The sequence below is a fragment of the Centroberyx affinis genome, unplaced genomic scaffold, assembly GCF_046629955.1.
Source record: "Centroberyx affinis isolate AG114_WGS23_722 - 3 ecotype Tasmania unplaced genomic scaffold, CSIRO-AGI_Caff_v1 ptg001273l_1, whole genome shotgun sequence".
Classification (NCBI taxonomy): Eukaryota; Metazoa; Chordata; class Actinopteri; order Beryciformes; family Berycidae; genus Centroberyx; species Centroberyx affinis.
In genome coordinates this window covers 11,186-72,133 of record NW_027279782.1, presented here as the reverse complement: position 1 = coordinate 72,133, position 60,948 = coordinate 11,186, and the positions used below count along the sequence as shown (strand labels likewise).

Sequence of the window (60,948 nt, the reverse complement as noted above, 5' to 3'; positions counted from 1 at the left end):
TTTTAGTATGGCCTGGTTATGTAGAATACTAAACAGATTAACTGAGAGTTCAGAGTTGGCTTGGTTCTTTTATGGTCTGCAAAACCAATCTTAGCACTGCTGTGTTGGAAGATATATTTATGCCTTTGTGTCTTAAGCGTGTATAATGAGTGCATTTGGTGATGCATGACTGGTATAATTAAGCCAATGAATTTACAGCAGGGAGGTTTGCACCCAAACACCAACCAAGTCATAAATACAAGTAATGAACTGAGACTGGGTTTTCACTGAGCTCTCATGCACTGTGGAAGAAATTGCAAAACGTTGTGTTTTGTGCATAAAAAAACATCAACAGCAATTTCCATGTCCTTTATCCTGTTGTCTAGGAGAGATATGCTGTTTAATGTCAAACACCCTGAAAAGATTTCAACTTACTGGCCATACTTCAAAGTAAAGAATTACCTGCATGTATCTTCAAAAAGTCATTTTTTCATCTATTTACAGTAGCTCAGGCTTCACTGTACTGTAGTAAACCTGCAGCAGCTTGCATCAGGCTTTTAGGAGGTTATGACTGTCAAAACCTGGAGACCATGCAGTGCTAGACCATTGGCAGCATTATTTTTTCTTGTCCACTGCTCTAACAACCTGCTTAGCTGCTGCCTCAGGCAGTCTGATAAATCTGATTTTTGTGCTCTTGCCTCATTTATAATAAGCCTGCACATTATGGGTTTTGTACTTTTATGACAGTTGGTTATTTTAGGTTTCTGATATCAGCATTTCAGCATTATGGTTCTTCTGAAGTCCTACTTCCACCAACATCACAGTTATGAGCTTAACACAGTTTTGTGCACACATGAGGAAGTGCTGCCTCACATCAAGTACTTTCTTTTTGTTCTCAGGGAAGTGAAACCCATTCTCAGCTTCTATGGTCACTCACACTTAACTTGCCTCAGTCATCAGTAGCTGCTTCAACACTTTGGGTTACTGTTCTGTCTCCATACTACTGACAGAACAAGAGGACTCAGTGGGGAACAGGTCCTGGACAGGAAGGAGAGGTTCAGTGGCTTTGTGTCGGTCCTGACTTGGTTCTACTTACAGAACAGACATGGGGTTTGCGGAGGACCTTCGGTGCCCCCAAGCGCATGCAGCTCTCATGCGGCTGCTGGACTCAGAGCTTCACCTGATGGAGATCATGAAGAAGTGGATGGGCCAGCGGGCCAAGAGCGAGCGGGAGTTCTCAGTGCAGCTGCACCAGATGGCTGCCATGGTGGACAGACTGGACAGGCCCCAGCCTGGCGGAGGACTGGATTATATCAGCCAGCTCAACAAGGTGAGCTTCAGACTAGATCGTTCTACTGCTGAATGATCAAAGTCCCCAACACTGATCAGGTATTTCAGTAAAATCTGGAAGACTAGTGCACAGTGCAGAACGTGTGTGGCTTAGATTTTCAGCTTCTTCTTTGGAACAGACACAATTATGTCTCAATTTAACATTATTTCCATGTCAACTTAAGATCTACAGTGTATCCCTGATCATTTTGTTGTTTGTTAAATCAGAGAATGTCAACCATCCCAAACATGCTTTGTTTCAAAATTAAGGTGAGGTTAAAAAACAGATTTTTAAAAAAAAAATCAGCATCATGGACAAAATCTATAAATTCCACACAACACCCGAGTACGTGTTCAGAATCTGCTTTAGGAGTGATTTTGTGCATTTGGATGCAATGCAACTGCTCACATATAGTTCCTATGTGAGCAGTGCATAGTAAAACAAGCCCAAAGCAAATCTGTAAGTTTCCTTCATTTCTGTGAGGGGCTCAGGAACACTCTGGAGGTTTAAGTTTTTACTGAAGTCTTGGTTTCCAATAACACTGTCCTGACCAGTTTTACAATTTCCATAGTGTAAAATGATCGTTGTTTGCATGATACTATTAAATACCAAAAATCAATGCCAAAAATAATGAATTTATTGTTAATTCCTAATTTTATTATTTAAATTCTATTGTGTTTGATAATGTTGAGATTGAGAACAAAAGAGGAGTAGAGATCTTTTTTTTATTAGAATTTCACCTTATACCCCCTCATTATTGACCCCTCCGTTTACTACCTTGCTCCCTTTTGAACTCCCTCTTTGCTGGCCTCCTGGTCCCTGCCAGTCTTGGGGCGTGCTGGTCTTTCAGACAGAGAGTCTGAGTCAGGTGATGAAGAAGCGGTCTGAGGATTTACTGGATGGTCCCATGAGCAAACTGACACTTCTCATTAGAGACAAGCAGCAACTCCGCAAGACCTATGCAGAGCAATGGAGCCTGCTCAGCCAGGAGCTCAGTAAGGTGTGTTACACACACACACACACACACACACACACACACACACACACACACACTTAAGCATACTACCACAATATAAATACTAATGTGAACAAATATGTCACACTTCTGCTATCAAGCAACTAAACAGCTGTGATAAAACGTTTCTTGTACTGATTCTTATGGCTGATTTTGAGCCTGGGCTATTGAGCACTGCTTTTTGTATTTACACTGCTCTTCATATTAAATGGGCAACCTTATTTTTTACCATGCTCCGTAAACCTATATTTCACTTTGGTGGGACATTTATTGGCTGACTGTAAATTTTCTTTGGCCAATGATGAACCTGCTGAACCTGAAAAACCTTCCATATCTCAGCCAGTGGATAGAAATATTTCATTCATTTTACAATGCTTCTTGGACTTTCAAAATGGCAAGTTGAGCAGCAATGATAGAATTCACTTTGTATTGTTCCACTGCTTATTTCCATCACCTCTACCTCTGTCTTTTTTGGATGTTTAGGTATTTTTTAAATGAAAGGTAGACAGACAGAGAATGATTTATACAAAATCCCATATTATTTATACAATAAAGAGTGAAAAAAAATCCTATTTAATAGGCTTAATGCTAATATCTATTTAGTGATTTTTCTAAGGTATTTCATCTGCTAGCTGCCCCTTTTTGACATGCAGAACAACACTGCAATGGTGGCTTTATTAATAGACAGCAGTCAAATGAAATGAAACTCAATAGACTGGAAACCGGTTTGGTAACCAAATGTATTTTGATGCTATCTAGTACTGCCGGGTGCTCCCCAGGGTTTTTTATTACCCAATTATGCTGGCCAAATGATGTGTTCATTTTCAGCGATCTATATTGGTTTATAATAAACAATCTGGCAGGCAGTTTGCTTATTTTCTGGGTAAGGGCTTTTTTTCAGTTCAGCTCAAATGGCATTGATTATGTCCAATGTGACAGATTTTGATGTTTTTAATGACAGTTGAATGGTCATGTCAGAGACAATGCAGTATCAGGTGCAGTTCTGTGGTACTCTGTCACCAGGACGTCTTGTTGTCTCTTGTCAGAAGGTCAGACCACTTCCTGCTACATTTCCCCCCCGGATGTTTTGCTGCCTCAGTAGTGAGAGGCAGTTGCTCATATCTGGACTCCTCCTGTGTCAAGTGGGGCAAGCAGTTAGTATCACTGTGGCAAGCGGCTGTTTCTAACTTAACAAATCTCTCTCTGCTGTGAATATATGTTCCTCAAGGATTTTATTTGATAACCGTTTTTCATTTTCTTTATAATGTAAATGACTTGAATCAATAATAAACTTTATAATAATAATAATAATAAACTTTATTTGTATAGCACTTTTCAAAACAAAGTCACAAAGTGCTTTACATGGGTGCAACAGGATATTTCATGACTGAGGCAAATAAAATCAGGCAATTAAAATAGTACAGAAATAAAATGGAATAGAATAAAAAAAAAACAACAATAGAGACAATAACAATAATAATAATAAAACAAATAAGACAGATAAGATAATAAAACAAATAAGACATGTTGACAAAAAACAAAAACGGTGTGCCAGAATTAATAAAAGGCTTTTTTAAAAAGATATGTTTTGAGAAGTGATTTAAAAGATGTCACTGATTCTGCAAGCCTCAGATCCTCCAGCAAGGAGTTCCAGAGCCGAGGGGCCTTGACTGCGAAAGCCCGGTCACCTTTAGTCTTGAGCCGGGACTTAGGAACAGCCAGCAGAGCCCTGCCCGAGGATCTGAGGCTGCGCTCTGGCTCGTAGGGGAGCAGCAATTCAGCAATGTAGCTGGGGGCTAAACCATGAAGAGCTTTAAAGGTGATCAGTAAAATCTTAAAATCAATTCTAAAACTAACTGGTAACCAGTGAAGAGAGGCTAAAACAGGGCTGATATGATCTTGTCTTCTAGTATTTGTTAAAAGCCGAGCGGCTGCGTTTTGTACCCGCTGAAGGCGCGAGATGGTTTTTTGGCTCAACCCTGAATACAATGAGTTACAATAATCTAAACGAGATGAAATAAAAGCATGGATGACCTTCTCGAGATCAGGCCGAGAGAGAAAAGACCTGATCTTTGAGATGTTCCTTAGTTGATAAAAGCATGATTGAACAACGTTTGTAATTTGTTTATCAAATGAAAGGTCACTGTCCAATATCACACCCAGGTTTCTGGCTGCAGGTTTGATATTTGAAGATAGGGATCCAAGATGTTTCTGTAAAATGGGGATGGACTTTGGGGGACCGAAGAGAATTATTTCAGATTTGCTTTCGTTTAGCTGGAGAAGGTTTTGGGACATCCAGGACTTTATTTCTGACAGACAAGATAAAAGATGATTAAAATTGCCTTCTTCAATGGTTTTTAATGGGACATAAATTTGTGTGTCATCTGCATAACAATGGTACTGGATTTTGTATTTCTTTATGATATGTCCCAGTGGCAGCATGTATATACAGAATAACAAGGGGCCAAGGATGGAGCCTTGGGGAACACCACAGGTCAGAGGGGCCACAGAAGAGGAGGCATTACCCATGACTACTGAGAAAGTTCTGTTTGATAGATATGATTTAAACCAGTCTAGAGCAGTATCCCTGATGCCAACCCACTTTTCAAGGCGATCCAATAGGATAGAGTGATCCACAGTGTCGAATGCAGAGCTCAAATCCAGAAGAATTAAAATCGAACAATCACCGGCATCAGCTGTAAGTAAAAGGTCGTTTGTCACTTTGATGAGAGCAGATTCGGCGCTATGACGTGCACGGAAACCTGATTGAAATTTGTCAAAAATATCATACAAATTGATACAAGAAATCAACTGTAAGTAAACAGTTTTCTCTAAAACTTTTGACAAAAATGGTAATTTGGAAATGGGTCTAAAATTTTTCAAATCGGCAGGGTCAAGGCCCGGTTTCTTAAGAAGTGGGTGCACTACTGCGTGCTTAAGGCAGGAGGGAACACAGCCAGTGGACAGAGAGCTATTTATAATCGATAAAATAGTGGGACCAACACTGTTAAAAACCTCTTTGAGAAATCTGGCAGGCATACAATCCAAAGGACTCGATGAAGGCTTTAATTTGGCTATTGTGTCCTTTAAAGTGCACAGTGAAAGGGCCTCAAAGTTATTGAGCAAGGCAGAGGGGTTGCAGTGTGGGGAAGGAGAAAGGTCACCGGTGACATGACCGGTGGCATGACCAATCTGGAGTTTTATTTCATTTATTTTGCTTGTGAAGAAGGATAAAAATTGCTCACAAGTCATGGGGGTGGCTTCAGTTTGTTTGCTAGGAGGAGGGTTAATTACGGATTCAATGGTTTTGAAAAGAATTCTGGGGTTATGGCGGTTTGTTGTAATGATGTTTGAGAAATAGGAGGACCTGGCTTCTTTTATTGATTTCTGATAGGTAGACATTAGTTCTTTCATAATTTGATATGAAACCACCAGACGATCCTTTTTCCATTTCCGTTCAGCTTGTCTGCATTTTCTCTTTGGGGGCCTGAACTCCACTGTAGCCCTCCATCTTGTACAGTCCACGATGCTCTATGACCTCTCCCATCTGCCTGGTGTCTGTTATATACTGTCTGTGCTCTCGCTTGACTCTGTGCTGCTGTGTGTTCAGGTGACCCAGACTGAGCTGGAGAGGTTAAAGAGCAGCTACAGACAGGCTGCAAAGGACGCAGCACAGGCCAAGAGGAAGTACCAGGAGGCTAGTAAAGGTGAAAATTCCTGATACCGCTCACTTCCCTAAACAGAATCGCTCTCAGTCTGACGGCCGGGCACGGCCTTCCCACTCTGTCTTCACTTGTGTCTGTAATTATCTGTCATACAGTGTCTGATCTGGTGTGCATTTCCGTCATGGCATAATGTGTTTATCTCCTTCCTGCTTGTGTGCGTGTGTGTGTGTGTGTAGACAAGGAACGTGACAAGGCAAAGGAGCGTTATGTGAAGGCAACACTGAGACTCCATGAGTTGCATAATGAGTATGTGCTGTCTGTGCGGGCGGCCCAGGTCTACCATCAGCACCACTACAGTCAGATCCAGCCCGCTCTGCTCCAAGCGCTTCAGACCCTGCAGCAGGAGATGGTGCTGATACTGTAAGCTCACATGTGTAAGAATGTGGCGAATTGCGACTGTGTGTGTGTGTGTGTGTGTGTCTTTATGTATGAAAGAGAGAGAAAGAATGAGATTGAGAAGTACTTTTATTTAGCATTAATGCTACATTTAATTAGTGTTAATGCTTACGATGTTCATACCCTGTCTTCCCATCATCGCCTTTATTAAGTTCTGTCACCTGATTTCTTTTCCCTCACACACAAGTTTCTCATTGTTAGTTTATACATTAAATGATTGTTTTGGCTATGGCTAACATCAGCACATATGTGCACGATATCCCTGACCTCTGAACCAGGAAGGAGGTCCTGCAGGAGTATTTCGACATCTCCAGTTTCGTCCACCATGAAGTGGTGCGTATCCACAGGGAAATATCTGCTGCTCTGACGGCCATCGATCCTCAGAGAGAGTACGAGAGCTTCACCCACCAGAACAGGTAGACAGCCGCAAGCGTCTCCCTGCAGACGTCAACCACACAACCATAAAGACCTACACTTGAAAGCAATGATACTGTGAACTTTTGTGTGTGTGTGTGTGTGTGTGTATGTAGGTCTGTGGCGGAGATCCCTGCCTGTGTAGATTTTGATTGCGGTCTCCTGGAAGACAACGAGCAGCTAAATCCTCGAGAGCTCGAACTGAACGACCTCACACTTGAGGCAATCCAGCACAAGTGAGTACAGCAGAGATTGCCCAGTCTCTATGGAGAGTGAGTACACAACTCTCACATGTGCACACACACACACACACACACATACAATCTCATCTGGGAGACATATTTGCCTTTGCGATTGCTACATATTTGTCTTTGTGATTATTACACAGCACTCACATCAACTTCCTCAACTTCAGTTTCTTTTTTTAACTTTCTAAACTAGTTCCTCCTCATTCTTCACCCTCTTCCTGCCTATTCCCGCTGCCTGTTTTACATCTCTTACTTCTTCCCCTCACAATGTTTCTACACCCCCCTCCCCTCCATCTCCTTCTCCCAGACTGACTGCAGTAGAGGAGGAGTTGCTGGGACTGTCCGGCGCTCTGGGCTCCCAGCAGGCATCGGTCGACCAGCTGGAGCTGCAGCTGGAGGCAGAGAAGGAAGGTGTCAAGAAGGGCCAGAGGTGAGCGAACCGCAGACGCAAGCCAGAGTCGATGATGCTCTGGTTTGTCAGTATAAAGCATGCGGGCTGTGGAAACTGTGGAGACAAACTGCTGAACTAGGCAGTCCCTCCCATCAGGAAAAGTTTAGTCTGTGATTTCAGGAGGCAATAACTGAATGCGTCTTGTGAATTATAATACAGTGATAAGGTCAGGGTTATGGAGCGTTTTCCTCTCATTTGTCTTGGTTTACGAGGCAGTCTGTAGGTGTTAGAGGTTCATAACACTGTGGGAGTTATCTAGTCATTAACAAGCTCCTGCAGGACAAGTGGAAACACTGTGGTAATTAGCTACAAGTTACTAACTTTACGGGCAGCTGGGGTGTGTATGTGGTGGTGGTGGAGGGGTGGGAGCATGTCACTGGTTAGTCATGGGTTTGCAGAAACACTTTGTAAATTAACAGTGACATATTAGGTTGACTAGGTTGCCAGAGTGCTTCCTCTGGTAGAGAATCTGTTTACTCAAGAGGAAATGTCACACAGTGAAACATGGTGTTTTTGGCAAAGGATACTCATTGCTGTAGTACACTGTTCCCTTCTACCCTGCCACCGCAGTCAATCAAAAAATGTTGTCACGGGTAAAGCTTACTTTTACCCAGCGACTGGTTTTTGCAAGAGGATTTAGATTTTTTATAAAGACAAAATTGGCAGGCAATGTCATGCTAACATCAGGCCTAACATCGCTATACAAAGCAGTTTTTTATAGACTTACAGCCGCCTGCAGGCTAAGTAGAAAGTGGATGCTAACGTACTGCCACTCCGCACTGCCAGGGTGTACCAGTTCAGCAAGAGACATGCGCTAGAGGAATGCCGCCATCAGGTCACTCTCTCGCTGGGCGTGAGAGCCAAGCTGGAGGCCCAGAGGCTGCTGCTGAAGGAGAAGCTGGACCAGCTGGGGTCTGGTGAACCCCCTTCTGCCCTGCGACTGGATAAGGACAGCACCTCAGTTTCTACCAACAGCACCAGTGTATGTTCTTTCTTTGCCATTGTCTTTTATTATCTCCTAACCTATTTACTCATTCTGTCAATCTGCCAGGTATTCACAAAAAAAGAGGTCATGCTGAGTATAAAGTCATAAAGCCAGTCTTGGTATGAAGAGAAAAGAGGTCATGTTAGGTATAAACTCATAAAACCAGTCTTGCCTTTTGTGCTTCCTCCAAACCCGTCACTGGTGCCTTATAAAGTCAATAAACACTATGCTCACGGTGTCCATTGGTAACATAACAAAGCAGAAGTATGACAAAATACTTACCAGACTTGTTTTCTTATTGTTCTGTAGTGATGTCTATGGCAGTCAGAACAAAAATAATGTTGCTCACGAACCAGCGGGCAAACCTCATTAACATATAACCAACCACTGTGTATGTTCTCTCAATTTCACCGACATAACCGTGATGAAGGCAGCTTTGCTAAATTATCAGCTTGCCATTACAATAAAAAAAATTTTAATCACTCAGCCCATAAAAAAGAGTTGTCATAGCTTCCTTTGTTTAAAACTCATCTGCCCAGGCTCTGCTTCATAACTGGACCTACCACATAAAAAAAAAAAAAAAATCAGTACAACATAACATACAAATATTATAGGTTTTTAATGACAAACAACACTTTTTTTTCAGGAGCAAGAGAGAAATGGATCTAAACTCCTCAGGATGGACGGGATCATTAACAATCTGAGCGGCCTGTTTAAGCCCAAAAACGAGGTAAGAAATACAATGAATTACAATCAGGACACAATCATTTCCTAATCTTCAACAATGATAAACACAAGTGGACATTGATGGTTATATACTGTATGTCATCATAGTGTTGTTTTTTTTGGAGTCGTCACATTAGTTACAAATAAAAGGAAGGAGAATGCTTTAATAGGCTCAAAATAAACACAAAAATAAACACTTCAATCAATAATAGTAATATCACTATTTCCCTTTCCTGCCCCAAACGTTAACCGATGTTCCTGTTTCTGTGCACTGACATCTCCTATCACACAACAAACAATTCATCATGTTTTGGTGAAAGTGCCAGAGTTTGATAGTACAGCCTCTCCAAGGCTGAGCTCACTCAGCCACCGTGGGCTTTCTCAGAGTTTTGTGCTCTCGAAGGCGCTGCGGGACACATCGAGGTCAACCTTGACGGTCAAGTTACTACTTTCCAAATTCTGCCTGCCCTAAAATCAAGTTTACTTCTGTTCTCAGGCAGCCGGTTTACACCTCAACCCTTTATCATCCCTGACAGCTGGTAGCACACACACAACCGTGCAAAAGGCCTCTTGTAGTCATTTTCTCAATTTTCATTTGGTCAGAATAATCAATTTTGATCTTGTATGCACTGTATCTCCCTGCCTTCTGCCCAAAGCATGCTGGGATAGGCAACCCCCATGACCCTGTATACCCCAGGAATAAGCGAGTATGGGGAAAATGGATGGATGGATGGATATACTGTATCAGTGGCTCTATAAAAGCTACACTTGAGCAGAGAATATTTTATTAATGTTTATGTTGTGCAGAATCTTGAAACCAAAATCACTGCTGTTTTTTCTGGGCAAAGTGTGAACCACCTCTCCCTCTCTATGATGCCCTTAAGGCATGTAGGGCGGTGTGGGTTGAATTTAAACTACTTTGTGGTATCCATGTATAATCCATGTAGAATCACTCTAAAATCTCTTCTCTTCTCTTCACTTTCAGACTCCATAACATTGCTTCATTATTCATGTCAGCTTTAAAGCATCTTGTTTTCGCCTCCTCCCTGCCTCCAGGTGCTCCCAGTCCTCAGCTCGGCGCCAGCGCCGGAGCGTCCTCTGGGGCAGCAGGACTGGTACCACGGAGTCATCCCCAGACTGGAGGTCCAGGAGCTGCTGAAGAAAGACGGAGACTTCTTGATCAGAAGGAGTCAGGGCAAACAGGAGTACGTCCTCTCCGTGCACTGGACCGGCTCCTGTAGGCACTTCCTCATTCAGAGGACTGATGTGAGTAAATCTGCTTAGGAACAGAGCGGTGGTGCAAGTACACCGCACATTATACTTATTGTTTGTACACTACCAGTCAGAAGTTTGGACACACCTTGACTGTACTATGTTCATTATCTTAAAGCCATTTTGATCTCAAGGCTTAAATGCTTGAAATGTGTTTCTTAGACAAATACAAGTAGTGAAGTTGATGCCTATGTATGAATTTCTTTCCAAAGCCTTTGCCTTTCCATCAAGGCAAAGGGCGGCTACTTTAAAGAATCTAAAATATAAGATAGTTTTGATTTGTTTAACACTTTTTTGGTCACTGCATAATTTTGTGTCATTTGTGTCATTTCATAGTTTTGATGCCTTTACTATTATTCTAAAATGTGGAAAATAGTCAAAATAAAGAAAAATGTGATGTGTCCAAACTTTTGACTGGTGGTGTATATGTCTGTGTGTGTTTTACATAATGTAACACATGGAAGTGTGTGTACAAGTTTGGAACTGAGTATGTGTATATGATTGAACTTGCATTACACTTTATAAACACATTTTAGTAGTAGGCACCAGTATGATGTAAGAAGGCCACTGATATTGATATGAAAACTTGATATATTGATTATGCTTTTGAGAGCATGTAACTCACACGTTTCTACTTTCTCGTAATCTTGTCTGCAATCCAAACAGAACTACATTGGCTGTAACACTATTACTGACAGCAGGAGAAGTGAAGCACATAGCATCAAATTTAACAATTTACTTTCTTGCCATAGTTTAGACTACTTTGTCTAAGTTTAGAATGGACAACAGGTCTAATTCATGTAGACAGAGAAGCAATCAATCAAACAAAATTAAAGAGCTATTCTGCAAACAAATGATGTCCGTCAGGTTATTTGAGTCATGCTCATGATGTTTATCTCCTTCCTGTGTGTGTGTGTGTGTGTGTGTGTGTGTGTGCATGTGTGTGCATGTGTGTGTGTGTGTGTGCATGTGTGTGCATGTGTGTGTGTGTGTGTGTGTGTGTGTGTGTGTGCATGTGTATACATGCGTTGTGGGTGTGTCAGTAGAATATGTACCGTCTGGATGGAGAAGGCTTCCACAGCATCCCCCAGTTGATACATCACCTGGTCTCTACACGTCAACATGTCACCAAGAGGACCGACATAGTGCTTAAGAGACCTGTGCTGAAGGTGCTGTATCCTTCAGACTACTAACACACACACACACACACACACACACACGCGTACAAACACACAGCTTCAAAAAACAAACTGCTCTTTCTCTTTTTTCTGTGTATGTAAACAAGGATGATTCGGTCTTTTGTGTCTTGCGTACTGTAACAGAGAAGAGTTAGCCCAGAGTTTCTCAGACTTATTGCTGATCCCTGGGATTTTGCTGAGTATTATTGCGGTACTGTCATTCACACCCTCAGACAGCATGTGTTAGCACACACAGTCACAGTTATCGCCGGCGATAACAAAACAGCCTATTCTCATATTTTTCTTTATTTGATATTTTTTTGATACATTATATGACATTTTCAGTGTTTGTGCTGAAAAAAATGACCCCATGCATTCGTTTTTTAGGTGGTAAACAAAGGCCAAATTCAATGTATAGCAAAATTGCAAAAATGACTTATGAATTAAACAAATTGAAGCACCCACCACCGCTACCACAACAGACACAGATGAGCACATAGATGTGCACAAACATAAACTCGCTCTCCACATCTCTCTCTCCTGCTCTCTCCCCTGTTTCTTATTGTCTATCCTCTCTTGCTTGTCACACACTGTCACACACTCACAGCTCCATGTCTCTTATTGTTCCATTTTTATCCTATCAGGACAAGTGGGTACTGGAACATGATGACATTATCTTGGGACACATCATTGGACGGGTGGGTGAGCTTGACATGTGTTGACTGAACATTACAGATGAACTGCTGTTCTCAGCCTCAAGTTCACCACATTCATGCAATGCAGCAAACACATTCTTCAGGGTTTTTTTTTTTTTTTTAACTCTTTCCTAAACATTCAGGGCAGGTCTCTCAAAACTGCTGGTAATTACTGGTAAGTATTACATGTTTCTTTCACCGGATACACTGTAGCTAATGTTAGTGTGTGTTTATATTTCCCAGGGTAACTTTGGGGAGGTGTACAGCGGCTGTTTACGCTCTGATAACACTCCTGTAGCAGTGAAAGCCTGTAAAGAGAACCTGGCTTCAGAGCACAAGAACAAGTTCCTGATGGAAGCCAGGTTCGTACACACACACACACACACACACACACACATTGATGACTTATTCTTACCGGCATCAGTTTCATAGGCTTTTTCTTTCCTCTTTTTCTTCCCTCACCTGTGCTCTGCTGTCCAGGATCCTGAAGCAGTATGACCATCCTAATATTGTGAAGTTGATCGGTGTGTGCACACAGAAACAGCCCATCTACATCATCATGGAGCTAATTCAAGGTAAACATGATCACTGGGTACAGCATCCCTGTCGAACCACACTATCTTAGTCAGAAAAAAAAAAGAAATATATATATACATACTGTATATAGAGTGAGTCAAGCCTGTTTACCCTGGCAACTTCAAAGTTTAGTGTATGATTATTGTTTTTTCACTTTATTTTTTTCCCTCCATCATCAAGCTGTGTGTGTGTGTGTGTGTGTGTGTGTGTGGGTATGACTTAAGTCACTTTCAGGGACACAAACCAGACTTAAGACCAGTTGATTGGGGAAGGCTTCGTCCAATTTGGGACAAAAGCAGTGTCCCCAATTGGTAAAAAGCTGATTTTTGGGTCAGTGGTTAAGGTTAGGGTTAGGTTAAGGTTAGGGTTAGGTTAAGGTTAGGGTAAGGGTTAGGTTTAGGCAAGTAGTGGTTATGGTTTGGTTAGGGTAAGTCTCCAGGAAATGAATGTAAGTCTATGTAAATACCCCAAAAGTGACATAAGTAAGACTGTGTGTGTGTGTGTGTGTATTCCAACAGGTGGTGATTTTCTCTCCTTCCTGCGCTGTGAGGGTCAGAGTCTCAAGTCTAAGATGTTGGTGAAAATGGCACAAAATGTAGCATCTGGCATGGAGTACCTGGAGAGCAAGAAGTGCATCCACAGGTCGGTCATTCAGTCATTTCAGTCTGCCAACTCACGTAAACACATAATTAAGAACAAATGCAAATATAGATACAGGGTTCAGTATTGCGTCTAGGCTCTGATCCTGTCGCTCCCTGTGAGCGTGCACCTAGCTAGCCTAAGAGAGCAGGGAGTAACGATCAGAGCCTACAGGTGGATGCTGGGGTGGAGGTGGGGATGATGAAACGATGTATGGTGAGCAGCAGCAATAACTGAGCAGCAGTAACCAGCAGTCTGAGCAGTGTAGCAGCAGCATGGCAATACGAAGGAGAGTAAGCAGGTGCGGGAAGCTTAAACAGAGCATCTTAATTAATCAATCAATCAATCTGTTTATAGACACACTTTGTACAGAGGATGTAATTTAATACCAGATTGATTAAGAGCAAATTCTTCTTTCCATTGACGGTCTGATAAAAGTCACTTTGATGGGGGCCGCATGCAGATTAAAATAAAGAATGCAAATCAACAAGACATAGCAATAAATGACAGATAAATGCCAAACAGATAAGGGCAGCAAATAACAGAACAACTTTTGGGAAATAAAAAGAATTGTGTTACAACAAGAGGGAACCACTCCTATGTTCAACCACAAGAGGTCAAACATACAGATGCACAGGAAGACATAATAGAGACATAGTTGAAAGCAATAAAAGAAGAAGGGCAACAGTGCACAGAGGAACATCTGTTTAGATCAGATGACATTGTACTTTATTACTAGAGTTCTCCAAAAGGCCATCATGCATTTAAGGTGCAGGGAAACACATAGAATCACATTGAAACAATACAATGCTTAACATGAAGGGTAGCTGCAGTGAAAATGAATTAGTTGAATATTAAAACACATACACCACATTAACATATAGTTGCCATAACAATAGGTCCACAGCCTTCAGCTGCAACAGTACATATGACACATTGGCACTGGGCTACACTGTACTTCCCCAAATACAGCACATAATTGGTAGACCAAATTGAACTTGCCTCATTTCACTTCCCCATATGTTGATTTAGCAGTTTAACTGTTTATGTAGACTGAGGGATGAACAAGTTCCCTTATGTAACTGCTAGATTTTGCATCCTTGAGCAGGCAGCTGGAGACATTTGCTGTATTGGCTGACCTACAATTTCTTAACACAGTTTTAAAAGGCTAACAAATGCAGAGAAAGACACTTATATATACCAGTAATCCCATATTGCGTGGCACAACATTTGCTTGTTAGCTCCACATAACCTTAATCTTTGGGGGAAAAAGTAAACCAGCCAAAGAAATACTAAATATACACAAAAAAAAATTGTATTCAACCATGTGAAATGTCTTTCCTGGATAAGTTAAGATGGCATCACAATCATGAATTCAACAGCGGTGGCAATATAACTCAATAGTCTACTCTCGATTTTTGAGAATTGCTGTCATACAACCACAACCTGAATGAAAGTCACACTGAGAAGCCCATCTCACACTGAGATAGCTGGTTATCTGCTTATTCACAAGTTTTTCCACGACTTTGGATACACAGTATACAGGCCAAGAGAAATATTGGCCTATATGATCAACAGCAACACTATGATCCCCCTGTACAGACACAGCTTCTATATACTGTGGATCTTATAGTGAGTGGGAACAGGTTGAAAAGATCAGAGACAGGTGCTGTGCTAAGTAGAACAACCACTTTTTTGTGAAAATAAATAAAGTGACTCTGGCCTTTGACAAGGAATTCAACGCAAATTCTTTTTTTTTTTTTTTTTCTAACGTTTTAGAGGATTTGTTGAGTAGGAGTGACTGCTTCAGATGCGGTGCTTTGGTGAGGTGTCAGTGGAGGTTGTCAGCGTGCTGCAGAAGACTTGAGTCTCTGAACCCCGGCTCATTAGAGGAGCGCTGCATGGTTTGCCCGGCGGGGACAGATCAGAGCCGGCTGCTCTTAGCTGCTCAGCCTGTAACGCTGCATGTCAAACTGCCTCCGATGCAACACCCGGGACCCCTGACATGACATAATGCCTGCTCTCTCATTCATTTCAGTCCTGTCTGTTCCTCCCTTTCTGTCTCCCATTTTTTTTTTTACATGTTGTTTACGTGTCTCTTAGCCTCATGTCATCTCTCCTTCTCTCAATCTCTCCCATTCTCTTTCTTTCTCTCTCTCTGTCTCTTGACGTCTTGCTTTAGGGACCTGGCGGCCAGAAACTGTCTGGTGGGAGAACAGAGCGTTGTGAAGATCAGTGACTTTGGGATGTCCCGTGAGGAAGAGGATGGTGTGTATGCTGCCGCAGGGGGGCTAAAACAGATCCCTGTGAAATGGACGGCCCCTGAAGCCCTGAACTATGGTACAGCTCATCTGCTTCTGCAGAGACTCTTTTGTTCCATCTCTCTCTGTGTCTGTCCGCCCCCAGCTAGACTTAGTCTACTAAAACATGACAAAGACCCTTATTTCTAAGACCTCAATCAAGTTCTCCTCCTTAATGAATTCAACTTCTGAATATGCATATAGTGAAAAATACGGTATACACAGAGTAGCTTGAGGTCACAGTGGGATGGCACCTTTGCCAATGCTGCCCCCTGCTGGTGTTTTCAGGTCGTTATACCACAGAGAGCGACGTGTGGAGCTTTGGGGTCTTGTTGTGGGAGACCTTCACCCGGGGAATCACTCCCTACACCAGCATGAACAACCAGCAGACACGGGACGAGGTGGAGAAAGGTACAGAAACATTATGTGCTGTATCAGTTCAAAACTTCAAATGCCATCAAGACAAATTCATGCTCCGTTACTGAACTTGATGATTGAAGTGATTCTGATGCCTTTTCTGCTCTTCACATGCATCAGAAGCTGTGTACAGTGCATAGAGACCATCTGAATGCAAGTTTTAACTGTTGATGTCTTTCAGGATATCGCATGTCTGCTCCCAGTGATTGTCCATCAGAGATCTATAAGCTGATGTGCAACTGCTGGCAGTACGACCCCAAGAAGAGACCGTCTTTCAAAACAGTCCGGGCTGAGCTCTCTGCCCTCTACCATAAAACTCCATAACATTTATAGTATTTTGATTGAATGTGTATGTTTTTTATGTCTGTTTGCTTGTTATTTACTTTGTAATTTTATTTCCTTTTTTTATTACAGAAAAAGCGGCAGAATGTTATACAGTAAAATTTAAAATAAAAGGAAAAATAATAAAATGACAAACGACACATTCATTCTGTTGACTGCTAGAGACACTATATTGTGGAAATGGCTAGTAAAGTAGCAGTGGGTCCAGGTGCATAAAGATGGCAGCCTTCCGGTTCAGTGCTGTCTCCTTTTCATTCCCTTCCTCCTCAGTCTGCAACTCTGCACCTTCCTTCCTAATCGCCATCACCTCTTCAGCATCCTCATCCTCAGAGTTACACAGGACACAGATGTTGGAAGGAAGTTTAGAAGAAGTGGAAGATGAGGAAGGTGGCGACAGCTGTGATGTTCAGATTTAGTACTTGTTGGTCGGTAGCAGATTTAGTGTGTACAGGTAGACAGGATCACATTGATTCAATTCCCTATTTGCCAAAACACAGATTTAACACTCTAAACATGAATATATAATATTTGATGACAATTAATTACTTATACTTATTATTTCTACTCATTCCTTAAACTACAGTTAAATGGCATGACATGATGTTGCAAATGTATTTTCAAATATTTTTTATGGTGGTCCTTAAGTGCAAAACACAATAACATTTCACAAAACAATTTAACAAAACGGAAAACACAACAATATTTCACAAAACAATTTAACAAAACGGAAAACACAATAATATTTCACAAAACAATTTCACAAAACCGAAAACATAACACCATTTCACAAAACAACTGAGGTTTTGCACTTCAGGGCCAAATCTTTAGTGTAAGAGGATGCAGCAAAATGTGCCAGTTTCAACACCAACAACAAGCTCACAGTCGACGGCCCCATAAGATAATTAGGATGATGACAAAGATAATAAGGCAGAGGTAGCAGCAGAGAGGGAGTGGGCCAGATACAGGCATATGATATGACAAGAATTACACAGAATTATTAGTACTAGTGGCCTATGTGTAAATTATTGCATTTTTAAGTACAAAATGGTTAGAATATGGCCATCTAAGTGACGTACAACAGACTTAGTCATTAATAATCTATGTCTTGCTCAGTAAGAATCTAATGTGTTGCTGCTGTTTTTTGCAGTCACTGAGCAGAGTCTGCCAGTAAGACAATTGATGAGGCAGCGCCCAGACACAAGCCCTGGAGGATCATTGAGGACAGGACAGGTACAGCTAGTTGGAGGTGCTGTGCCCAAACTTGTATCCTCTAAAAATTGCTTCCCTGGTGGTGTGTCCTCATTTTGTCCTTGGCGTGTGTGTTGTTGTTTGGCCAGTGCACAAGGAAGCTATCATGGGGGAAATGTGCTTAATAAATGACAAGTTTGAGATAATAAGATCAAGTCGTCAGGATGTCTGCACACCTTCAGACTCTTCTTAGCAGGTGCAAAGAGAGAAGATCAAGACTAAACAGGAAGGAGAGACTCCAGGCACACTGCCTTGCAATACACAATGCTTTATTGCCAAGCTTTTGGCCTTAGGCCATCAGAGCAAAGTGAGCAGTACACCAACACACAGCACAAGTAAGATAATAAGATTGCAAATAATTGTGATCTCCGTTCATTACAAGGCAAGCTGGTAACTTTCAGTGGGCTACTTTCATTATGTGTAATCCCATGAAATGTTCTTTTATCATTTAAAAAGCCAGCAATAAGAAAACAATCTACAAAAATTGAAATGATGTTATTTTCTTCCCTGATGTAAAATTGAGGCAAAAACACACCATCATGGGAAACCTACGGAGCCCCTAAGGGGACATGGGCAAAAAAAAAAAATCTTTAAGTTTTTGGTGCACACGGAAAACTATCTGGTGCGCACCAGAAACTATCCCGTGCGCACGCAATACTTTCTCGTGAGCACGGGAAACTTTCTCGTGCCCACAGGATAGTGTGCACCAGATAGTTTTCCGTGCGCACCAGAAACTTCAAGATTTTTTTTTTTGCCCATGTCCTCTTAGGGGCTCCGTACCTTAGGGGCTCCGTAGGAAACACTTATGGGACACAAATTTTGGCACAGCACCTGGTAGCGGGCCGGTTTGCCCTGTATGTCAGGTTGAGAGTAAGCAAAGGACATAGCTGAGTGACACTGACACTCCTACTTTTGGCTGCAGAGAATGGGTGTGAGGAGTCATGGAAAGTTTACAGTAAATGATATTCAACTCCAGGCAGACAGGAGCCACAGACTGCTGTCTAGACCTGAAAAACCTTGACTCACAATGTCAATAGAGTTGTTATTGATAAACGTGTGTTTATCTGGTCTTAAACCGTATCTAATGTGGATTAATGTTAACACTATCATTAGTATAGGTAATCCCTTTCATATTTCAATGATACGGCACATTAACCTACTACAAGATTTCATGTCTTGGATCTCCACCAGGTTGAGATTTACCGCATAAGGAATGCAAACATGAAATGTGACATGCAGAGCTGCAGAGAGTTCTGAAATACGTTGCTCAACTTCTGTTACATCAGTTAAATCTTAATCAAAATGGAATGAAAATACTGATAAAAGTACTTTTCTTGAGAATTACAAGAGAAAAAGTAAGAACAGTTTATTAAAAACTGAACACTGAAAACTATTAATTTAACTACTTATTGCATGTTCCAAAGTTGCCCTCTCAAAAATGGACTGATCACCTATTTGGTGTGTTTCTTGCAAATTGAATGGATCATTATCGGCCTAAGTCTAGGGAGTGTTCATTTTAAATGAAATTCTGGTTTGGGCACAGAACATCCTGTTATGTTTTTTTTTTTTTTTTTTTTTATAAATTGGCAGCAGCCTCCTTTTTTATTTGGCAGTGCTATTTTATATCTACAGGGACTCTTCCTGTCCAAAAATACAATCCACTGACTTCACTTTCAAAGTGCCACTGCTGGCAATTGCAAATTCCTCATAAACTGAAAGACATGACATGAAAATATAAAATGGAAGTAAAAAACAATGAATTAAAGATCATTACATAAAGGCAGGTCTATAAAAGTGAGCTTTAAGAAGTGATTTAAAAGATGATACAGATTTAGCGTGAGCTCGTCTGGCAGATCGCTCTAAAGTCCCCAATGGCGAAAGCCTGATCAGCTCGTGTTTTCAATCTAAAGCCAATAGGAAACTGCCCAAGGACCTCAGTCTACGATCAGGCTCATATGGGGTTAAAAGGTCTGTCAATAACATACCATTCTGACCCTGCCACGAAAGCAAACATATTAACTGGAGATAATAATAATAATAATAATAACTTTATTTGTATAGCACTTTTCTAAAAACAACGTTTACAAAGTGCTTTACATACAATAAAACCCAAAAGTAGTGATGTCTTCATTGTTCCTCAAGGCCAGGATTCCTGAAGGGCCTCTTGAGGGCCTCACCAGCCACATGGAGCCTCTCACACATGTGACTCTCCTGAGCAATTTGCATCACTATGTGAACTTTAAGCCGCCGAGGCACATGGTTGACCATGTGAGAGACAGAGCTGCTATATGACAAAGTGTTATTTCTGTTATTTCTGCGGCCGAGGTCTATCTGAGTGTCAGATCTGCAGAGCGTTCAGTGGTTTGCTGTCACCCAGAGACAGCCGGCTGCGTGTCTCTCTCATATCTCTCCGGCATCGCCCGCTGTGTTTTGTTCTCCACCTGTTCAGCTCAGAGAAATTCCTCTCCAGTTTGTCACATCGCTCATGAACATGAACGGGCTTAAAATCCTGTTACAGATTATTTGATTCAAGTTACATTTCTGAGACCAAGACAAGGCATCGACAGGCCAAAAACTGTTATCTTCAGAACAATGCACCCTCAACTTTTATATTACATGCACTTCACTGGGTCATATTTTACACAGTATTCATTCCTCATAGATTTTACAATAGAGTCCTTTGTATTAATTGAGATGCTTCATGATTGACATGATATGTCCCGGTTCCAAAGCAAACCAGCACTTGGTCAAGAGGAAACAATTACTTTTGTTGATGCCATTGCATTTCTACACCTTGGGATTTATTGTCTTGGATCTCCACCAAGTTGAGATTTACCTCATAAGGAATGCATACATGAAATGTGATATGCAGAGCTGAAGTAGTTCTGAAATATGTTGCTCAACTTCTGTTTCATCAGTTAAATCCTACTCAAAATGTGCTTGCAAAAGTACTTTCCTTGAGAATTACACAAGGAAAAGTAAGAGCAGTTTATTATTAAAAATTACCCATGTAGTTACTAAAAAAAAATAAATCAATAAATCTTTGTGCATGTTCCAAAATTGCCCCCTCAAAAATGGACTGTGTGTTTCTTGCAAATTTAATTGGAGTGTCCATTTGGGGAGTGTCCATTTCTAATCACATCAACAAAGGTAGTATTATTGCAGATGACCTCATTGTATTCACTAGGCTTACTGTATGTCTGAAAGGAAAACTGCCTCAAGTTAAAGTAGGAGTAAATACCTAAGAATACTCAAGAAGTAAAAGTATAGACTTGAAAGTATACAAATGATCTACTCAGGTACAGTAAGTGGATACTTCTAATTACTTCACATGGCCTTGATTTTGGCTTAAATCTGCATCTCTAACAGGCGAGAAATACAACTGTCAGTGTCACATTGTCACACAAGCAGTTGTCCCCTCATGGGACAACTGCTTTCCATGTAGTTGTTTGGGGCCAGTGGTGGAAGAAGTACTCAGATCTTTTACTTAAGTAAAAGTAGAAATTCCACAGTATAAAAATACTCTGTTACAAGTAAAAGTCCTGCATTCAAACTCTTACAAGTCAAAGTACAAAAGTATTAGCATCAAAATGTACTTAAAGTAGCAAAAGTAAAAGTAGTCAATCATATATATCATGTTATTGGACTATAATTATTGATGCATTAATGTGTTCATCACTTTAATGTTGCAGCTGGTAAAGGTGGAGCTAATTTTAATTACTTTATATACTGCTGGGTAGCTTAACCTATAAAAATATATCATAATTTATTAGTTGATTTATAATTTGTATTAATAATCTAAATCTGCAAAGTAACTAGTAACTAAAGCTGTTAAATAAATGTAGTGGAGTAAAAAGTACAATATTTCCCTCTGAAATGTAGTGGAGTAGAAGTATAAAGTAGCATGAAATGGAAATACTCAAGTAAAGTACAAGTACCTCTAAAGTGTACTTAAGTACAGTACTTGAGTAAATGTACTTAGTTACTTTCCACCTCTGTTTGGGGCAAAGTGGACAATGTTCAATATGCACATAAAATTTGCACAGCTCAAATATACATGTGTATATCGCAATAAAAATGACACTACAGTATAGTGCAAATGTTTTTTCAAACTTTTCTATAGTATAACAGAAACATGCTTAAATTCATTGGCCGTTTTACCGTTTTTGCCAGCTATGTTAGTACATGTATCAAAATACAATGAAAAGCCCCTCTAAATGCTATGGTTTCATACTTGGAGGTGATGCTACTTGGCAGGCGTGACATGGCTGCTACAATTACAGTTTTGCAATGAGAAGGGAAGGAAATAAAAATCTCTGCTATTTGAATAGCTGCAGTTCATTGATCTGTGTCTCACTTACCTTTAGATTGACAGGGCCTCATAATATCTTTGGCTTCATCGGTGCAGAATGCGCTCCGCAGTGATGGCAGAACAAACCTCACCATGTGACAGAACAAACCTCACCATGTGACAGAGAGCATCGCTGGAATGCTGCCTGACGGATAACATCTGAAGCCTCCACACCGTCCCACTGTCACATGTCGAGGCACTCCAGCGCTGAAATGTTTTTCCTGAGTGCTTTGGTCGTGTCATCTATGCACCCAAGATTTTTATCATTTGCTTTCTGCATTTGTACAGCACATATAGCTGTTATGTATGCTAACCGTAATCCAGAGTGTTGTTTTCTGTTCTTATTTATTTAAATAGAGTTCCTATTTAAATAGCTAATTTCCTGCCTTTTCCCCACATTATTTTCTGTTTTCTTCTGTCTGGTAAAAACCCTGATGATAACTTTCGTTAACAGCAGACGCCTCCTTCCCCAAATAACACAAGAAACGGAAAATGTACATTGGTGGCACTTTTTGTGATACTGTGTGATGCTGTTTTAGTGATACTGTATGATTCCCAAAAGATTCCCTTCTCCCTATGCCACCCTGCTGCCTGTTTGATAGCTTGATGTATCACATGATTTTATTGGCTCCCATGTGTGTCACCATCTGAGAGCAAAATATATATAATATTATTTTCAAACTGCTGGAATTCTTACTCATAGTTGATAGACAAGTTGAACTGCAAGTCATAACCACAAATCATACTGGAGAAGATATATGACAGATTCATTTGTCAAGTTGTCATTTGTCCAATTTGTCATTCGTTTCATGACTGGACGGGGGTTATGTTTTATGTTTACGCCCTGTTCCGTCCGTCTGTCTGTTAGCAGGATAACTCCAAAAATTATGAACGGATTTGTATGAAACTTTGTAAAAAGTTTGGTCATGGGGCAAGGAAGAACTGATTAACTTTTCACACGGATTGGCCGAAGGGGGGCGTGGCAGTGGGCGTGGAAACACCATGAAACTTTATGGCCTATCAGCAAAGAAGAGGTAAACCCTCCATTACTGACCCAATCAAACAACATGGCGGCACTGGAGAGCTCATTTTCAGGTTTAGACATAGCCACCCTGCCATTTTTTCCAAAACCTGGTCCAGTGGTAGAAGGGCAGCCCTAATGGCCACTGAACAGATATAGTGCTGATTGGCCATGTGGTTTATGTGGATAATTGGCTAAAATGCTTAAAAGTGGCCAGAATTTGAAAAGGCAGATGTCATGTCCCATTTCAGGTCCAGTCATAAAAATGTGAAACAAGTTGGTAATGTGGCATGGAATAAATTATTAACTTTTGGTGAAAATCTGACATGTGGAACTGGCATATCTTGACAAGTACACGGTGTTGGCTGAGGTATGTGCTCTACTGAGTGCCATCTAGTTGTAATTACAACACACTGAACAGAAACACTAGACTACTGGACTGTACACATTAACCTAGAAACAATCATGGCCCATCTTATGTTCATCTACAGTTGAAATGAAATAAACTAATTTTGTTTTAGTCAACCTGGAGAATGTTTTAATACCACTGTTAAATTGGGAGTCCCATCACTGATTTGTTCAGGTGTACCCTTTGTATTGGAGTCCTAGCAAATCAATGCTATAAAAACCAAGAGAACAACTGGACTGAAGCTGCAGTGGAGACTCTCTGCCTTGGAGGTTATGGATCATTCTGTGTCAAACCTTCACAGACAAACTGACCAAGACTCTTTATTTGCACCTGTCACATGTTGTGGGTATGTTAATAAAACTGATGGTCCTGCTGTTTGGCAGCCATGGATATGTTAAAAAATGTCAGTGCTGGGCTAATGAAGATGCCCAGAGTCTAACACAGAGGAAACAATGGAACAATGAGACAGTGAGAGACTGTGAGATGAGTACAATGAGATAGATATAATTTATTTAATTCTAGTGGAAGCTTGATATCATGTCTAGCTGTTGTTGTTCATGAGACTCATTACACTTTGATGTTCCATAACAGTGTACGTTTATTTTCCTCTCTCCAGGCTTCCAGGATGTCCATGTCATGATCTTTGTGGGATTTGGCTTTCTCATGACTTTCCTGAAAAGCTACAGCTTCAGCGGTGTGGGCTACAACTTCCTTTTTTTAATTTTTATTTTTATTTTTTTTATTGAAAATTTATCAACAAATTACAGGACATTACAGGACAAATTACAGTACATTACAAGACAGCACAAGGTGTTTCATCACAGGTGGATAACAAAAGTATTAACAAAACAACAACAAAAACGTGACAAACGGTGGGGGAGGGAGGGAGGAGACCAGTTGTGATGGGCAGTGTTGAGCATGCACATTGTGGGTTATTTTGAGTTATTGTATTGGGGTTGGAAAAATCTGAGTGGGGTGGTGTAGAGAGGAATCAGCTCTGAATGAACTGCAGGAAAGGAGACCAGGTGTTATGGAATGGGGTCATATTGTCTTTTAGGGTTGAGGTGAGCTTTTCTAGGTTTGAGTGGTCTGTTAACAGATTGAACCAGTTGGTTGATTGATAATTTTGTTCTGTCTTTCCAGTTGAGTAATATGGTTTTCTTGGCCACAGTTAATGCAATCAAGATGAATGTTTGGAGATGTTGTGGGATTGTAAACGAGGAGAGGTCGTTTAACAGAGAGATGGAAGGGGAGAGGGGAATGCTGAGGTTAAGGATCTCAAATAGCTTTCTCATGACCTCTGACCAAAACAGCCTAACTGGGGTGCAGAGCCAGAATGCATGGAAGTGGTTGTCTTTTGTAGTTGGACAGTGTGTACAGGTGTTCATGTCTGTAAAGCCCATATACATTTTGTGAGTGGAGATGTGTGCTCTGTGTACAACCTTGTATTGAATTAGCTGAATTTTTGAGTTGGATGACATGGAGAATGTGTTGCATATGGTTTGCCAATTAATGTCTGATTGATGTATGTTCAAGTCTGATGTCCATTTGTCTATTGGTATTGAAACAGTATTGTCATGGTGTGAAAAGAGTTTGTATATCTGTGATAGCAATTTTTTGGGTTGGAATGAATTTAGTTTTAGTAGTAAGGGAGGAGTGAGGCTGTGGAAGTTATGAATATCAATTTTCTTTTTTATGGTCTCTTTCAACTGTATGTACTGGTAGTGACAATGGTGGGGTAGGTTGTATGTTTATTTAAGAAGGTCAAAGGTCATGAGAGAGCCGCCACTGAAAAGGTGCCATAGGCTGGTTACTCCTCTCTGTTTCCATGCAGGGAAGTTGATGGGTTCCTTATTGATTTTAAACATAGGGTTATGCCAGATAGGGGTGAGAAAAGAAAGAGATAGTTTGAGGTTGAGTATGTCGTTTGCTTTCCACCAGGTAGTGAGAGTGGTATTTATGGTGCTAAATTTGAAGCAGCTGTGGGTTTTGACTGATTTATCTATGAAAGCAATATACTGAATGGGGAGATCCTTACAAATGATCTGTTCAATATCGAGCCAAGCAGAATTGGATTTGATTGTCCAGTGTCGGATATACTGAAGCTGGTGGGAGAGGAAGTAATGGTAAAAATTTGGTGCATCTAGCCTGCCGTACTGTTTGGGTTTTTGGAGTGTAGTTATTTTGATCCTGGGCCTTTTGCCTTTCCAGTAAAATGTATTGACTGCTGAATTTAGAGAGGAGAACCAGCCCAGGGGTGGGTTAACAGGGGTCATGGAAAATAGATAGTTTACTTTCGGAGGAATGTTCATTTTAACAGTGGAAATGCGACCAATTAAAGAGAGTGGGAGTTTATTCCATGAGTTTCCGTGTGTGTCAACTTGGTTATGTAACAAGAGGTTCATTTGTCACTCCTGTCACGCCATAAAAACATCTTCTTTTGTCAGATTCTGTCTTGTGCTGCCTTCAAGGGCAGAAAGCCATTCTTCTCATAGCAAAATGAGAGGGCAGCCTGTAAATTATAGCTTGAAGACTTAGACTTCAAAGTTTACATTCTACTGAAAGCATGTTTGACTTTTACTTCTCGCAGCCATTTCAAGCATTCATAGCTGCTTTTGTCCTCTCCTCCCCGCCCATTCTCCCTTCGTGCTCCTCCATGCAGTCTGATCAACGCAGACTTCTGTGTGGCAGGCTGTCTCATAGCCTTTGGCACCCTGCTGGCAAAAGTCAGTCCGGTCCAGCTGATGGTTCTCACCTTGTTTGGAGTCACACTGTTTGCTGTGGAGGAATACATTATCCTCAGCCTCCTTCACGTGAGTCTCACCAAGCACACACATGTTGACCAAGGAATGAAATCTTCAGTTGAAATGAAATAAACTAATTTTGTTTTAGTCAACCTGGAGAATGTTTTAATACCACTGTTAAATTGGGAGTCCCATCACTGATTTATTCAGGTGTACCAAGAGAACAACTGGAATGAAGCTGCAGTGGAGACTCTCTGCCTTGGAGGTTACTGATCATTCTGTGTCAAACCTTCACAGACAAACTATTTGCACCTGTCACATGTTGTGGGTATGTTAATAAAACTGACGGTCTTGCTGTTTGGCAGCCATGGATATGTTCAAAAATGTCAGAGAAAAACGACACGTCGCTTTGTAGGTGCTGGGCTAATGAAGATGCCCAGAGTCTAACACAGAGGAAACAATGGAACTTCGATTTTGATTTCAGTTTGGTTTCAGTTAGATTTCAGTGTGCGTTTGGTAGTTTTAGTTTTGTTTTTAATTTTTTGTTTTTACAGATGTTTACTTTTTGTTTAGTTTTTATTAGTTTCAGTTCTACTTTTAGTATTTTTGGTAGGCATGGTATTTTTATATGATAGAATTTCAACAAAATACATATATTACATATATTTTTTACTTTATTTTAGTATGTTTTACATGTAGACAAGACAGTTTTAGCTCAGTTTTATTTTTTTTAAAATTTCAGTTCATGACCATGTTTTTTAACATCTAGTTTTCGCCTTAGTTTCAGTTTATGATAATCTTACTTACGACATGTTGCATCTAGTCTATATGGGTGTGACAGATTGCTCATTAGTTTGACCTGACGAAGAGCCTTTGTGCTCAAAACGTCCATTAAAGTTGAGTTGGAGTATAGAAGTGTTCAGGCTCTTTCTTTATTCTATGTTAAAGAAAATTGCCATTAGAGGCTACAGTCAGCAGTTAACCATCCAAAAAAGGGACAAACAACAAGAAAAATTCTGTGCAGTCTCAATAATTGGTAGCCGGGCCATGTGGCAAAGAAAATACTTTTTGTATCCTTTGTTATCCTTAAGCCATGTTGAACATCTCTAATATTTGAATCTTATATAAGTAATAATTTAATTCAGTGGATTCAAATGAAGCATTTCAAATATGTCTGTGCTTTTTCGTCTGCACACAAACATGTGCGTGTGGATTTGAGAGAAACACGTGACAAACGCCACTCAGACCTCACAAGATGATCAATGAGGGCCTTCAGAACACCTAGAAAGTTACGTAATGTGTGAAGTTTGCAGGAAACCTGATAACATCTGGAATGTTCTTTGTCATCGTAGAGATACTGTACGGTCCCCAAACATATGATAAATGCCAAAACAGGAATCTCTTCCATTTGATAGTAATGTAGATTGGAGGCCAGAACACAAAGCACACGTTTTGTGGGAGGACACAAGTAGCATGAAAACATGTACCAGTGGGCAGACATCGTTACGACAGCGATCAGTGAATAGTCTTGAAGTAAAGACCAAGCTAAGTTTTCTTTAATGTAAATAAACCAGACAAGATGATCAACAATATTTATGATAATATAATAATATAATATTTTTTCATTCCTAGAGGCTACTGAGCCGTCTTTTCATCGAGGTTAATACTGATATTTGCTGATATCGCCTTTTTTGATATCGCATTGTCTCGATATACAGCTGAGCTCCAGAGTACAGAGCCAAAGCATCAAACAACATGTTGCTGTCCAAATAACAAATAAAGAGCTCATTACCAGTTTGAGCAGATTAAACTAATCATGGCATGTTTTTCTGACTGAAATGATCAAAGGACATAAAAATACATTTGTTATGTAACCCTGTAGTAATGATCTGTAAGCCTGAGTGACAGGTGTATTTATACAAGACCAGCTTACGGCTCTCAGATTGCACACAGTTGACAGTCAAACGTCACTTCAAATAAAGAACAAAGCTAAACATTTTTTTTTGTCCAGTAGAAACTATTTTCCATATCCATGCCCTTTTACAGAAGGAAAGGTCTTTTGAAGAGGAATTTGTGCATTTCCAAACAGATAGGTCAAGACGAAATTACCAATATGTCATTTATGGACCTATTTAAACTAGCTCAGAATTAAACTGTAAAGTACATTATTTGGTATATTGTTTTGTATATTATGACAGTGGTTTTCAATCCGGGTCCTCGGGACTCAGAATCCTGCTGGTTATCATCTAATCTATCTAATCAGGGACTGATTTAAACCTGGGATGGGAGGTGACTGCAGGTAACTAGCTGGTATGGTAATAAACCCGCAATACTCTTGGCCCTGAGGCCCAGGATTGAGAAACAGTCTATGACATATTTAATTGAGAATGTAAGTACAGTTCATGAACTCCTAATTTGGTATTTGAATGAATGAATGAAACTACTTTTGCATATCGTAACCATTATTCCAAGTGAATGACATGACCTTCACGGTATGTAGTATATTCTACTTGAGTTTACAGCCTGGCAGATGTGATTAGTTTGTTATTACTGATTTGTTAGGAAATACTACATCGCAAAAATGATGATCCTTAAGATAACATACAAGCACATGTTCAGTTTAGGCTCAAAAGCCAGTGGCATCAGCATCAACTTTCTGTACTGCTACATTTCTGTCATACATTCATTTAGAGAATAATTTGTTCCCTGCTTTATTACTACACGTTTTAGGAAGAATGCTGCCACGGTAGCCTGGCTGCAATAGGTGGAATAAAGGCCAGCAGGTATAAGGTGTGGCTTATACACACCTTAGACACACCTCTCCAAAGGCCTATATATATCTGCTCAGATGCTGCTTGAAGTCTCAGGAGCAAAGCCTGATTGAGAAGTCATCAGAGCATCGATCATCTTCAGAGAGTCAGCACCATGGGGAACTGTGCTCAGGGTATGAGGGACTATTTCTGCCGGACAAAAAACACCAATGTACGTGTTAGTCTGCCGGCAGTCTGCTTCGTCTGGCAGATTGCCATGATCATCCTGTTTGGAGTTTTCATCCGATACGATGAGGAGTCAGACGCACACTGGATAGAGTTCAGAAGGGAGCACAACATCAGCAGTGATATCGAAAATGACTTCTACTTCAGATATCCAAGTAAGTAGAACAACGCATTGCCTGCATCTTTTAGATGGATATATGGCAACACACTGCTGGATGTACTGTACATTGATTATGTCTCATAGTAAGGCTGGGGAAGAATCTACTCTGACACTGTTACTTAAACTGATCTCATATGCCTTTTGCCATCCACATTTTATAAGGAAATCCACCTTGCAACAGAATTTACATACTTTACCTACTTTGTTATTCTAGTGATTCCAGATTGTTCCCGCTGTGTTGTAAAGCCATGGACCAACATTACAATTTGTGCATTGCCTTAGTAAGACATTCTCTGGTGCTTTTCCCTCAGCAACAAATGAGTGACTGACTTTGTGGATTCACAGTCTGTTTTTTTTTTTTTTTTTTTTACCTTTTTATATACAAATTAACCATATTGCAACAGTTTTGAACCAGATGTGTCCATTTTACCATAAGGCCACCCTGGGTATTGTCACAGAACACACACAGTTCTCAGTCACTGTTAGTGGGGAAATAAATCATATTGGAGTTGTCGCTCCCCTGTCATGTTCACAGATCTAGACTAGAAATGTCAGAGGTCATTGAATGACTAAAGGCAGATGTTAAGACATGGGGATTCAACAACTGCTGTGAATGATAGGGCAAACCTGTAATTAATAGAAAATTCATTATTAATTTAAATGATTAATTGAAATTTTAAATGACAAAAATTTAACTGACAGGGTACAGATACAAATGTATTTAGCAAACAAAATGGCAAAATCTTACACTTTGATGTTCCATAACAGTGTACGTTTATTTTCCTCTCTCCAGGCTTCCAGGATGTCCATGTCATGATCTTTGTGGGATTTGGCTTTCTCATGACTTTCCTGAAACGCTACAGCTTCGGCGGTGTGGGCTTCAACTTCCTGATTGCATCGTTTGGTGTGCAGTGGGCTCTTCTCATGCAAGGCTGGTTCCACTCCCTGGACCCCGCCACTGGAAAAATCTATATCGGTGTTGAGAGGTAAGGCACTAAACAGCTTTTCATGTGTTATCAGTCTTTTAGTAAATTGGAAAGATGCAGTGGAAATGCACAGATGTGTTACCCGACTCGAAAATTACACTGTTACCGGTCTTCTATATAGGTCTTTACATGGCAAGGTTGCATATGTTATGTTATGTATATCGTATTGACATACGTGAGTTTCAACTTGGTTATGTGACAAGAGGTTCATTTGTCACTCCTGTCACGCCATAAAAACATCTTCTTTTGTCAGATTCTGTCTTGTGCTGTCCTCAAGGGTAGAAAGCCATTCTTCTCATAGCAAAATGAGAGGGCAGCCTGTAATTATAAGACCTAGACTTCAAAGTTTACATTCTACTGAAAGCATGTTTGACTTTTACTTCTCGCAGCCATTTCAAGCATTCATAGCTGCTTTTGTCCTCTCCTCCCCGCCCATTCTCCCTTCGTGCTCCTCCATGCAGTCTGATCAACGCAGACTTCTGTGTGGCAGGCTGTCTCATAGCCTTTGGCGCCCTGCTGGGAAAAGTCAGTCCGGTCCAGCTGATGGTTCTCACCTTGTTTGGAGTCACACTGTTTGCTGTGGAGGAATACATTATCCTCAGCCTCCTTCACGTGAGTCTCACCAAGCACACACATGTTGACCAAGGAATGAACGTTTTCCTCCACAGTGCAATTTATTTTTCATGCCTGAGTCTGTTGGAACAGCTTAACTGTCCCTTCCTTGATCTTTTGATTGACGCTCATGCTGTGTATATCCCGCTGTGACAGTGAAATCCCATTGTTCCCACAGGCTAGGGATGCTGGCGGCTCCATGGTTATCCACGCCTTCGGAGGGTATTATGGTCTGGCCATCTCCTGGGTCCTCTACCGGCCAAACCTACACCTAAGCAAGCGCCTCAATGGATCTGTCTACCACTCTGATGTGTTCGCCATGATTGGTGAGTTATTTTATCTTTTATCTTCACAAGATAATTTGACTTTCTTCAGCCGCAGTCTCTTTTTATTTGGCATATCTAATGTTGTCGTACTATCAGTGTTCGACCTGTTTGCTTGATAAGAAAGTGTGAGTGTGTTGATCTATTATGTTTAATGTGTTCTGAATTATATGGCTTCCTCTCACCCAACAGGTACACTGTTCCTGTGGATGTTCTGGCCCAGTTTCAACTCGGCTATCACCGACCACGGCGACGGGCAGCACAGAGCAGCCATCAACACCTACCTCGCCCTGGCTGCCTCTGTTCTCACCACTATTGCCATCTCCAGCATGTCTCAGAAGACAGGCAAACTGGACATGGTACTGCTCTATTAGTTAAAAAACATAGAAACAATCAGTTAAAAACAGGAATAACTAATTAATCTCAGATAAAAGATAGGATGAGAGGTCAGTTTGTACGTGTTTTTATATGCTGTATGCTTGTGTGTGTGTGTGTGTGTGTGTGTGTGTGTGTGTGTGTGTGTGTGTGTGTGTGTGTGTGTGCTTGCATGCATGTGCATGTGCGAGATACAAAGAGAAATATTTGTCGGTTTCATCTGTGAGCCACAGTTAATTCATGCATCTATAACCTGTCAGGTAAAGTCTCTGTGGTAAACCTGTTGTTGTTGTTTTTTATCATGACTAACACTCTCTGTTACCTGACAGGTGCACGTCCAGAATGCCACCCTGGCAGGCGGTGTCGCCATGGGAACAGCAGCTGAGTTTATGATCACTCCTTACGGCTCACTGATCGTGGGCTTCTGCTGTGGCATCATCTCCACCTTCGGCTACCTCTTTGTCACTGTGAGTGTAACTTTTGATCCGGAGAGATTACTGTGGCAGGTTAAATTAAAAGAAAATAACTTTCTTTTAGATTTCTTTTAGAAAAGTATGGGTCATAGTATGGCTCATGAAATGAATGGAACAAGGAAACAAGTCCAATAGACGAGAGCACTCCTCAAAAAGCTTCGACAAATTAAATTAAATTTTAATAAACCATTCTGTTTACGGAAAAGTGAGTGAAATAGCCTTTTTTTTTTTTTTTTTTTTTTTTACGTCTTTTTTAGTTAATTTAGTTTTTTAGTTTTAGTCTAGTTTTAGTCTGAGGTTTGTGCATATATTATGACCCGCAGGCCTTGCATCACAGGTTATAGATCAGTAACAAACATGTGTCTTGCTTTTCCCACCCAGCCCTTCATGGAGAAGTATATGAAGATCCAGGATACGTGTGGAGTCCACAACCTGCATGCCATGCCCGGGATGCTGGGCGGCTTTATAGGAGCCATCACCGCTGCAGCTGCCACGGAGTCTGTCTATGGGGTGGAGGGGTGAGCGGCACGCCCGCACACACACATGACAAATGAGCTTGAAATTCAAAACACCCTGACCGTGCCTGTTTATCCACACCAGCATTCAGATCACTCATATTCATACATAGCTCTCTGTCGGTAAATCAAAGCGCTCGTTGCCAAAGTTTGACGTTTCTATTTCAGTTTCGACTTGATCAAAATGATGTGAATTGATATCTGCTCCAGTACAATGCACAACACTGAATATGCAACACTGGCCAAAATTAACAGAGCTTTTTTTTTCTGCCTAGGTTGCGCAACACGTTTGACTTTGAAGGGGATTTTGCAGACAGAACCGTAGGGACACAAGGCGGCTTCCAGGCTGCTGGCGTATGTGTGGCCATTGCATTCGGCCTTGTTGGAGGAGCTCTTGTTGGTAAGTTTGGACAGTGTGTTGTACAGTAGCGTCTGACCCAGGAATACAGTTCTGTTGTCATGCCAAGCAATCTGTAAGTTTAGAGTATTACCATCAGGGAAACCAGAGGCATGATGACGTTTGTTTCTGGAGCGCTTCTAAAAGGCAAGTGCTTTAAAAACAATACACACACAGCATTTACAGGAAACGAAACTAAAAGGTCTAAGTACCAAACTAAGAAAAACAATTAAAGGATTTCAGGTTAAAATATGAATTACTATATCAAATATTGTGTATGTTATAATAAGGCACAATTTAAGATAAGATAACTTTATTGTCCTGAAGAGGAACTTTGTCTTGGACATAAAGTGCTGCTCCTCAGGGCAAACAAATAAATAACATAAGCCACATCACATGAAAACTCTTAAATAATAAAAGAAACTACAGTAGGTGAAAAAGAAATAGAATAATACCAATAATAAAAAAAAAACATTGTTAGTCAGTTGCTGCATGGCAAGGCTCTCCAGACAGTCTTGGTTGTCCGTTCTACATTAAAAGGCTCTGTCCCCTGCAGTGAATTATTAATGTGTTTATATATAAGAGTTACAGTCATTTATAAAACATGGCTTATTAAAAATGGATGTAACTGAGTCTTCTAACCTAATGCCTTCAAACAACATATTCCTTATCTCCAAGAGTGCCTGGTTTGCAGTCTAGACTAGTCAGAATAGTCAGTTGTACCTTTCCTGAAAAGATAAAACTGCTTTTAGTTCCAGGATGTTGGATGGACTTTGTTCACTGAAACTAACCTGAGACTGTGGAGTTATTTCATCTCTCATTTCAGTCAATCTTCTTTATGAAAAACACGTTTTAACAGTCTTGTTCTTGTGCACTTAGAGGTTAATACCTTTCTTCCTTCTCCATTCTCAGGTCTTATCCTGAGGTTCCCATTCTGGGGCGACCCTGCTGATGACAACTGCTATGAGGATGAGGTTTACTGGGAGGTGAGAGTGCTACTTGTTATTTTACCACTAGATGGTGGTATCGCCCTGTTAGTTGAAAAGAATAGACATGTTTTTTTTAGATTTGAAAACTCTAAAAATATGGGTTTTCTGGCTCACGATCTCGTCACATGTGACTGTTGCAGGTTCCTGAGGATGAGGAGACGATCCCTCCTGTGCTGGAATACAACAACCACATGATTCACAAGCACCAAGACATGTAAGCCCGCTCTCAGAAAAGACACATATTGTCACATTGTGATGAAAACAGATCCTGTTTTCTCATGAATTGCAAATTTCTCCTTTCTATCCTACAGATCGGAGTCCAACTTCTCTGTGGAGCAAAGCTAGAGTTGCACAGAGGACGACATATTAACCTGAATTTAACACAGCCATGAAATAACCCTGATGGAGCCGCCCTCACAAAAAGGCAACTTTTAAAAAAAAAAGGAACATTGTGTTTGTCTTGTGGTTCCTATGCCATTCTTGTCTCGCAGCATTTACTCCTCACACAGTTGTTCAGCACCGTAGTGAATTACTGGAAGCCCATGAGACGGCACTAAACGGTGACCAAATATCACAATAATGGAAAAAAAGATGCTGAACAATGATGTTAGGAATAATATTGATTCCCATGAAGTCAAGAATAGCACATGGACCCAAACTGGTATTATCCTTGAATAGAATTGATTTTACATTTTTTGTTTAATTTTAGTGATAATTTGTAGATGGTTAGTGACAGGCAGAATGTCATGTGCAGGTGCCTGGTGATCCATCATCAATATCAACACTTTGTTAATGTAATGAATGCTGTGATTATGGCTATATTACACAGAAGGACAGAGAGCTGTATTAAATGTGTCTTGAAATGCACGGCTGTCTAAATCAGTCTTCTTTAGTTATTATACAAAGCTCTGAATTCAGATGAGACTGGAATATACTTTCATGATGTGACTTGTGTGAATTTTTTACCCAAGGATGTTGTTTTGTGATAATATTTCCATTTTATAGCGAACAAATCTATTGGAATAAATTGAGACATCTAGTGGATAATCAAAGGTATTTTTGCTGTAAATTTAAGGACTTTTTGAGTTGTAAGGACTAAGCTTTGCTCTTTTTTGAACATTATAGGAGTCTTTTGATTTGTATTCCAAGTAAATATTTCCTTACATGTTTGGGAGAAGTATTTGCAATACTTAAGAAAAGTCAGTGGAGAGTAGTACAGAAACTTTTACATTTTAGTTATGCCTTTCAAATTATGTATAGACCTTTTGCAAGCTGCATGTACATATGCATCTATCTTTCATTGCACATTATTTTTTTTGATAAATAACTTACTTTAGTAATAACCACAGTAACTATGACACATTTTCCAGTTGAATGTTACATCCATTGCTCTATGATTTATGGTATATGAAAATGTGTTTGTTTACTTGGTTTATTGTACTTTCAGATGTTCACTTTCATAAAATGTATCTGGAATGAAACAAAAAGTTATATATTTTCTGTATGTTCTTGTTGTTCATAGCATAGTAAAATATTGTGGTAATATTATATCAAATGCATGCATGTACAATATAAATGCTATAAGGACATTCCTAATTATTATTAAAAATTATTAAAACACATAATTGCCTCACTTGTGTCCTATAAATAACCAGACTAAATGACAACCATGCTGTGACACTTTTTAATTTGCTTCAAGCACTATCTGTATATGAAGTGACATGATATTCAGAATGACAGCACTTCTACTGACTTATGCACTGTTACAGCACAACACTATTATAGCCCATTATAGTCAATTAAATAATCTGTTGCTCAGATACGTTTTTAACACTATAATGAGAAACTCCTTACAATTAGAGCCTTGAGGTGGTACAGTATGTGCTAATGAGGCTTCTTGATCTTACTGTGGTTTCTTTGTTCTGCATCATGAAGAAGCTACAAACCAGAATAGTTAATTTAACCACAATGACATTCCTGCTTTCAGACACACAGCTTTTCTCTTGCATCCAAGCCAGGTTTCATAGTACAAAAGGATAGTGGGATCAGATGCTGTGTGTTGGTAAAGGAAACCTGAATAAATGTTACTCTGAGATGATATTTAACATTTCAATTCACAGGATTTTATTGTGGGCCACTGAATCAGATTGCAAATATGTGTTTTTTCGAGAGTCTTTATAGCATGTTTACTGGCATGAGGTGATCTTGTGCCATCACTGTGCAATCTCATATCAAACGGTTCTATTTTTACAGCAGGACACAACAGTTAATGAAACGAAGATTGTTTCTTTACAGTTGATGATTGTACCGGGGGTGAAGGCAGAAGGCCGGTAGATGCTTCCCAGCTCCAGGGCTAAATTAGCGCTACATAGCTGAACATACAGTATGTGTGGGTGTGGAGAGTGAAGGAGGGTTAAAGGCTGATCAGGTCCAGTGGGTGTCTGGGTCCAAGCAGTCATCACAGGCTTGTTGCCTCCGGGGCTCCGGCCTCCCAAGTCCCTTCATTCTGATGGTAATGAGGCCCGGACAGGCCAGTCAATAGGGTCAATTCCTGACCAATCACTGTGACACTAATGAACTCTAAACACACTGGGTGGACATTGGCTTTGTGCTGGTCTTGACAGGTTGGCTGGTGGCAGCAGCTTTATTGAGTGACGAGGTCTGTAAAATGTCTTGATGGGGTTAAATGAGTTAACCAGGGGGTTATCTGTTAAACCACTGCTGGGGTCACACAAGACCCTCATCATGTCAGGGGTGCAGTGAAATAACAGCAGTTAGATGGCATTTGTACCCTGCTTTTGTATTATATTTTGATTTAATATTTTTTCTACAAGTCTCTTTTATCAATATCATGAATAGCAGGCAGATCTTGTATACGAGCCTCAAGGCCTCACTCATAAAAATGTAATGGAGACAATTCATTCCTTTCATTTTACTTATACATCGTGAGGCTTTAGATACCCATTGTAAGCATATATATGGACTATTCTTGGATTATATTCTTTTTGGACAGTTTGCACCACCAGAATGCCCTAACCTTGAGTTTTTGAATGTTTTGTATATTATAGCATATCATGTTCTGATTGTGATTACATTATACTCGCTTTTCCTATTTTGCCAAAAAAAAAAAGCATTACTTTTCCCATACTGCACAAAAAATATGGTAAGATTTTTACTATGATATAGTCTATCAATAGTTGTATATCTCAATCTTTTTTTAGATGTTTGCACACCAAGTTAGGGGCTGGCTAAATAACAACATTGACGTATTCTGAGTACATTTCAAAGATCAAATTTGCTTGCAAAACCTGAAGAGCAATGAAGAGAAACAATTCCAAGGCAAGTCTCTTAGACAAAAAAGTTTAAAAGCCTTTATTTTAACATCTAATGCATGGCTTTAGAGATTAAAATTTGATTAAAAACCTTTCTGTAAATGAGGACCGAGGTTTAAGGGCCAGCATAAATAAGGAGTAACAGAAAAGAAGAAGGAAGGTGTGGCCGTGATTCCAGTAATTCCACATCTCATGTGGCGGGATGGGGGCCTGACAGGAACGTCACACCATGAGAAGAAAAGATACAGACAGAATGAAAGGAGTGAAGACGCAGAAAAAAGACAAAGAGAGAGAGGGAGGTGGGCTCAAATACCCTCTTCCCAGAAACAAACAAACAACAAAAGGTTTGTGGGGATTTAAGTTGTGTACGGAGGTGATGGCAGGAGGTGAGTATGACAGCGTGACTGTAACGGAGATGTTTCTGTTCCCTCACTGCGTGGAGAGTGCAGTCAGGCAGACAGGAGCCCTGTAACGTTTCCCCCGGAGGAGACCTGATGCTGCAGAAGAGTGGATGCAGCTCCTCTCATGAATCATATGACCCCTGGGAGAGTGTTTGTGAAACCACTTGGGCTGCTATTGTCCTCCTGGGACTGGCCTCCTCTGAAAAGCTGCAGAAAGCCTGTAATCAGATTAAAGGTTGCTGGGAAGGGGAGGAGGGATTTTTAGGAATAGGGAAGAGGTCGTGGAAGTTCTCTAATCAGTACCTGCCATTGAAGTGCAGAAGAGGGGCTAAATAACGCAGCAGGGGGGAGGCGGAGACCAAGCTGGAGGGACAAATTGGCCTGTTGTTGGAGGGGGATAATGGGACGGGGAGGGAGGGGAGGATAATCAGTGGGGATAGAGCGGGGTAGAATAGGTGGAATGGGAGAAGGAGGAGAACTGAAGAACTCCAAAGGTGGTGGCCTTCTCCCATCCTACCCTGGCAATTATATCACCTTTGTGAGCTGATTGGAGCAGGCGGCAGTGTCCATCTGGGCTGATAGACGTGTGTAACAGCCTCCATTTTCTCACTGTCCTTCACCGGGCCACTGAGTGAGCTATCAGGGGCTCTTGTGGTCTAAATAAAACTCATCAACATACTCCTGAAAAGCTCCGTGTACAAGATGCCTAACTGCCACAATGATAATGACAGTCGATAGGCGTCTCCCTGCTTCTCTGGTAATGGAGAGGCCAATTCATCGCTATGTCATCTCATAAAAAAAAAAAATATACAAAGATATAGAAGTTCATTGCTCCTTTATGAGGGAGTTTTATAATTTTCATGAGAGAAAAAAAGAAAGTAAAATGAAAGCTTATTTCCGTCTGGGATGATTTGGGAATTTGATTTTTGAGAGAGAGAGCGTGAGAGAGAGAGAGAGAGAGAGAGAGAGAGAGAGAGAGAGAGAGAGAGATAACCTTCTAATACAACCGTAAAGTTAACCTCCCCACTGTCCAGAGCTTGTAGTGCTGATTCCATATCACCAGACGTCCCTCTGAGAGGACGGGACTCCCCCAATTACTCTCTAGGATCCTTCTTTCATTGTGATTACTCATCAAATGTCCATTGCCTGAACACCAGGCATTATCAAAGGCAAACCACCACTTTTTTATCCACTTGACAAGAGTCCGTTTGTTGGGGTCAAAGGGGAAAGTCTCAGGGGGGATGACCCCCGTGCTAGCATTGGTGAGGACTACCAGAAAAATCACTATTCATAGCAGGGGAGTGCTTTGATTCAAGCACAAAGGCCACTGGTTCCCTGCTAGTGAGAAAGAGGTGGAAATCAGAGCTGCTTTAAAACATGCGTGAGGGATCCAAACTGAATGGTTTAGCTAATTGGGTGCTCCACCTGCCTCTGGTCCCTAATTAGTGCATAAGAACTAGTGTGTAATAACAAAATTATCAAAACTTTATTTCTGTTTGTTTATTGCGAATATGGTCAATCATATTTACTGTCTGTAGTAACATTCCCACACAATTAAATATTTAAACATGACTTTGCAATCTGTTCAGTTTGCTTTGTTGAATGGTTCACATATAGAAGAAGAGCAGGCACACCTGTTTTTACACCTGCAGAGAACTGAATCATTCCCAAGGAAGTATGACTTAATTTGCATTGGCTAGATTTACATGCTGTCAGTGTTTTAACGATCACCGCTGTGCGTGGGCATGACAGAGTAACTTAGGAATGTTATCTTTCAGGATCTCAGTCATGTGAACTGACAAGGCAGCAGATCAAAACTTCCTTGGTTTACTTGTTTCCTTGGTTCCAGCTGCAGGTAAAGCAGGCATCTTCTGCAAAGTGTAGAGGCAAAACAGTCTTAAAAAACAGCTACAGGAAGCATCTGCTGTTTTTTGAGATTCAGTCTGGTATGTTTTGGCTTGGTGTAGTGTGGTTAATAGCTTCCAGATGAAGGAAATATGCAGTTTGGCAGCTCATCTCCATTTCTGGCACAATCCCTGTGACTTGCGCTCTCCAACTGCTGAATGCTGGAGGAATTTACACATACTGAGAAAGGTTCAGACCCTAAATACAGGCAGGGCTGCTAAGCTCAGTCTCAGGACTAATGAACGGCAATTAAGTGATTGACAGCCTCCTACAATCAATCTCCTTCCTATAAGACAGGAGCACTTTAATTACCCTCCTTTACAAACTGGGAAAAAACACCAACTGTTAACTGACAGAAGTTAAGCAAAGAAGGAGACAGCTGAAATAAAAAATAAATAAATAAAACTGTTACTCATTGAGGGACAAAGGGAAGTACAAACGTTTTCATAGACCTCTGAGATTTTGTTCAAATGTTTAGTGTGAAGGTACGACAAATGAAAAGACTTGTTTTGGTGTCTATCAGAGTCACATAGGCTCACATAACTGTAGCTCCTTCTTATCCACATTATCAGTTCCTTTCTATTTCTTCCTTTAGTGCTTGATTTCTACTCTGTAACCTTTCCTTTGAATGACGCAAGATCCCTGCTCACTGAACTCACTCCCAACAAGCCATCAACATTCACCACCAGCAAGCAGTGGAACCTGTTTCAGATCTCCATGGCAAATAATTACTGGTTAGTCATGATCTTATCCTCCAAGCATCTGCACTTTTTGTTTCATCCCCTCCAAGTTTCTCTCTTTCTTTTCATTAGATCAGGGGCTGAGAAGGAGGATTGTCTTCTCAGAACCATCAGATGAATTTGACACACGGATAAATTAGAAGGGCTTTTCGGGCGGGCACAGAGAAGGCCCTCACACAGCCGCAGGGCTTTGCTGAGGTTTAAGGCCTTCTCATTGCTATGCTTGTGTCGGTGCCTCACTGGAGGCTGGTTGCTAGGCGAGGCAGAGAGCTGGAAAGTGCATGTGGCCGGTCTACCAGCATTGTTCTGCCTGGCAAGACGTCTCTGTCCATCGGGAGTGGTGATTGACAAGGCCTTGCCTGCCTCATGTCGGCCTGCCCACCACTGAGACTTAGAGACTGCTGCACACACACACAGATGCAAACACACACATATTTACACACAGTTGGATGGGTTACAGTGAGTTAAGGTGGGACTCAACCAATCAAAAAGATCTAAATGCATAGTTTGGTTTTTTGGTTTTTCATACAAAAGCCTCAGCATGGATTTACGTCATCAAAGATCTGATTTTGTTTTACCTCTTTTTGGCCCCTATATGACCTTTTCATAGCTGTTTAACTAAAGAAACAACCATTGGATCTTTATTATAAGGGGTTGAAAATCAGATTTTCTGTTCCCATGTAAAAGCAGCTTTGCACATGTCTACGTTATGTGTGGCCAGACTGTCTGATAGCCACAGGCGGCAATGTAAAAAGGAAAAGCCACTGGTCATTGTGTTCTGTGACTGGCAGTCAAGAGGTGGACCCAAGAGGCCCCTTTTACTATACATGCATATTCATGGCCACATGCATGTTGATGTATGAGGGATGAGTGGGAGCGTAGGTGTGACTGACTCTGAAGTCACTTCACAGGGCCTCAAACAGTCCCTGTCTGGACCACCATGGGCCTCTCAGAGCGCAGCAGCCTTACATACAGATGGAGGTGGGAAGCAGACAGGGGAGGACAGCCTGTGTAACCCTCCTCTCTTCCCCCTGGGGCCTGATCTGCTATGGGTTCCTTCTCCCAGAGACCTCAACTGTACACTTACCTAAACCTCTGAGACACAAAGATGTCACAAAACTCCTAGGATGGGGCAGGATGGCTGTAATGTAGCTGACATGGTGCCCAACATTGCTGCTTACCCTTGAACAAGGCACTAAGCCCATAACTGGTCCAGGGATGCTGATAGACATGCAAACAAAAAAAATTAATTCCAATTACTGCATGTAAAATGGCCAATAAAGTGTAATTATTATCTCAGAGGAATACTGGGGTCAGATGTGAATGCAGGTCAGAGTCTGCAGTAGCTGCACAAAAGCATCTCTGCACCATGTGTGCTGCTGATGCACATTATACATTAAGAACTGTATGCTGGATGTATGCCAGATGAGTTACACATTTCTGGAACTCACTATAATGAATGTCTTTACCGGAGACCATTGGGACTAAGATGATGCCGATGAGATCGCACTGACAGAGAGGGGGCAGTAATCTCACACTCCACAATAGGACAAATGCAAACGAAGGAGGGAAAGTCAGTGAAAAAAGGAGGGAATAGGGGACAGGGAAGGAGGGGAGTGGAATGATTCTCCTGGGAAGGGTGGGTGTTTGGGTGAAAAGCGACAGCATATGTATTGTTGGAGGCCCTGACTCGCCACCCTGGAGAGCTCCCTGTTCCCACGGTTTGCTCAACAAACAAACGCATTCCCCCTCCGCTCCCCCGCTCCCCCCTGCACCCGCACGCAGTGGTGATGTCATTAATTACCATCAAAATGAGCATGACAGCAAGCAAGTGTGCGTGCGTCTGCCAGCGAGTCTTTGTATGCGTGTGTGTGTGTGTGTGAGGGAGATGGAGGGAATGAGAAAGAAAGAGACCATTGTCTGTTCTGAAATAAAGAAATCTCCACTGAACCATTGTAAATGGGAAAGGCAGAAAAATGGACCAAATACAGGGATCTGTGAGTGAGAGCTGGGCTGTCACATCTTGTCAGAGCCTCACAAAACCTGATATGCACACATTGCCCTGCCTGGCCACAGAGAGACACTGTGCCCCTGTGATTGTGTGTTCTCTTGATGTAATTCAGCCTTTCCCTCCCAACCTCTAAGAGGCACAGGGATCCTGTTTTATGAACACTCTGCAGTGTGTGTTTGTGTGTTTGTGTGTGTGTGTGTGTGTGTGAGTGTGTATGGAATATGTACGTTATCACATGCATATTTTTATAAGGCTCTGATATCTTCCACTTCGTGCCACAAATTGTGTAAATGTGTCAACATTAGCTACAAACATCGCAGTGACCTCTGTGTCCAAACGTTTGTTTTGGAGACAAGCAAAGAAAATAAAAAAATAAAAAAATAAATTTGAGGGCCTCATTATAGAAGCCTTATTTATTTTTTTAGGGTTAGGGGTAGGAGTAGAATTAGTGTTAGGATAAGCCTTAATATTAGCATATAATGCCTCATTCACAGCACATTGGATTTACCATAAATACGACCTGCCGACTAGTTAAAACCACACCACGTCAGCCTCCTAGTGGTAATTGCAAGCAGGACATGTGATTTTTTTGCAGGCTCCGATATCTCCCATTTGGTATCTTGAATTGCGGAAGCGTGTCAACTCAAGCGGTGTTGCACACAATTAAATATGTGAACATGACTTTGCAATCTGTTCAATTTGCTTGAATGGTTCACATATAGAGGAAGAGCAGATGCACCTGTTTTTGCACCTGCAGAGAACTGAAGCGACACTGTTGTCGGCAGTCCACGGTAATAAAAGTCTAAATTATCAGTTATATTACCTCAAAAACAATCCACTCTACTTACCAAAAACTAGTAAATCTGCTGCAGTTTGTTTATGGTTTATTTTAAATTAATGAATAAAAATGATTTTGGATGTGGGCATTCCAAAGAGTTCCAACATGTGAACGCGTCCATGTTGTACAGATGAGATGTCATCCTGTTCTTCCGCGTCTTCCAATATGATTTGAACACAGCATAAAAGTGCGGCCTGTGTGTTAAGACAGGAGAGGACAGAATGAGACAGGACTCTGTTCCACTCTCCCAGCTCTCAGCCTGCTGTTAAACATCCTACACCCACTATAGAGGAAGTCCAGTCTTCAATAGAATACCCTAACAAGTACAGTAATACGTAATAACAACACAAGGTTGTGTGTGTGTGTAGGTGTGTGCGAGCCTGTATATTCATAGTAAGGTATGTAAGCGTGTACATCTATAAAGATCATACAGAAATAATAACCTAAGGAATACAGAGAAATGAACTGGTGCTGTGTTCATGGCGTGAGTCGTTGTCCGGTCCTTCATTAGAGATCATTTGTGTTTTTGCAGAGAGCGGGCCTCACTAAGCCACGAACCAGGCCAGGGACTAAGATTATTGTCAGATGTGTAGCCATGAATGCATGGGATTCCACCTCATCAAAGTTCGCACAGATAATTGCTACTATTTGATCTCCAGTGTCTCTAAAGAAACTGTGTTAATTAGGGGCTTTGATTGGGGCAGAGTAAGGAGAGAAACAAATGTGTGCTTTGTTGTCCAGCACAAAACTCTCCTCTCAGGGTTTATGCCTCTGCTGAGGCATAAACTCTGCAGAGTTGGAAAGTTCTCGTGTCCCAAACTCTGATGGGCTCCTTGTTTCAGGACCAGGCCCATCTCTGTCTTTGGGAAAGTATCCATCTGCGCCCCATCCTCCAATCTCATCAGCCATCCCAATGAACTGAAACAAAGCCCTGCATTGAAGGCATGAGTTGGACTGATGAAAGCCCTTTACTCTGATTGGTAATTTTGGAGCCACGGCGGGATCCTTCACAAACCCCTTCTGTTAAGGTCATCAAGGCAGCCGGACACATATATACTTTGAGTTATTACATTGAATAATTGCTTGTGATGTTGTTTGTGTGTGTGCAGTGTGTGAGTGTGTGTGTGTGTGTGTGTGTGTGTGTGTTTGTGTGTGCATTTGCGCTCGTGTGCATGTGAATGTGAATGTGCATGTGTGTGAGCACAAGCATATATGTGTATTGTATATAAGTACAGGTGCACTCACATATGCATACAGGCACCTAGATGCACATGCATGTAAGAGTGTGAAATGTAACTTAAACAAAATAATCTGTTTATTTCTGTACACATGGTCAATTTAATTCCCACTAAAAGTTGGGAAAACGGGACTTGTGGGAACGAAGGAACTCAATGACCTGAGGGAGCAGATTGTGCTGCATTTCCAGCAGATGGTGCCACAGTGACAGTGACACAGGCATTCCTTAAAGCCATATTCATTTTCTTTTTTTTTAGATTTACTTACTCCAGGTGTACATTGGAAGTAACAAGGATTAATAAGAAGTTGAGACAGTGCAATTCTATTTTTTTTCTACCTTTATGTATCATGGGAAGGTTGACTGAGCATGTATGATTTTCAGCCATGCTGCACTTCACATGTACATTCACACCAGGAGCCAGAGTTTGACCCTGTTGGCCACTGAGCAGCTCCACTGGAGCCACTGGGGGTGAAGCTCCTTACTGAAGGATGAAGGAAGGGAGGAAGTCTGAGAAATGTCAATATTGTTAATGTGATTTGTAAAAGTATAAAATCTTTCCAAACTGCAAGTGGAATAGGTGGAGGATTGGATGAGTTTAAAGTTGCTCTTTGACTGATAAAGCATTGATGTGCTCAGTAAAATTATTACCACAATGTTTTGCAATTCTAAGGTAAAGGTAAGGTAAGTTTATCATCTCCAGAATACTCAGTGTGTTCAGCTCAAACATAAAAAAATAAAACAGTTCAAAAACATCTAATCATACTTGTTACACATTAGCAGTGATTGTCCATCAAAATGTGGTAGCAGTAGAAGAATCACACCACAAGCAGTTGCACTCTCACATGGGGAACCCAAAAGTAAGATGTTACCACATTTAATTTCCCGCCATTCATAATAAGAGGGGGACAGAAAGACAGGAGATGTGAGCTAGCTGGTCGTGTTGGCTGGCCGCCCCGCTGCCTGATTACATTTATATTCACAGAGTGTGGCACGGGGACCCCAAGTCCTGAAAGACAGGATCTCTCTGCCTCGCTCTCTCTCTTTCTCTCTCTCTCTCTCTCTCTCTCCCTCTTTCTCTCTCTCCCTCTTTCATACTGGACATACAAAAACATCACTATGTCACTTCCTGCTCCAACAGCTCCAGCTCCCTCTGTACGCTCATTCATGGTCCTGAATGGACGCCACTGTTGGATGACCAGACACGGTGACCCTGACTAAATATTGGGCTCACTGTTATTTTTGATACTATACCAGGCTTTCTCAGTGCGTCCAGTCCTTTCTCCAATAGGAGAAACAGGAATGTAAAACTTTACTTCAGAATAGAGTAGCTTATAATGATGGTTCCTCTTCAGTCAGTATTTACGTAACAATACCTTCAACATCCTACGAGGAAAAAACGTTTTTTCATCTGACAATTTACTGCAGAGTAAAATTTGTCAATTGATGTTTAGGTTTACATTTGTTATTATATGAATTAATAACATGTCTAGTATTTTCATACATAGATTATTACTAAAAAAAACCATTCACAGCTATACCTCCCCTACAACAGGAAGTGAAATGGAAATTAAAATTTCAAATTAGTTCGAACAGTAAAAATTCAATTACACAAATTAATTTGAGCAATTTTGAATGTAAGACAATATGATATTAAATTCTAATCTAAATCTTGTGCAATTATTATTATTATCATTACATTAGTATGATGTAAAAATATTCAGTATATTTCATATTGTTTATACTGCATGTTGCTCAATTTTTTATTCTAATTACGTAAGCCATTCAGCCACAAACTGAGACAGAAAATAAATCAAATTCAATCATCAGACTTCAGATCCCTCCATCTAGCTGGTAGACTTATTGAAAGATGGAAGTTCTCAAACAATCAGCATCTTTCTCTGAACAGCTTGTCTGGTGGACTACTGGTATCTGGTGGATAACACTATTCCCTGCAATCATTTATTTGGCATTAAAATTTGGAAGTTCTCAATCAACGATGTCTTTAAGGAATAATTAGAGCAGGTGAGTTTTATTATATTGACACAGTTGTGTTAATTTAACATGAAGAAAGGCCTATTTCACAGGCTTTATACATTAGTTAGAAATGCTCAGGCTACAGACTATGTGATGCTTGTTTTACAACATTCTGAAATGTAATATAATAACAAGATGAAAAAAACACTGAAAACTGTGAAATCTACAAAGTCCCTTATGCTATTTTCCTATCCATCAGATGATGACCATGAAAAAGTCACATCAGTGACCTGTGGAGAGGAAGGTGTAAACATTTAATTTGGACCAAGAAGATGCACAATTGTTTCCCTGTTCAGCCAGTCACTCACCTTCCACTGAGCTGCAAAATGATAAATAATAAATGGAAACAGGAAGATTTTACTATAAACTGATGATCTGTTTTCACGACTTTCATTTCATTTCATTTCTTACAGCAGTAAGATGCACTGTATGTCCACTTGCAAATATTCAGCATTGGACAGTCACTTGAATATTTTAGTCAAGAGTAAATCTTGCAAAAAGTCTGATGGCAATTGAATTTACAAACCAAATGTTATAGCAGATTCTATTTACATTCATTTTACACTTTTGAATCAGTTGTGTCTTTTAGTATTGACAGAGCTCTTTAGCACATCCCTGCCATGGGGCAAGCAAACACATGCCTTTTGTTAATTGGGTGAGAAAGATATATTCAGTCCTGTTATTGCTTGCATGAAAAAGCCAGTGTCTTTACGTTAGTAATACCACAGCCACTGAACTTTAGGAGACAGGCGTCCTACATTATCCAATACTAAAACCTTTGTCAAAATGCCTTTACTTCTGTTCTTGGATTCATTGCATTGTTTTAACATTCAATACATGCTTATGATTGGCACTAGAACCTTTGTAATAAAAAGCACAACCAAACCGTCTTTTCTAATTCACATCAGGATCTGAAATTGTTTCTCAACATAATACAATATTTGCTTTCCTTGCCTTTATCTGCTAATCTGTCGCTAAATGGCATTAAGATGATGACTCATTGCATCAGTCTCTGATAGGACAAAATGAACCAAGGTCGGACTTTGTGTGCACAAGGTGTTGATCCTACATGGCTGTTTATATGACTGCACAGGAACAAATAGACAATTCTCCATTGTGTAACAAAGTTCAAAATGGCCGTTCTTGGTCAAGGCTGTACTCATTTTTTGCTAACAGAAAAACCATGAGAAAACAGCAACAATCAGACAAATATTTTGATGTAACAGATAACTTTTATGACCTTCACAACCTCAGGACTGGGTTTATCCAGCTATATAAAACACATCCTTTCATTGGTTCACACACCGTTTACAGTAGCAGTTCTCAAAAGATGCCTCCATCTGTCTTTATTTTATACTCCTGTGTCTTCAAAGACTCTCCTGAAGAGGTCGCTGCAGCTGCTGTGCACTTGGGAAGTCTCCACTGGAATACCTGCAACAAAGGTGCGAAGGCCTAGACACCAGTCTGAGAGGAAAATATATGGGATTACATAGTAACAGTCTCTTAGGGAGATCTGTCTGACACTGCTGTGTACTGAAAGTCATGCTGTATTCCTTCAAACGTATGCAAGAGTGATCAAGGAGGAAAGAAACAGTCTAAGAAAAAGAAAGAAACACTGACTCTCAAGTCAATGCCTTAAGAATTGTCATGTGTGTATGTGTGTATGTGTGTGGGTGTGTGTGTGTGTGTGTGTGTGTGTGTGTGTGTGGGGGGGGGGGTTATTGTTAGGCATACAGTTGTCACATGTATGGCATTGATCTATCTGAGGCAACCCTATTCTTCAGTGATGAAGCAAGTATCGAGCCTTGGTGAGGTTTTCCTCTTTTTTGCTGGATTCATCTCAAAAGACTGAATAATAATAGGGAAAACTGTTCTAATTATATGGAAGCATGGCTTATTTAGGTGATGAAAAGGAACTTGTAGTGTCATAGCAGCCCCTTAAATTTGCCAAATAAGGAGCGGCAATGATGAGGTGAGAAGCAGTGAATGCCTAAAACAAACTGTAGAGGGGCTCCACCAAAACAGCCAGGGGCTTAAGATATATTAAATTACCATGATTGGGACTTAGGGCATGGTTAAAGCCTGTTTGAGAGGCTGAGGAGCCTCAAAGTAGTGCTATTCATGTCTGGGGAGCTGGGTCAATAGGTTGGGGAAGTTCACAGGACCTGAATCTATTCTTATGCTAACACAGAATACAGGCCCAAAAGCTCACTGGCTTGGAAGATATAAATGACTGGACAATAATCTGCAGCCCTCCACAGCCACAAATCTGGTCTATGGCTAATTGCACTGTGCCTTCTATCCATTCATGAGACGGAGACATAGTGATGCCTGAGAAAAACTAGGTGTTTTCTCTGGTCTCAGCTCCTATACCTGCAGACTGAAACTCACTGTACATGACTGTGTTTTGATATCACTGCTCTTGGTTCTCTGCAATGTTACTGAATGCCGCTCCTTTACATGATGGTTTCTGAATGCGACTGCTTCATGTGTTTAATATGCTGCTGCATAAGGTGCTGGACTCTGTTTACAGCTGGCTGCAGCAATTTTACCTTATAAATACATAAAACCTTGAATCCCCCCCAGAGGAGGTGAAACATCATAAACAATATACTGTGTGATGACAGCTCTGATAATTAAATAAGTATCATATTCACTCACTTCCCATGGAAAATTTTATTGTTGCTCTAAATAACGGGGTTTGGAGTGCAGCAATGTAAAATGACTAGGGTGTCATGACAAGTATTTAATTTAATGGCACACATAAAATCTTGCTTTGTTCACTTGCAGCGAGCCTGAAGATTAATTTCTCAGCAGCGGTAAGTATGAGGACCCTCAATGACTCGCACTACAATACAGCACATCTATCTCCTATTGACAAGCAGAAAATCTGAGCAGAATAAATGAATGAATACAAATGATCATCGAGTGGCATGTGAGAGAACACCTGCAGCCTCAGGAGCTCCTGTGGTCCAGTGTCTGGCCTGCAGAGTCTGACTAAGTTTCACATGTATGTATCCTTCACACATACATGGGAATGGCTCATTTTTGCCCAGAAATGTGTTTAAAAACTATTTAGACTATTAACATGATTCAAAACTCACAAATATGAAGTGTGGAGGAATGTTTGAATAACTGTCTTCGAAATGAAAGGTTAAAGGATAACAGCAGTAAAAGATATAGTCATACAGGAAAACATGCATTTATTAAAAAAAAAAAACTCACCAGGCTATTTTCATGCTCACATGCAACATAAAGTAATGAAAAAATAGCACAAAAATTGTTTTCATGGGTCAAAACATTAACACCTTTATAACACAGTATAGTTTTTCACAATATAGGATTTGTTAAAATGTCAGAATGTTACACTGAATTGAAAAATGTTTCTGATGTTATTTGTTTGGGCAAAAAATATATTGTAGCATTCTGTAGACAGATGCCACCAATTTTAGGCCCATGACCAAAATTTAATTGTAAATTGTCAATGTGTCTCTGCACTAATTTCACCAAGAAAAAAACATCCCTTTAATCGCCAAATACTATTTGGCGATTAAAGGGATTCTGATTGATTTCTTGCTTGCATTTTATCTACATTCTAGTTTGCAGTACAACATTATCATGGTGAAATTAACCAGAATGACCTCACTGAACCAAACTGATAATGAGGTCTGACTGAGATTACATATGTAGTATTCATTGTAACGCTCATCTGTTATTGATGGATTCTTCCTGTTGGCCGTTTGGGAGCAGACAGACAAACCACTTAAACCTCGGTCCTGACCTCGACCTCCGCCTGCTCTAAAAGGCCCTGGGGACACACTAAATATTACATCAAGAGGAACCAGGACTTGACCCTGGCTGTTGGATAGTCTCACATCACACTGAAAGGTTGTGCAGGAATTTTGTCTTTTCTTTCTTTCTTTCTTTCTTTCTTTCTTTCTTTCTTTCTTTCTTTAGGCTATTTCTTCTTTGCCATACATTAAGATGACTTAATGACATGAATGGTATTGTCTTTATTTGGAATAGCCTAATGGAATCTATAAAAAAAAAAAATGAAATCAGGATTTTATTTAAAAGCAAGTGTTCGCATCTAAGCGCGTGTCTGTTTATTTCCTCGACCCCGACCCTCTGAACTGAAAGGTCATGACTTTCTCTGTCCAGACTGAGACTCTTTGGACGTTTGGCGACTCAGCTCAACTCACTGCCGAACTCTTTCCATTTTCGAGGCAGTTTACTGAATCTGCCACCAAGCAAAAGGCACAGGGCTAACTGAAATTCACCTAACACCACAGATGAAGAGATTCCGCAACATGCACATAATGCTGCAGGTCTGAGATGTGTTTTTGTTATTAGTCAGGTTTACTGGGTAACAGTAGGTTAATAATACCGTAATTACAGATTGTATTTCATTGCATCTAGGTGAGAATAGCTGGCTAGTTTGTTCCTCAAGTTATAGACAGACAACTCCAGTAGACTAGCCTATATAATGATGTGCCATCGTGAGACAGATGGAGAAACTTTTATAGCAGTAAAGTAGATATTGTAGGCCACTTAGGTAAAGGTTAATATTATTATTTCTTTATTTTCTTTTCTTTTTTTTTTCTTTTTTTTTTTTTTTTTTACTAAAAATGATTACTAAGTCTAACTAATCGAAAAAAGAAGTGCCTACTTTTTTTTGTAATCAATGAAATCTGAACATGAACACGGCTACTTCGAAAGACGGAAAGAAAGAAGCAAACAAACAAAAACAGAAAGAAAGAAAATGGCATTGAGCTCAAAATAGCAGTTAAAAGTCAACAATTTCAGGACTGACTTTGAAAGCTAAAACATTCCCTTAAATTGTCAGAGGATTTGTCAGGTCAATGTGGAACTAAATCTCACCTAAACCAATGTATGGCTGTCCGACATAACGAAACTATACGAAACTATAAATACTATCCTATTTGTTTACAAGCAAGCTAAAAATGACTGCATCGACCAAAAGCCATTAAGTCTGCCTCATGTTATGCTATGGAGGGATGCAGCTTTTGTCCAGATTTCTGTCCAGTCGTTCATATCTAGACTACAGATCATCATTTTCGTCTGTTTGGCTCACACAATTCAGTCCGGTGTGGCCAGCCAGGTGTAACCCAATACACCGTGTACTGGAGGAGTTTACAGTCGTGATCTTATTGTTTTAGGTTGCTTTGGCATTTAAACCGAGGCTTTTTTCTTTTTCTCCTATTTTCTTTGCACCGACTACCGGTTTGTCGTTTGTTGTCCAGCCTACTGAATGGAGAAAGAAATAAATAAAAGAATATCCAGAAAAAAGTTTAACCTCAGTCCTTCTTAGTTGTTCCGACATTTCCCTCTCAAGGCTGACATTACATTAGGTGGCAGTTTGTTAAAGTATACGTTTAGGAAGACTGAACTCGTCTAAATTAAAATCAAATAGCTCACGCCGTGGCGATTTAAACACAATGAAACGAACAGGCTACTAAATTAATCACCACACAATGGCTCCAAATGACTCATAGAAAAACATCAAGGCGCGTGTCCTGCCGGCTGTCTGAGCTCTCAGTGCGCTGTCCGTGGTCCTGACGGAGACTGGAACTGTTTTAATAATAACCTACAAAACCATCAACATTTCTTGAAAAAATATTTTATTGAGTAAATCACAAAACATTTTGCTCAATTCCCTTTGATAATCTCACATTCCATTTGAATAAAATCAATAAAAAAGTGGGTGGATATTTTGATGGATTAATATTTGGCTACCTTCAACATTTTATTCTCTGCATATTTAAAAACATTTTTAAAAGTGTTTGTTATTATTACTAGTTTACTGGAGTCTTTCAAAGACTAGCAACATTACACATGATCACATGGTACAAGGACAGGAATTTCTGTACATGTATACTGATTTTAACAAAGGTGAGAACATCTGAAAAAAACCCATTTGTTTTAAATCACATTTTTGTCGAAATCTCTCTTTGCTTAATTTTTACAAATAGTTGTCAAAAAGTACATTTCTCTTTGTAAAATGAATAATTTACAAATAATAGCAAATCAGAAGAATATACTTTCAATATCAAACATTAATACATTCAGAATATATTTGTTCTCTGCATACAATGTATGTATAACTTTGAAAGACTATTTTTAATACTCTGATGAAGTGGCCAAAACTACATTAAGGCCTGCTGGAAATCCATGCAATTAACTCCAAATGCGGTGGTGATAGTGACAATTTTCAAATAAGATATCAGTGTCATCATAACTGCAACCTGTATCCCACATATTGAGACAAAACCCCCAGCATTAGTTTGGGAATCCATGTGACGCGCTCTGATCCTGCAATGAGCGCTGACCTTCATCCACAGTATGGTGGCATCAGCAGCATCAGCATCACCATGGGCCTTTTGCTAGAAAAAGACAAAAACAATACAAAACAGATGTAATTCAACATATGTAAATACCATTCTTCGGCTGTAGGCGTCAGTCCTATCTGTCACCGTCTTAAAACTGTGGCCTCATCAGCTTCAGTATGTATTGCTGCCATGCAACTACCAATTTCACCAAATTATATATAAAGAGGTTTCTGGACAATTTAATCCCACTGGGAGACATGGTAAGACCCTTTCTCTGCCAATTTTCACCCTCTCTCTCATTCAAACCTCTTCTTTCTTTCTGCGCCTCCACAATGCAGGATCTTGCTTTCTTTTTTATGTTCTCTCATATCTTTTTTCAATGTGGCAGCCACCCCCAAGCCCCTCAGACAGCATGCAGCTTATGCAAATTGTCAGCCTTTTATGCTCAGTACTCGTCCTCAAACTTGAATGAGACCTCAACAGAATCTCTGTCTGTCTCTCTGTCTCACACACGCACACAGAGTGACTCATTACGATTAAAAAACATACTCCCAGTGTTTTAAGGCATCATCTTTCGCATCATTCCTTTCATTTCATTGCTTTTTTAAAGCCTCAACCTGACTAAGCGAGCCACAGGTTGGCATGATGAACTGTCCTGAACAGGAAGAGATGCAGCAGCTCGGCCTGGGAGGAGAGAGAGAGACAGAGGGGGCAAGAGTGATGAAAGAGGAGGATAGATAGATGCAAGGGGTGGACACACAAGTTAGGAGTTGGATGGGGAGGAAGAGAGGGAGGGAGGGAGTGTGTGTGTGTGTGAGGTGGGGAGGGGAGGGGGTGATGATGAATGTGAAATAGTTGGTGTTCCCAGGGTCTGGGCGGTGTGTGAAGGGCCTGAGGGGCGACTGCTGGGGGGGTGGGTGGGGTGTAGGGTGCCTGTGCCCAGCTGTAGGAGGGGTGTGTGTGTGTGTGTGTGTGTGTGTGTGTGTGTGTGTTGGGGGGTGGGGTGGGGGTGAGACTCCACTCACTCTCTCTGACAGGCTGTCCTTTTCACCAGCGCATAACTGGGCCCTCGAGCCTGCTGCCATAACAACACCACAGCCCCTCTGTCATAGTAACGCCATGCAGTCACCGCAGAGCGCAGGGAGGAAGGGGTGGGGTGGGGGGTGGGGTCGAGTCGAGGGGTGCAGGGTGGCGGGTGGGGGGTGGGAGTTAGGAGCGACAGGAGTGAATGAAGAAGTTAGGAATCTCAATTGGGAGAGTCTAGACATTCCTGCCACTGTGAACTTGAACTTGACTGGCAGCCTGAGTCTTTGTGTGTGAATGGCGGGTCGAAGGGACGAGCAACAATGAGAATCCATTCTGACAGATTCACTCTGTGCTTTAGGTCCCAAAAAACACATGACTTAATGCTGCAAATGTTAGAATCGTGAATGAATGATTATTTTATCATTATTGTATTTTGATTAGCAGCTTGTCTAGGAAAATGGTTTACAAATAAGTATAATAATGATTATTACATACAATGATATTATACATATAGAATTAAAATGTTATTAAAAATAAGATGAGTTAAGTAAACTATTGTTATTATTATTATTGTTGTTATATTGATAGACTATTATATAACATATATCTAGTCGTATACTCGTTTATATATACATATACTGAAAGTACAAAATAGGATGAGGGAGCGACACTAAAAGTCAATCAATCCCTTATTGATTTCCGTTATTAAATCTATGCCAATTACAAAGGGGGAGATGTAGATAAAGAACAGTAGACGAGTTAGAGGAGGATTTTTAAGCTTTGAGACAGCTGAAATGTGGATTGTGCAAAAGGGGCTGCAGCTCAATATCAGTAAGATGTCCCTGATGTTTTGTATGTTCAGTGTATATAACCGTCTATCTGTGGTACGCTGCTTTCCCCGGAGCTGGGGCTGACATGGTTGTTTGCTGCAGCCTAAAACCTGTGAATGGTGACTGGCCCATGTCAGGGGTCTTAGCCGCTCAGACCCATTCAACCATGGGAAAAAGGGAGCTGTGAAAGGTCCCCTGTCGCTGTTACAAAGCCGAGAACAAGCCATAGCAGGATAATCGCATTTATCCCCAGATTAAGACAGGATCGCAGCTGCGGTATCCTTGTGGGGGGAGAGCGGGGTGGGGAACGTAAAACATACAACATCCTCCCTTCAAGAAAACTCAAAGTGATCCTCCTTACAGACAGGTTCTGGACAGAGGAACAACCCAGAGCTCCCGAATGTTGCGTCTGAACCCACTTAGAGTTTGTTCTGTCTGGACCATGGGAAGTCATGCCTGGATCAGGCCTATTGTATTTTGAAATCTCGGCTTGGTTCGCCTTTTGGAGCTGAAATTTAACAGCATTAAGAAAGGCCTCAAAATAGTTAAAGAAGCAGTAACAAAGGATGAAAGCTGGCAATGAAAGCATTACTCCCACAGCTATCTATCACTGCTCCTCTCGTACCAACCAGCACACTTGACACTTTAAAAAGACAGAGCTAATTCTATAGTCATAACCTAAGTCTGATCTGTATCTTGTTCTGTATTTGAATAAAGCTCCCAGACTCCCTCTCTATTAACATGCCAGTTGCTGCTCCTGACACTTGGCATCACACACAGATAGTACAGTCCAACCCCATAATGCACGCATTGTGCCAAGTCTCTCTCTCTCTCTCTCTCTCTCTATCACACTCACACACACACACACACACACACACACACACACACACACACACACACACACACACACACATACACACAAACAATCTGCCTACATTCTCACAATGATGCTGATGCTGCCTGTTTTCTCGCTCATATTCACCCTCTGTTTCTCTCCTCCCATGTCGCCTTTTTACTTGATTCTTGCACACTTCATTTGCAATGCTACCTACACCTAATTAATTTTAGGACTTCTTTTTCCTCTTCCTTTTACTTATTTCACATGATGTTTTTTTTTTTCAAGTGTGATATATTGGCAATTTCACTTCATTCATAGCTTCCCTGGTTTTGACAGAAGGGACATCTGTAACACATCTGTCACCCAGGAAAAATGTGAGGTTCCATTTTGCCAGATAATAAAATGCTTTGATAGGATATACTGTAGGTATACATTACTTTGATAGGATGTACATATATTAGGATATACACTGAATGTACAAAGTATTAGGTACATCTTCCTGATATTTAGTTGGAGACTTCCTTTTTGAAATCCCTCTCTAACTCTGCTTCTATTTATCTACATCTCCTCCTTTGTGATTGGTATAGACTTCATGAAAAGAATAATTGGTCCAAATATTTTGTACATTCAGTGTATATTTACCCCTGTCTGTCTGTTTGTTTGTTTGTTAGCAAGATATTTTTAAAAGTTATGAATGTATTCGGTGGACAGATGGCCCTTGGCCCAAGGATCACTTGATTAGATTTTGGTGATGATTCAGATCTGTAATTTCTGCCAACAGATGATTTTTGCTTTTTAGCCATAGCTATTATGCTGCGTTCATGTGCTGGTGGGAAAGTCCGACATCCGGGAAAGTCGGCTGCTAAACAGCTTTGCATTCATGTGCTATTTTGTCAGTAAATCAAATCCGGAAGACAAATCATAAACAAACATAAACAATTACAGAGGCTGCAGCTTTGCAAGCTGCAGAATTGTTCAGCGTTGGTGGAGGTTTGTGCTCTACCAAGTTCCTTCTAGTAATATATATTAGTTTATTAGCATATACATTTGATATGATGCACATGCACATTCTTTTTATCAACATAATGAGTATAGGCGCACACACACACACACACACACCCTCAGACACCCTCACACACCCTCACACACACGCACCTCACAGTGAGACATGCAGTCACTCACAGACATAAAGAGGCAGAAAGACAAAGGGCCAACTTTTCCAGGAGACACTCTCATGGCTGCGGTGCTAATGCAGGCATCTGCCACTGTCTGGTCTGGAGCGTCTTTCCCACCTCATTACCCAGGGTTTACTGCAGCACCCACTCACATATACAATGTTGGGAAAAAGGGGTGGTAGACCTCTGTCAAGTGCTCCTTTCACAAAGCAGCCATTGTGGAGTGAAGGCAGGATCAGAATGATAATGTGGACTGTGGCTACTGTTTACCAACAGGTCTCCTGCAGCTGCAGTGCACAGCAGCGACCTGCAGCCTCTGTGTCGGCTCTGATATGTTTGTGTAGCAGAGCCGGAAAACGGCATTTTGTTAATTTCTCCTGAGTCTCCTGTAATATGTGTGCAGGTGCATGTCCGTGAATTACGTGTAGCTCACTTTGTGTTTGCCCTTTAGTCTAAAATGCCACCTCCCCAACACTTACTAGCTAAATATGATTAAAATCAAATGCTGGTTGTCCTCAAAAATAATTTCCTTGCATTTCCTCAATTATGTATCCTTAGACATAATTGTCAGCAATCACATCCCAGTCATCAGCTAACGTGTGGCGCTCCTCTCCCCAGCAGCAAGCCCCTGTTGTCAATTGGCAGCCCTATATTTGCATGCTCATTCCCCATAAAGGCTGAGTAGCTAACAATGAAGGCCATGGAGAAAAGAGAGGTATTGCTCTTGAACATCTATAGGAAAATAACCATTTTAACTATGAAACTTCTGGTCAGTTTGTCACATAATTCTCTGCCTTCCTGATTTTTGTTGCTGACATTATAGCATCAGAACAAATTGTCTCCACAGGAACAGACTGTTCTTCAGGGACAAAAATGAAAATGTGGCAGAAAAAAATGTCTGACTCTGGGTTTAAAATGTATGCTGATAATTGTTAATTACACATGGATAATATGATTACAGAATTACAAATCAAGCTAAGGCATCTACACAGCTATGTCAAAACACACACACACACACACACACACAAATCTAAAAATACAACATATATTTTTAAGTGATGATGACGGTTATTTACACATGTTCTGTGTGGTAGCAACACTATAATATTTTGCTTCAGTCATTAAGCTCCTATCATGAACGCCTGCAGCCTCCCTCTGCTTCACACGGGCCTTAACATGCAGATGAGGCCCCTCCCCCAACGGAGAGGCTGCTGTCTAATTACAGCATGGTTTCTATTAAAGGCACAGTTATCCTTTAATGTATTAAGCCATGGCGGCTGGCTCTTACAAGCGACACTTCTCTTTGTTATGGTAAGGAAACAGTAAGGTTTCATTATGTTGAAGACAGATACTGATTATTATATATAATGCAGGGGGCACGTGGAAGAAGGTAGTATACCTTTTCATTTAATAAGCAAGTAAAACATGACGAAGGTGACTAAGAGAACTGGGACATCCTTTGTCAGAGTTTAATTCAGTAACCTACATGCCTATCAATAATTGCACCGTAAAAATATTGTGCTGAGATTTTCATCATTTTAAGATATGAGGGGTCAATTATTAATAAAGGGCATGTCCTAAAAAAATGAATTTCATGGGCAAATATTGTTTTGTCGTTTTTTGCCTATAGGCTTCTTCTTTCTCACTAGCTTCTGCTTTTAATGTAGCCACTACATTTTTAGGATAATAATAAGTTCAGCATGCTTTGATTTAACGATGAACAGCTCAGGTATTAAATATCAACATCTAATATGAACGTCTGAACGCATCAGCCAAATCAACCAGAATCTTAAAATGTGTATCGTCAGTGTTAACCAGTGGACAGGTGAGCCGTGCATTCATTTTGTAGGGGGATAAAATCGCCGATGTTCCTTCAAGTCTTGTTCTCCAGTGAAGAGGCTGTGTGCTGCTGCGCCTTTAAATAGCGCTCTGCTCCCCTCGTTTCTATGCAATTATGTTAATATGCAGAGCTTGTCTGGGTCCTATTCATTAACGACTGGAGTTGCATTATTGTTTCCTTTATTTGTCATCTTTGTAAAGCCACTCATTTTGAATTTTTTGCAGGCCTGCTTTCTCTCACAGCAATGGTGTTTGGCAGAGAAACCTGCAGAAAGCGCTGATGAAGGATAAAGACTTTCTGTAATTGGCTAAGAGCTTTATGTTTGCAGCAAACTGTCCTGTTTGAAGGTCATGCTTCAGGTTCTTATAGCGGACATCGGCTGCTAAAACAGACCTGCCTGTAAGTAAGTATGTGACAATTTTCTCATATAGGCTATAATATTTTCGATGTCAAACAGTTTGTTTTCTAATTTTGATTATATAATATATTGAATTGTATTGATCTACCTGACACCATTTGATTTACATTAAAAACAGTCTGATGGGCTTGTCCAGCCAATCAATATGCCTTTCATTCATGCATCTTTGTTGACAACAACAGATTTTTTTTTCTTTACCAGAAAATGTCTTGAACAACTTATAATGCTAGGGCCATGCAAGGCCATTACATAAAAGGATAATATATATATATATGTGTGTGTATTTTTTTTTTTTTTTTTTTTTTTTACCATGAACGGGCCACACAGTAGGATGTCTTTGTAAAGAAGGGGGCGGCCAGCGTGATAAAGAACTGAGGAGAACAGCAAAATCGACAAACAGGTGTGTGGGAGATCATGGATGTAGTGGAGGGTAAACCCACCTAAATTCAGTTAATCCACCTTTTTATTTGCGGAATAGTTTATAGACCTTCTTAAGTTGACACATATTTTTATGAAATTAAGGCTATAGGTTACATCATAGTAACTAAGCGGATGTATTATAAATTACATATAGGTACTGTATATCGTATATATCTTTATGATTTTTCTGAACATCTAACTGATTTTTGTTTATACCGGTGTTTGTTTTCCTTATTAAGATCACTAACTGGAGGTCACAGCTCACCCGCGTTTTATTAGGTGATTAGGTGGTGAGAGCGTTTCACACGGCAAGGGAATGAGACATTTTATTGACAAACACTGCATTTAAACTGACTGGATCTAGTTGAAAGCAGTAAGTAGCCTATTGCTCCTGGAGCCAAGTTTGAGCAGACAATCTTACAGAGAGGTTGAACGGGATATAGGCCTACAAATATCGCAGCAATAACATAATTTCTTAAATCAATATTATAGGCTATTGATATCATAAGAGGTGAAACATACCATAAGGTCACTATAATTGTCATATTGAGTACCACAGACTCACTGTAAGTCCCTACAGGAACATTATAGTAGCCTAATTTTTCGTTAGGGCCTCTGTTGGAGCCAGGCCGCTAAAAGCTTAAATCCCGTGAATCCTGACAATTAGGCAAAAGGAAAATTAGAAGTCGTTGAATGGGAAGTTGTCTTCATATTGATGAAATTATCCGGGCGAGCCTCATCAATCAGAAAGTGTGATGATGCCCCAAATCTTTTCAACTCGCATCGCTTTGTCTCAGCTCTTCTCCTTTCTTCTCGCATCCTAAACTGCTTCATTTGAATGAATGGCCTACCTATTTGGTTTAACGAAAGTGTTTCATGATGCCACCTTATGTCCATCATTCTGTAAATCATAGGCCAACCATCGGTGTTATACCATCCATTTATATTGGGATTTTATTGAAAAATAAATCCACAATCCTGCATCTTGGCGTTAAGGCCTAAGGGACATCAGTAATTAATCCATTACCGTGGGCCAGTGTTAATCAAGACAATGTAGGCCTATCAAAATTTAAATTCCTATTAGACAAGCAATAGCCTATAGTCTGCAGTGAATGATCAGCCTTGACTCAGAGGGCCAGCAGCCTATAGACCAAAGGCCTGGTTTTGTGGCCTAGCCACAGCAAAGTTTCATAGAAATGTATTTCTACTATTTACCTTTTAATTTATTATTAATCTTAAATTAAATATTAAATATTTAAGTCTTTA

The 60,948-nt window shown here is 40.6% G+C and overlaps 2 protein-coding genes across 2 annotated transcripts; both read left to right on the top strand.

The window, feature by feature from the left end:
• Positions 1-950: 950 nt before the first annotated feature.
• On the top strand, positions 951-16,796 carry fes (FES proto-oncogene, tyrosine kinase). Its single transcript, XM_071525194.1, has 18 exons — positions 951-1,309; positions 2,136-2,309; positions 5,935-6,031; positions 6,226-6,409; positions 6,724-6,861; positions 6,976-7,095; positions 7,415-7,537; positions 8,345-8,540; positions 9,190-9,273; positions 10,326-10,535; positions 11,588-11,710; positions 12,364-12,417; positions 12,658-12,776; positions 12,895-12,989; positions 13,509-13,632; positions 15,812-15,969; positions 16,218-16,340; positions 16,528-16,796. Exons 1-18 carry the CDS (start codon positions 1,085-1,087, stop codon positions 16,668-16,670), a joined length of 2,490 nt encoding a protein of 829 aa, XP_071381295.1. The 5' UTR covers positions 951-1,084; the 3' UTR covers positions 16,671-16,796.
• A 12,519-nt stretch (positions 16,797-29,315) lies between these two features.
• On the top strand, positions 29,316-35,907 carry rhcga (Rh family, C glycoprotein a). The gene is made up of 11 exons (XM_071525219.1): positions 29,316-29,612; positions 30,411-30,603; positions 31,065-31,215; positions 31,394-31,541; positions 31,731-31,897; positions 32,243-32,380; positions 32,768-32,904; positions 33,177-33,301; positions 34,211-34,284; positions 34,428-34,501; positions 34,599-35,907. Exons 1-11 carry the CDS (start codon positions 29,387-29,389, stop codon positions 34,630-34,632), a joined length of 1,467 nt encoding a protein of 488 aa, XP_071381320.1. The 5' UTR covers positions 29,316-29,386; the 3' UTR covers positions 34,633-35,907.
• The last annotated feature ends 25,041 nt before the right edge of the window (positions 35,908-60,948 follow it).

Excerpts from the sequence above, each read along its gene's own strand:
- fes (XM_071525194.1), top strand. The coding sequence starts at position 1,085 with ATGGGGTTTGCGGAGGACCTTCGGTGCCCCCAAGCGCATGCAGCTCTC. Across the intron at positions 1,310-2,135 it reads ATATCAGCCAGCTCAACAAG|TCTTGGGGCGTGCTGGTCTT; the intron begins GTGAGCTTCAGA and ends GGTCCCTGCCAG. Across the intron at positions 12,418-12,657 it reads TGGGACACATCATTGGACGG|GGTAACTTTGGGGAGGTGTA; the intron begins GTGGGTGAGCTT and ends TATATTTCCCAG.
- rhcga (XM_071525219.1), top strand. The coding sequence starts at position 29,387 with ATGGGGAACTGTGCTCAGGGTATGAGGGACTATTTCTGCCGGACAAAA. Across the intron at positions 33,302-34,210 it reads TGTTGGAGGAGCTCTTGTTG|GTCTTATCCTGAGGTTCCCA; the intron begins GTAAGTTTGGAC and ends CTCCATTCTCAG. Across the intron at positions 34,285-34,427 it reads AGGATGAGGTTTACTGGGAG|GTTCCTGAGGATGAGGAGAC; the intron begins GTGAGAGTGCTA and ends TGACTGTTGCAG.